Source organism: Coffea arabica, chromosome 9e (assembly GCF_036785885.1).
Source record: "Coffea arabica cultivar ET-39 chromosome 9e, Coffea Arabica ET-39 HiFi, whole genome shotgun sequence".
Lineage (NCBI taxonomy): Eukaryota > Viridiplantae > Streptophyta > Magnoliopsida > Gentianales > Rubiaceae > Coffea > Coffea arabica.
In genome coordinates, this window is record NC_092327.1 from 31,612,576 (window position 1) to 31,684,664 (window position 72,089).

Below are 72,089 nucleotides of genomic sequence, written 5' to 3' on the forward strand. Positions count from 1 at the left end.
AATTAAGTATGGATTATTATGATATCTTCGCATTTGAAGTATCAAATATTTGTTTAATTTCCTACGTAATTATTTTTAAAAAAATAACAATATATTATTTTTGAAACATAGAAAAAGATATATTATTCAAACTTAAAAATTAATAATATCATTTTTAGAAAATAAAAAAATTCAAAATGTACAAAATTTAACGAAAGTTAGTACTTTATTTTTTAAAAATAACAAAATTAGTTTTAAAAATTACTTTATTTATTTATGGGATATGAGTTATGCATTATTAAAATAAATATTTGATTAATTGTGGACCCATGCTATTACACCTGTGGAGTGTAATCCATTGTGAGTGAAAGTGTAATAAAAGAGGAGAAAGTGGAATGCTGACGTGGCATGTGGATTACACTCCACAAAGTGTAATAGCACTGTGGATGCTCATAGGATAACCCTATGTTTAAAATTCCAATATAAAGTACACCACCAAACAGAATGTGACAAACCCTTGCAGAAAAAAAGATGTTGCTCAAATCCAATCTAATCGTAAAATCATAACTTTAGTTGCTTGTTGATTTATAATGTTCAAGTTTCAATCCGTATCATACAAAGCAAACTCAAAGATATACACTCAGCCATCTAAGCAAATATTTAACAAAAGTTCAGTAGAATAGCCAGTAAAACCATATTAATATCACTTAATAAGAATTGAAAAAGAATTACACATCTTCTAATATTTATTCCTAGACTTTAATATTGCAAGCAACTGAAATTTAATGGATCATTCTCTTTCCCCTTCTTTTGCCCGTTAAGGCAAGAGGTGGGATGCTCTGTTCATGCCTGAAGATGTTACCAGGATCGACCTTATTCTTGATCCTTACTAATCTGTTAAAATTGTTCTTGAAGTACTTGGAACCCCATACACTGGCCTGAATAAAGCTTGTGTTGCCATCTTTGTTCACTCCCAAATCAAGATCCCTATAGTTCACATAAGCTTCTCTTGGGAACGTGGAAGCATAAGTAGCCATGTAATTGTACAGTTTTCTGATCCAATCAATGTGCTTCGCAGCAGTGTCCTTATCTGCATCTTGCCAAAGTGTCACATACTGAATCTTGAATATCACTCCTTTTCTGTGAGGGAAAGGAATTTCAGATTCTGAGATCTTGCTCATCATTCCTCCATATGGATTCCATATCATCAGTGGTGAATCTCCTTCCATAAGCCTTTTCCATAGCCCTTCAAGCCCGTCTTCTGGAATAGGCTCTCTGACAAAATCAGATTTGGCTTTGAAGTAGTTCTTGAACAATGATTTCCCCTCGAGCAGAACTTCAGGGGGTGTGTTGCTGGGGTATCCAGCAATGTACATAACCGATTGAATCCAGCTCATCTCTGTACAGTCTTTTTGCGTCAATCCCAATTCAGGGAAGCTTTGATTCATCACCTCGAGGAGTCTGGATGCGCTACCGAGGAATTGAGCATTGTAGGCAGTCTGCACGGTTTTCTCACCCTTCTGAGCAGCATCCGCATTTTGTATGATGACCCTGATGAAGAGATCTTCATCAAGTTTATCAGCAACTTGTTGCCATTTATACAGAATTTTTGTAGCACCTTGTTCCAAGGTCTTTGGAACAGTAAAAACAGTCACGATTGAAGGAACAGGAACCAGTTTTATTTTCCATGAAAGAATTATGCCAAAACTAGCTCCTCCACCTCCCCTGATTGCCCAAAACAGGTCTTCTCCCATGGATTGTCTATCAAGAATTCGTCCCTGCGCATCAACAATTCTAGCGTCGAGCACGTTATCAGCTCCAAGGCCGAATTTTCTCATCATGGTTCCATATGCACCTCCAGTTATATGTCCACCAATCCCTAAGCTAGTGCAAAGGCCAGCTGGAAAGCCATGAGTCTTGCTTTTCTGGAAAATTCTGTAATAGACTTCACCAATGGTTGCACCGGCCTGAACCCAAGCGCTGTTATCATCTATATCTACACTGATGGCTCGTAGCTTTCCGAGATCAACGATAATAAAAGGGGAATCCAAATCAGATATGTAAGAGAGGCCTTCATAATCATGGCCTCCACTTCTCATTCTGATCTGAATGCCTACCTCTTTCGCGCATATAACTGCTGCTTGGACATGTGATTCAATCAGTGGTGTGAAAATGAGTTGAGGTTTGGCCACTGATGGCTCCAAACATCTAAGGTTTTGTGCAGTGGATTGCAGAACGGAGCTGAATGAATCATTGTTAGGTGAGACAAATGCTGAAGAGAAAGGGACGTAGAGCTCAGAATTCTGATTAATGCATTGGAAAAAGTTTTCTTGAACAGTTTGTGAAACAGCAACTGATGATAATGATAACAAAGCTATTGACAAGTAGAAGGAGACCGTGAAAGATGAAAATGGCACAAGGTTTGAAGGTTCCATATTGATTGTCTTGGCAACTTTTGTGCTTAGGGGTGCGACAGAGGTCCAATATATGTAGAAAACTAGAGTCCTTTGATGACCATGTATGACCTAATGCAAATGTCACAAGCAACGTTTAAATAATTTCAGGGATCTGACTGATAAAAATTAATGACCTTTGAAAGAACATTTGGTCAGTTTCTTTTCTTTTTTCTTGGGGTTTCAGAATCCGAGTTTGGGCCACTTTTGACCTCCAAGAGATCTTGGAAGCTGTTGCTGAAAGAAAACGTCTCATTTCTTGCCTTAACAAATTTCTGGTCATGTGACTTGTTAGCATCTTTGCTTTGTGGATAGTGCTTAATAGCGACGGGGATTTTAAAAGTTGATTGTGACAGTGATTAATTGCACTACTAAGATAATGGTGCTGCTGCATGCTGATATGGGGTTGATTTTCTACTGAAAAATGATATTCACTTGGACTAAATTATCCCATTACGTTGTCTAATCAGTTAAGGATAGCATCAAATAATGTGTTCTCTTAAACTTTTACATACACTCACGAGTGACAACCACGTTATGAACTTCCATCATACTAGCATGTCACTGGTAGCTTGGTACAGCATGCCACATAATCCATATAGCATAATTAATGGTAAACATTGTGACAATACTGGATATGATTTTTGTAGTACTTTGTCAGCGGTATGTCTAACGGGTGGACACTCGTTAAAATATATTTCAAGTGTTATATTTTTGGAAATGTAAGATTAATTAGGGGCTGTAAATAAATACAAGGGAGAGTATGTAAGATTAAATAGGGAAAGTATACAAATGCAAGCGAGAATAATAATTATCAACATGTGTATATATATGACAGGTTAGAGGGCACCGAATAGAAAAACCCTTTCGTCGATAATGCATTTGAGCTTTTGCTCATTATATATTGTTTAGTTTTAGTCATAAAAATTTTGATTGTTTTTGTTCAACTGCATTGTGGATAGTGATGAAATTACGCAACTATTCGATATACGCTTTGATTAAAGACATGTTATCAGAGGTCTATCAATGGTAAATATTTTGTCAATCTGTGATTGGTTTCTAATCACAAAGAATTGCAAATATTGAGATATCTTTTTTTTTTCTTTTATATTGATATATGAATTATAAGCAATTAAGATAAAATTACTAAACAATAATGTAAGATCGTCATGAACTCCACAAGATAGATAGACGGGCATAAGGTCACTAGATCTGGAAACGGATACTCTCTCTTTGTGAAACTGTTAAGAACTCTTGTCTTGGCTGGAGCATTGGAAGCTGCCTACATTAAATTTTTTAACATAGATTATCATCTAATCTCCACTCCTCTCTTTTTTCCGGAAGCTAGTCTGAAGCACAAAAAAATCTCAGATGAACACATAAACCTGACGACAACAAGTCTATAACAAATATTTGAGTTGGTAATGCATGATTTTGGGGCCACAAAATATCAAATATCGCATGCAATATTTGAAAAGAACTCTTGTTCTTTGATATCTTGGACTTTTCTGATTGTTTTTCCTAAATTCGTTAAGCCATACAATTATTTCAATCGTCAATTTTGACCTTTCAACAAATTTTAAGTCTCAAATTAGCCCCTTAGTAATAAAATGCCTTAAATTCTGATCTTCCCGTGAATCTCCACTGCTGAAACTGACGGATCTAAGGGCAAAATTTGACTAATCTTACCAGTAAAAATAGATTGAAGGATCAAAATTCGACGCTTTTTTTTTATCCATTGTCCAATTTGAGATTTAAAATAGACGAGAATTAAAAGTAGACGATTAAAATAGTTTAAAGGCTCCCTAAGTAGTTTAACCTAACATCTAGATACGTTTCTAATTTAGCCTCACTTTTCCAAAAATAAAATTAATATACGAAACTCCGGTTATCGAATGCTGAGGACATTTGTTAGACAAATTTAATATCATTTCTCACCTTTTTTTTTTTCTTTTTGTTCTTCTTTAACTGTTACACATTTGCGAGATGGATTAGCTATTTCTGGAAATTGTCCCCTTGTACAAGGAATTTGTGACGAGAATTGCATTGTTGTTAGTGCCTAATGTACTCAATCATTCAACTTAGTGGACCATCTGATGAAACGATTCGTCTTTCTGACAGTGAATATAACCTAATGACTAATCGACCAAGTAGTGGTTTAGTTATGGATTACGCAAGGGAGAGATTATGTGAGAATCAACATCTTGTTTGCACACTTGTGCATTTTCCTCTTCAATTTGATTCTCTTAAATCATGCCTACTTTTTCGTCATGCCTACATTTTGGAACCCGTGACATATAACATCTTCAATTAACGTCAACCTTTGTTTTTTTTTCTTTCCCGCTCTATGAACTGCAGTATCAATTAACATTTTGGATGTATGCCACTTCATGCCGATTTGAATTTTGGTATCCAAACTTTGTATATACGAAGTGCATTATAAAACCCGTTAAATATAATCCAAACTCTGTGGATGTATAAAAGATTTATGCTCCCTTTTTCTCGAAAACTTTTTTGAATGCATACTATTATTGCATAATGTGATCATATGGAGGGCTGTGGCTAAGAAAGGAGCCCGTGAATAATTGCCGACAGTCCATATGTAATGCGTTAGGTATGCATGTTTATGATTTGATGTGATATAGGAAGTATATTCAAACACGACAGAGTTCTTCTGCTGCAGAAAGACTTAGATGAATAAAATGGAAGACAGTGTGTTTGGATTGTAAATTATTTGAGATAATTTTGTGAAAAAGTACTGTAACACTTTTTTGATATGATTTGTATGAGATAAAAAGTTGATTAAAAAATGTGTTAATGATGCAAGCAAATCAGTGTATGTAAATAAGGTGTAAATAAAATAAAATAATTGACAATCCAAACACACTCGATTCCAGTGATGTAGTTGGAACAGTAGTAGACTAAGAGTGCATAGTGATCCCATGTTATTTGACAAAAGTCATCCTTTGGATGTAAAACATGTGCAAAAACGTATATCTGCAATCTACGAAAGACCAAGTTTCATTTCTCCTAGTCTTCCTTTTTGAAAAATTGTGCAAAGCAAGTCTATTTTTGGGACCAAGACTAGTTAATACTGCCATGAATTGTGGCAAAAGTCAATAAGATTTTGTTTATATTTTTTTTTGGTAAAAAATTGTTTGAACTTTGTCGGTGCAAATTTTGACAAATCCTTACATACACTAGACCGAATAATTGCGAGTGCGTACATTAATTAATAAGTATTGTACATTGGACAATGAAATGCAGCCTATATAATAAAATGCTTTACTTGTAATTGACAAATCATGGGTTTGAATCGGGGGTGAGACAGTAACCCCAGTACTGTTGATCCTCCTTAACAAAAAAGTGTTGTACACTGGAGTTGGACTTGGACAGTTGGACATCATTTAAAAATTTTCTTTCAATACACTTGTACCATTACCTTCCATGCCTGGCCATAATTGAAAATGCTATGTTTGGATAGCAAATTTTTTCATAAATTTTTTCACTTGCATCATAAATATATTTCTCAATTCACCTTTTTATATTCTCAATCACCTTTTTTATCTCACATGCATTACATCACAAAAAGTGCTACAGTAATTATTTCAAATAATTCTCTTTCCAAACAAAGACTGTAGGCACATGTTAAGAGATTAACATGTTCCAAGTCAGACCAAATATTGGAAAAACTGTTAAGAGATTAACCTTTTCTGGGTAAAAGGTTAACTATCATATTTTTTCAGCGACAGCATGCACCTGAGGTCCATAAAAGGAGCCAATTTCACAAAACTTTAGCCCTAGTTTAGTTAAGAATTGGAAACATCCCAAAGATGATGATGATCAGGGTAAAGTAAAAGATGAAAGCTATGAATTAAAGAAACTTTAGGAATTGAGACAACTAACTACCTAACTTTTGACTGAGATGGAAGGTTGGTCAATCAAAAAAGCATCTCCGCATGTCTTGGCTTCACTTCGAATGGCACTTACATAAAATTATGAATGGTTTTTGGTACTCGATTAGTTTTGTAATAGTGGCCGTTTTCACTCATAAAGTGGTCTAAATATATGTCACATAATTAATTGCCAGATAATTAATTGAGGATTTAATTTACATGTTATGTTTATAACCTTTAATATAACTCCAAGGAAAGAGAAAAAAAAAAAAGGAAAACTGTCCAGGCTAATTGATTTGATCCTCTCTTTTCTTTTCTGTTTTTTTGGTAAGTGAGAGGTATTGAACATGATCTCCTATTTATAATCTCTTCCACTTTATCACCCAACCCAACTCTCCTCCCAAATCCTCTCTTAATTCCGCTAGTACATATACCTAATACTATCAAAATTTGTCTTTAAAAAAAATTTTTTTCCGACAGGGGAATGGTGGGGCTTAAGAAGTGGAGAAGGGACAAACAGATTTGAATTCAGGATCTCTAATTCCTGAGATCTCAAACAATACTGAATTTTGTCTTGTTATTCCCTAGTACATTAAAGTTAATTAGCATCTTTTTGACTTGTGACTTTGTGTTTGTCAAAGGGGCATGCATGGTTAAGAAATTAAGTTTGGGATAATTAATTTCGTAATATTACTCTAGTGTCTCTTACTAAAAGTCCACAAAAGGTCAATTGTCCAACACAAAGGGCAACCGTTTTCGAAAGAATGATTAGTTGCTTAAAAGATTTTGGGATGTTGTGAGGTGTAAGGGAAGATATTTTGCTTCTAAGCTTAGCAATGGTTTTAATTAACTTGGAGTCTTGGTGGAAGCAAGGCTAGCAAGCAACCATTCCCTGTGTAGATACATCCACCATTCCAAATGCTTCTAATCAAGAAAATCTCAAAATCGGGTAGAATAAATTCACAATTTGCTACTTCTGAGCCGACATATTTTTATATTACCACAGCTGAAATTTTAATATTGTTTGAGCAATTTTGTTTCAACTAAATTGACAAACATATGCGTCAATTTTTTTCCTGCAGCTGGTTCTTAAAGATTAGGCGATTATGCTGCATTCAAATAAATAAATACCTAAATTGATATTTCATCTTTAAGATAAAGCAAAATTAACGAACAGAAAAGCAATCTGCTTCTAAAGGAGTAAAAGCATCATGTAAAGAGCAACTAGTTCATTTTCGTCATAATGTGACTTCAAAAAGGTGTGGCATGAAAGGATGTGGGGAAATGAAAAAGGTTGCAATCTTAAGCACTTTACATCATTTTCTTTTTCCTTTTTCGTATATTCTGAAAAAAAAAATCACTCATTGTTTATGGTGCCAAGATTAACATTGATCCGTATGAGATGAAAAAAATGGAGAGCAACCAATGGAGAAAGCTTTGACTAATGATTTTTGGTTTTTATGGGCCTTTTGAGTTTTGTGTTGTAGACATATTTAAATAGTGGAAACGAAAATTTTCATCTGAATGGATTATGTAGAACTCATTTAACTAATGCATCACCAATTTGAAGACAGCAAGGAAGCAAATTGGTTTTGATTCATTTACTTATTTACGAGTATAGGAGTACGTACGTGCGTTGGACATTTCAAGTATTTATTTTGATGATACTCATGCCAAAAATATTCCTAAAGTGTGATATCTCAAAACAATCAATTAATAAAGGGAATCCATTGAGTATCACTTGAGTTTCTTAATCTCATTACTTGAGTATCAACTATTATTTGATAATCTAATATATCCTTTGATTGAGAACTGAAAAATAAAATGTCTTGGAAGTCTAAAGACTAACCTAATATGTCTAATAACTTTTTATGTGGCCTAAAACTATATTAGTTTGAAAACTAACTTTATTTTTCGATTATTGTAATGATTTCAAAGGGTTAATTTTTGTAAACTTTATTCCTAATTAAATAATGACATTTGTATCTCTATATCCACATTAAAACATACACAAACTATGTAGATACATTTTCTTATGTTGAAATATATTATCTAGACATAGACTAATTCAAATATTGAAGTAGAGGTGTTTTATTTTGTTCCACGATTAATCAATATTTGTCCAAGCATATTAATAGAGACAAAAAATGATGCTACATGAGTATGTAGGCCCTTTTTTCTCTTTTGCTCTAGTATGCAGCTATATTGTTTTTGTTTTCTTCTTTATTTTTTTTTTACAAAAAATATTCTCAATTAAGAAAATTAGTGTTATCCCACTCATAACTTCATAATTCAGAAGATCATGCAAAGTAAATTAAAAACCTAGAAACTACCAACAGGAATCGGGTTATAAGTCAAGAATTCAAACCCCACAGCCTATAGTTAAAAATATCTAGATAATGTTTCAAGGCAAAAGGCATCTACATGGTTTGGATGATACTCCTCATGTAACTCAATCCGGTCAGCATAGAATAGTGTAATTCTTGATGTTGAAAAAAATAATTGCTGCGTTTGGATTCTCTGTTTTTGGAGGTGTATTTCAAAAACTCTACTGTAGCAGTTTTTGAAAAACAACTATAGTCGCTTGGATTGAAAAACTCCATGTATTTGAAAAAATCTGCGTTTGGATTGACCTGTATTTCAAAAACACCTTTTTTTTTTTGGAGTTCAATGTCTCATCAAAATTGCATAAGAATTCGTGTCAAAATTAGAACCTTGTGAAAGCTATGCTACAAAATTTTACTGACCTGGAATTTAATACATCAAAACTCATTACAAATAAATACACTACACAATGGCTCATTTATGTGCCATTTGACTAGACTTCAGGGCCGGTAGCAAATAAACTACCAAGGCCTCGATTTACTTGAGCAGAAATTTGATGCCCTTGTAAAATCTCGCCATCTACATTCCATACGCTCTCCTTCCCGAAAGAAGTTGGGATGGAAAAATTTGGACTCGACTTGTTGAAATAATTTGGGATCGACTGGAAAGCTATTGCACATATTCGAACCATGATTTGCACCTTAGCTGGAATAAATATGGATGCACAAGATACAACCAATTCTGGTCTCAATGCCATGTCTAACTACAAGCTATTGAATAAGACATGGTATAGGCGCATAAAAAGCTGCATATTAAGTTTAGGCTTGATTATAGGTGCCACAGCTGGAACTAGGCCATTCGATTAGTACCTCCCCAAAGGTTAACCTTTGTAAATACAAATAAGACAACATGACAAATTGTTTGGTTGTCAAATTATAGGAAGCAAGCAAAGTTTCTACTTAGTAGTACTACACACTAGACATAAGCTTCTTTAAGCACCATGCCGATTCACATACATATGAACTGCAATTGCCCGCCGATTTTCGTTCCAGTTCTGTATACCCTGTTGCGACATATCGATGGGTTGGGCTTCATGGATTTCATTTCCTCCGTCCTGGAGATCTAGTTGGGCTCCGAGGGCAGCTTCTTCATCGAAGTACTCATCGTTAGGCGCATAATCTCTCATGAAGTTGTGGAGAGTACAACATGCAAGCACGATATTGTTCTGAGTTGCTATGAGGTAGTTCTGCATTGGACCCTTCAGTATCGGGAACCGTTTCTTAAGAACCCCAAAACTTCGTTCAATAATATTTCTAACAGAAGCGTGTCGTCGGTTGAATAAAGCTTTAGCGGCCCGCTCATGCTGCGTGCCCCTCGCTGCCCTAAACGGTGCCATGAACCCGGGCATGTTAGTGTAGGCAGCATCCACCATATAATATTTTCCTAACATGTGAGAGCCCCAAATCCATGTCAGCATATTTCAAACTTTATAACTAAACAAACCTTGAAACAATACTAAAAAGTCTATTAATCTATACAAGACTCACATATGAAAATCACTTGTTTTACTACAAACCTTTATATAAAAGAAAAGCATACCTAGAGGTGGCATTGGAAATCCTGAATTTGGATGGTGCAGTGTTTCCTGAAGAATTCTGGCGTCGTGTGCACTGCCCTCCCAACCGACTCGAACGTAAACAAAACGCATGTCATGATCACAAGCTGCAAGCACATTTTGAGACAGCCCACCGTGCCTATTTCTGTACCGCTCGCTTATCTCTGTTCGACACCAAGCTGAGATGTGGGTTCCATCTAAGGCACCGACGCAATCCTATGAATTTTGAGGCAAATTATTCAAAGTCATGGCAATATTAGCTAATAAACTATTCATATGGATGTTTTAGCAGGAATACAATGTTCTTTTCATATATATGAAAAAATTATCAAGACAAATTACCGGAAATCATAGATATGAACTTCATAGTCCTACCAAGAATTGGGTGTTTGTGTATTTACCTTGAACCACGGGTAAAACAGTCCGTTGTTCAAAATTCTGGGGTGTGTCTCACCAACATTCCTCGGCCTAACAAAATCACGACTGAGTCGCACCAATGCTCGCAGAACTCTTCTTACATGCCGATCAATTGTCTCCGTGGAATGTTGAAAACGCTCGGCTAAAACCCAATTACGCTCATCATGGCTCAAGCATATTAGAGTTAGGGCAACGGATTCATGAACCCCAACCCTCTGAGAAGGATATGCGTGCCAGTACCCCCGGTCAACCAAGATGTCGCACAAGTGTAGGAACAGGGGCACAGAGAGGCGCATATTCTCGATAATTCGATCCGGATGGCCGTTTAGCACCTCAAGTACATAATCCCTGCCAGAGAGTGCACTATCTCGAATTTTTCTCCTTCTTGAAACATGATTCAGTCTAGGGTCAAAGAAAATCAGTCCCATGACAATGACCGCCATGAGTATGTTATCGATGTCAAGATCATCCGTCTCATCGTCTAATTGTCCGCTCTGAACGTGGAGCTCGTTATCCATCAATTGAGATAACCCTTGAGAATGATGTCAAGACTAGTGTTATCCCAAGCACAAGCTGATATGAGTAAATGCAAATAAAAGAGACGAGAGGTCAGGCTATCGTTTATATTCAGGAAGTAACTCTTGCTTTATTGACATACTAATAGGCAAGTTTATGATAGTCTCGGAGATGAAACCATATTAAATGTTAAAAATCTCATTTTTGTGTAAGGACAATTAAGGTAGAAGTAGGCGTAATCACCAATACATGCTAGCTATAGTTTATAGGGGGTCAAAATGTAGCCTATTAGTTTAATATGAAATTTTGAAAACAAAATGCACGTGCTGCAGTTTGTGCATGAAAGGAGATATTATGAGGAGACAAATAAAGAGTGCAACCGAAACAAAGCACTGACAATTAGCAATCAATGGAGAGAGAGAGAGAGAGAGAGAGAGAGAGAGAGAGAGACTCGTTACTTTGCGGAGACGTACTGTTGCTAGAGCTCCAGAAAATAGCCAACCTGCATCCACATGGAAATGCAATATCAATCGAATACAGTTTTCCAAAAAATAAACTGGAAACACAAATGAATGTAGAAGATTTCGCCTCTAGACTCATAGTACATATGGATTACACCCAATAATTCCCATGCATGCAAGTGGATAGACATTTTTTTATATAAGTGCAATATATTTCCAATCTCAATATTATATTTCCGTCAAATTACAAGTACATACAACCATAAGACAGCATAGTAATGGGATAGGAGTTAACAACATACAGTATTAGCTAATCAATGAAGTACAGTAAAAGTTGATATGAAAAACGATGTTAAGGTTGATGGCTTCTACACTTTGAAGCACGGCCAGTTCCAAGATGGATTGCTGTGTACACACAGGATGGATACACAGGACACCTAACATCCATATGCGATAGGAGATATTACACAAATGCACCAATAAGCATATTAAAGTTATGGAAATAAACGTAACAAGCGTAACCCTTGCGTACATAGAAAAGTTTAAAACCCGAACAGCTGTAACTATAAGCAAAGCACTTAAATTCCATAAGTTAAATGCAACACTAAAAAAATCAAGACAATTAAAGGCAACATAAAAATCTAATAAACAATTGTTTCATACAAGCGTGTGCGAAAAAAATAAGGAAAAAAATAATGAAAAACAGTTTTCCGGTACAACGGCATGATTGCTACTAAAGTTAAGGCATAGTCATACTCATACCAAACCTACTGCCAACTCAATACTCAAATGGCTGAGCAGGGAGGAAAACACAAGCATTTAACAAACTCTAATAAGCGTAACTATAATAAAACTGGACTGGTCTCGATCTACTCAGGGGGTAAGAACCCTCTGCGCCTCACAAATGCAAGACGAGCAATATCAGTAGTGCAAGTATTCCAAATCGCCCGCTCTGAAGAATCTCGTAAAATATCAGCAACGCCCAAATGCACATTTATGTCTAGATTCAGGGCGAGGAGCTGTGCCAATGCGGCCTTTAGCTCAGAATCAACATCCACAGGGCGATGTGTAGTTTTCGACGGTGAACAGACCGAACCAGTCATGCTATCTCCCTTTTTACCACTCAATTTTGTCTCAATGCTGTCTAGCACATGCATATACTGTTGGAATTCCCTTGAAGAACCTGAGAAGAATGAATCCTCTGACATGTCTCCTGATTTGCGCTTTTTTTTCTCCTTAGTCACTTTCCCTTTTCCTTTCTCTTTCCCTTTCCTAGCCGAGGGCAACTTAACATCTTCACCCGATGAACCAACGTTAACAACATCCGAGGGCTTAGCACTTCTCGCCGCATTCTCCATTTCCAACTCCTCATCGGTGTTGAGGGGCGATTCTTCATGTGCCCCACTGTAGTCCCCTGTAGCGCCTTGGTTCATGAAGACTTCCTCAAGCAAATGAAATACATAGCATGATCTATTATAAAACCTTGTGAAGTCGCTGTTCACCTTCAAAAAATACATCACAAAAAGCATTATATAATGCATAAAACACCCAAGACAGAGGCTATATTGCTTTGGTCGTCAGCCAGCAAATAATCGAAAGGAAATTGAAATGAAAAACTGATTTCGAACAGATTTATGTACTGATAAATAATAAAGGAAAATATCGGAACAGAGTACAAAAGGAATTGCACAACCTGGTCACATAGGCAAGTCTACAAAATAGAAAAATAACCGAAATGAAATAGGAAATATAAGTACAAGTTAGCCAACCTGGAGTAGATCAACCCAGCGGCCATCATCCATCATGAAAGTGTATTTCGAAGAGTCCCAACACCCATACCAGTACCTCGCCTCTTGAATGAAATATACAGTTTGGTCAGGCTCTGCAGGGCATAGTACTTCGATCTGATGGCGTTTTTGGGAAAGTAAGTGCCGAAGGTAGCGTTAAGCGTAGCCATGACTTCGGGGATGACATGACTCCCGATGGTGGTAGGGGTTATTTCTCCCTTCCTATGCATACTCAATAGATGTTAGGCAAATGCAATTTCGTGTTGTTCAGTGAAAGTATTACGCTGGGAATACTTTGCTCATGGTCGACTCATCTTTTTTGGATTTAGGATGGAAACAATGCATGGCAAAGGAAATTTTTTAGCTTAAAGAGTTTGCATGGCATAGTTTCTTTCTAATCTATGGAATTCAACCAGTTTGCATGGCTTAAACAGCTTTACCTTGAAGTAGTTGGTGATGCACAGCTGCAAATCGTTCTCTCCACAAGCTGACTTCGAAGAATAACTACCTAGGCGCCTACTTTTTTGAAAAGCTGGACAGCGAGAGAAGTTAGCGTTATCCATCAATGAATAAATACTCATATAATCTAATAAAGACCCCAAGCGTGGAAGTAGTTCATACCCTTCCAAGCACGTCGAGTAACAGGGGGCATGTAGTTGCAGTAGGCTTCTAAAAAGTATCACCTAAATGGTTCACCTCAAAGTGAAGAAGGTTAACCGTAGAAATCTGAGCTAAACTTAATACATAAAAATACTAGTATGAGGCTATTTAAGTTGCGGAAACAATTGAACTGCTGTTGCCATAAGACTCTTAACAGTGTCCAAAAGCCATATTAGATACCAGTGTTATGGGTTACTGCACATATTACCATCTATTTAAATGAAGAGACCCAAGCGGGAGCTTTTGAAATGAAGGCAGATGCAAGCTCAACCGACAATTTTTATTAATAACTACTTTCCAACTCTTAATTCATAGAAATTGTAGAAGGTGCATGTACAGAGGAACGAATACTAATGGATATCAACTTCCAGTGTGTGAAAACAAAATCCTTTCCCTCTAAACAAGATCTGTCAAGCAGTAAATTGAATGGCCGCAGGTATTATCACTGTGAAGCACATTTTCTATTATCCAAGATGTGAAAGCAGCTACAAAACGTAACAATTTCTGAGAATTAAAGAAATAGCCGTACAACAGGCACTAATTTGAATTTTGTTGCTAGAAATGAAGTACTTCCATGGTGGAGAATATACGGACCTGGCGTGGTAAATGGCCAAAAAGACAGGACAGCGACACTATATCAGAAGCTAGTGCATATAAGAATGAAGCCTACCTCCCTGCAATAACAGTTTTGGCAAAGTGTTGGCCACAACAGGATGGATAATTCACTCTGAAGTTACAACTGTCTATGTAAGTTTCGGTCTAAACCCAGTGATATAAGAGATTATTAGCCTAATAAAAATTGCAACTTGATAATCAATTGCAACTGGTAGACATTTTGTGCAATTAAACCCAAACAGGAAGCATAACCATTGCCAATTGATAACCGTCTGAAGCTGAAGACAAACTGGAGACAACTGTATGTTCATACCACAAAAAATTTCACAGAGGCTTGTCAATTAACATACCAACAGACAGACATTCAAATTTTGGGATTTTTGAACCAGCTTACACAAATCAGACGAGATTTGGGTGTTTGGGCAGAATGCTAATACAGGGATGATATGAAGGTCTCAATACATCAAAATGGGGCTATGAGAAAGATGGAGCTTGTTGTATCATTGCTAAAAAATAGACTTGAAATGCAAAACATACTATCGAGAAGTCATTCTGGTAGTACTAACCTGATGAGCTGAGACGACTGTTTAACACCGTAGAAGAAGGTGCCTCAAGTGATTTGATTTTGCCGTAGATCTGGAGCCGCAATGGTCGGACAACCTCGCCGCAAGTTGAATGTCGAAACACAGGTTGTTCGAGGGCAACAATGGCGGAAATAGTGCAGCTTCGGCAACAGTAGTCTTACTGGAGGATATCTCTTCACCCACCGTAGGTGGCCTGCATTAGCCGTACAATCGGTGCCGTCTACAGGGAGAAGCTCGGCTCAAGTTGAATGTGAGTTCTGCGGTTGTTCCAGAGCAATAATGGAGGAAAGGTGAAGCTTAGGCAAAGACAGCGAGAGAAGAGGAAAGTGCTCTTTCTGACACTCGTTCTGTATTTGGGACACAAAAACAGAGACGAGATAGAAATTAATAAAACGGTGTCGTTTTCTAAAATGTACACTATAGATGTTTGAAATTTTCCTGCCATGTTTTTGGACTACAAATACAGTTTTTGAAATATTTGGGGATCCAAACACAGCCAATAAAAGTAGACTTTCCAACATCTAAGATGTTTGGCATCCTTTTGTCTACATTGTTATCGAAAAAAAAATGAGTTTCTTACCTTTGTTTAGTTTGAATTTTTTTGGTAATTTTTTGGGTTATTTCAATTTATTAGAATTCACACCTATTGCTTTCATATACATAGTCATCAGCCGTTTTCTTTTTCTTAAGAGTCATAATATATTTTCATATGGAAACTTATTTTTTTTTAACTAAATTTGGTTTCCAATTCATGTTTAGCTTCTAGGTTTATCCTGCTAAAGTGTTTTTTTCCTACACTTCACTAATTTTTTGAACCTAATCCTAAAATTTTGTTAGGAATTTATTTCAATAAATTGGTCTTGCCAGAGTAAAACTTAAAAGTCAGTGGTAAATGAATTGCCTTAAAAAGAATTCAAAAGGCTTCTATTTAGCCTAGAGAAATATTATAGACATATATTGTTCTATTCGAGTAAGATTAATTTAGAAAGGTACTTGAGAGGAAAGGAAAACTGTACTTTTCTTTTCTTTCATAATCTCTACTTCCTTAAAATGTAAAATAAGTGCATGTGTTTTTTGTTATTTTATTATTTTTTTATTAGTAGGATATGGATGAAATTTAAGAAGTATGAACAGGAAAGAGGAATTTGAATTCAGGACCCCCACTTCCAAGGATACGTATATATGTTGTCTTCTATTTTGAATCGGGAAAAAAAATGGAGGGCTTTCTTGATATTAAAGGAACTTTCTTTTCTACTCTTGTTTAATTTCAAAAGATCATCCTCCAACAGTTTCCAAATTAAGCTCCTCTCAAAATAAAATTTATTTCAATTAAATTTTAATTCTTTTGTCAACACAAATTCTAAGATTGAATCTCTAAGAATTACATGTATTACGTTCAAATCTCCATGCCTCCTCCCAACTTCTTAAATCTCACTCTTCTCTTGCTAGAAAAAATTTAAAAAAAAAAAAATATATTTTGTAACATCAAGGTTGGTACTTGTGTCAATAATATCCCTTTATTGACTTGGTGAAATCCAAAGCCGAACTTTAATTTTTATGATTATTAGATATTTTTTGTTAATCTTCAAGCCCCATATTTAATGATGTAATTAACTAACTAGTAAATTAATGGTACTCTATGTGGCATCATCTCCTTTCTAGAAAATCAATCTTCTGTTCTTATCTTATGCTCGGTTAATTACCCGACGGATATAGCGGCATTTGTGCATGCCGCTGAGGTAAAAGTCCGACTCCTACATGACTAAAGGAAATTTATTTCAACTAAACTATATTTCTGAATAAATTCTAAAATTTTTAGAAATTAATTCCTACTCCATAAAGAATTCTAGTTCAAAACCAAGACCTCCAAGTCCAAGTCCAAAATCAAATAAAAAAACCCAATTATTATTAAGAGTGCTCTCACGTTTGGAATATAATTGAGTAATTAAAATTTATAACGATGGCATTGTAAGAAAAAAACTTTAATCACTAACCCAAATATGGATATTCTTTTTTTATTTCTATTTTAGATTTAATTTATTCAGGTTCCCTTCATGGCGTGCACTAAAGGGTGATTACACTAAAGGATTTGACTTCCAATTAGTCATTGTTATAGAATTGATAGGTTTTAGCTCATTAGATTAACGAACTCTTTTTTTTTTTTCCCTTTTGACTACTTAAATTTTTTACCATCATATGTAATTCTATTATACAGCTTATTTTCCTCATTTGATTCATAATGCCTTGGTAATTAAATCGATACCAATTTCAAAGAAACAATAGCCAAAAATTAACACAAAAAGAAACATCTTAAAATTGCAATAAGGATGAAAAAGATTGATCACATTCTCAACAATAATAGTGACAGAGTTGAGGTTGAACATTTTGGCAAATCTCACAAAAGACTTGACGTTGACCATTGAAAAAGGAAACAATTGGATAAGCAATAATTATCTCACCAATGCTTTACACTCTGCAATAATTACAAGGTAATTCAAATTGAACTTGCTGTCTAACAGCTACATGATTAATGACCAGAAGAATATTTGGTATATGTTAATTAGCTATAAATATTTGTGAGAAGAGCAAAACTTAGGATCCAATAGCTTGTATACTTGCAAGAAACTACTACGCAAACAAACGATAATTCTTTTGGCCGGAATGTGATCAGAGTATCTTACAAGCTAGAATCTTATACTAATCGATGGCAAACATCTATAAAATAGTTAGAGTCTTACTCTCATCCTAGCAAATCAATTTCTTAGCTTGGGATGTACATGATAACAAATTTAAGTTTCTGTTTAAAAAGTATCATTTTAGTATTATTATTCTTTTTATCAGTTAATGACTTCCAAATATTAGATTCATGGTTTCTTTTTAGAAATTCCTATTTTTTATTTGATATATTTACTTTAATTTGACATATAAGCATTATTCATATGTAATAAGCGGTAGGTTTTTTCTTTTTCGGCTTCCGCTATTGTCAAAAATTTTATTTTCTTTTGTAAGTCAAAGTCAAATTAGGATTTGTTATGCTTTATGTTATATCCAGAACCTAGTAGAATCAGATTAAGTAGCATTACATTATTTGGTAGAAACTATGTTTAATTGAGTAATTTCATTCCAAATCTAACAATATTTGGTAAGGAAAATGAAATATAGTTCTCTTCCTAAAATAAAAAATTAACTATGTGATTACACAATTACCCTCAACAATATCAATAAGTCATTCAAATTTGGAGCTAGCCATAATATGTTATGGGAGAGTTAACATTGGAAAGTAAAAACTAATTTTTACAATAATTAAGAGTAAATCTTTCCTACACTGATGGTGTATACATTATCATCGTTAGATTCATGACATGTGTGCAAAAGTTGAATTTTAAATTCAAATTTTATATAGTTGTCATTCACCCAACGCTGATAGTGTATACACTGTCAGTGTAAGAAAGATTAATTCAATAATTAATAAAGTAGAAATACTTCTTCAATTTCCTTTTATAATATGGTTTCCCTTTTGTTGGGTTTAACTTTGTTTTACAATATGGTTTCCCCCTTTTTTTTGGTTTAACTTTGTTTGAAATTCCTTTTATTTTAGAAGACTAAATTTTAGGAGACAGTAATTACATCAACACTAATACCCATAAATATCCCTCACCCAATTCGTATTTGAAATTTAAGGTACGTTTCATTATTTAATTATATAAGGATATTACTGGAAAACGAAAACTAAATCACTAAAACACCAAATCTTATTGGTGCTTTTAATAAATATATGATTTATTTTTTATGTTTAATTCTCATAAAATTACAAAATCAGTCTATATATATATGTATTATTGAAAACGACATAGTTAATGTTAATATTTTACTAGGGGGTAATGAAAGAGTCCATATTGCCCTAGCGTTGATCGGCCACGAAAGGAGAAAAGAAATCCATAGTCGAAATACATTACGTAACAATAATGCACTAGCGCCAGTAAAATCTGACCAGATAGCAAAATTGAGTCCTCCTATTTATCTTGTGGTGCCGTTGCCGTGCGCGAAGGACCCCTACTTAATTGATTAAATGAGATTGGTTTTAAATTATGAGTCTTTCTAATGGGTGCTCACTAGATACTGGTTAACACACTTAAAATTTAGCTAACCTATTATGTATGTACACATGCTATCAATTATTACCCTCTCTTGCATTTATATACTTTTCCTATTTAATCTCATCTATCCTCCCTTATGTTTATTTATTTTCCTTAATTAATATTTGCAGGTGGTGTAGGTGCTCAAAGATAGGGGCATAAACGAGTAATTAGGTCCAACACTTTAGCGCTTAAGATTATTTGTTTATTTTAACAAGTTTAAAATTATATTTAAATTTGACTTGTTTATTGATCAAACCGAACTCAGATGAGATTTTATAGAGCCAAACTCAAGTCAAGTTTGAATAATATGAATTTTGTACATGCAAATTTTAATTTTGTGCCTAATCAAATTTGAAAGTTATTGAACACAAAATTCTGTTTAATTTTAGTTTGATGAGTTGATAAATTCAAATCAAATGATAAGAATTCAACTCTATTTGAATATTTGAATATCGAGTAACTTGATTGTCAGTCAACTTCACTCAAAGGGGTTCCATAAGAGGAATTGAGGAGTTGTCTGGGTCCTTTTCACATTATGTTGGACACGTTGGCTGAGGCTGTTGCACTTTTCCCTGGACTTCAACTTTGCTTAGATTGCTACTCTTTGCCAAAGTTCACAACCAAAACGGAAACCTAACAAGGGTCCAGGGCCCAAGCATCTTCTCTTCTTCACACCTTCCGTCCACAGGCCAGTCCTAACAGTCAAAAGAAACGGCCCCATTGGCCCATTCCTTACAGTCAAACGCATTGGGGCTCCACATTTTCCACAGCCCAGTCCTAACAGTCAGTCAGTATTGATTGAGAACTTTATCAAATACTCGGATCAAAATATTTTTTGGAAGACTTCAAAAGATGTAGACATTAATATAATAAAAAAAAACATATAAAAATTTTTTTTTGACACATTGAAATTGGTATGGTATTCTACATCACAATCCAATTTAACAATACTCCATCTCCGTCATGAAAAATACCCTATTTTAGTCAGCAGAGAACCCTGATCCGAATTCGTTGAACTTGTTTTGATTATTTAAAATTTTGTGTATATACACTTCAACATTATAGAAGCTTGTAAATTATAATTGTGGCTTTGGGCCTCATTAACAATGGGAAAAAAAAATTAACCCCTTTATCAACAAAGTTACTGATCTCGATTAGTTTTAAAAAAGTAAAGAACAAAATATACAAAAACAACCAAAAGCTTTGATTGCCTAATAAATCATGTACAATGATACACATTAGTACTCTAGTACATTTTCTTCGTTTGAGTCAAAATAAATATGTTTTGGAAACTTTTCTTTGAAATTCAAGAGTAGAAGAAGTTAATGCAAATACTTTTTTAGATACAACTAGTGGTTAGAAATTTTTGGAACTTGACACATTTGGAAAATTGTTTGGTAATAATTTCTTACGTAGGTTTTTTTAACTACATTTTTATCCTAAATATATTACATCAAAAGCATGCTGCAGTGAACAGTCAAAAGGTCTTCTATATAGTTTTCAATGTGGAAGGACCTGGATACTTTTTTTTTTTTTCTTTCCCAAGCTTCCAAAAACACTTAGGAGAAGGGAACCGCGTGCACGTGTTAGAAACATTTTCAAAAGTAGACAGTAGCTTTCAAAATCATTTAATGATATCACTTTTTAGGGAGCTGTCTGTTTTCGACTTAAAAAAGATAAAGCACAAATCATTATCGCTTTAAAAAATCTCACAGCCTTTAGCTCAAATTAATAATAACCTAATTGTAAATTATTAAGAATATGTCCTTGCCGAGGAGATGTAAGGGTTTGTTTTTTTATTTTTTATTTTTGGCAAACTCTATCCACGGAGTGGGGATGCCAGCCCCCTATTTTATTGATATAAATGAAATAGTACAAAGAGTTAAAGATATCCTCTGCATTGAAATAACACTTAGGAGCACTACTCGCTTACAAACTGCCAACGTAGAAAAGAGAACTCCCTACTATCTATAGATGTATCGAAGCCCTAACTATTCCCAGGAGCTGAGGATATGAAGTGCAATATAGCTCAGACGACAATTGCAAACCTACTAATTTATCTGCCGACGAGTTCGCCCCTCTTACAGCATATGATATGGAAGCCGATAATGAGTTTAATAAAGCTCTTATGCTCCTCAGTGTGTTGCACAAAGGCTATTTTGATGCACCCCCGGCATTTAACATACGAACCAGACTCTCAGAATCCACCTCCACCAGTAGAGGTCCTTTCACTGCTTCTTTACACAATTGAAGACCATGCAACAATGATAAGCTTTTCTACTCTCAAGACATCCATTTCCCCAAATTCCTTGTAAAAACCAAAAATTAGATGACCTTCATATTCTCGGAGCAAAGCACCCCATATGCCCATTTTGGGAGACATTGTATCAGTGTTCAACTTGACACGGTGTAGCAGCGGCCGCTTCTAAGAAACAACATAAACCTTCTTTTTCCTCAACGATCAGACACCCAGTCGAGCGCATGGATCCTCATACTCGCCCTTAAAATGAAAGGGTACGTTTGATAAAACTGAAATTTGAAAACTGAAATATGAAATTTAAAGTTTGAATTCATTAACTACTAAATTGTTAAATCCTAAATCTAATACATTTGAGTGTATATCACATTAAGTGATAAGTGAATAACTTATCACTTATTTTTCAGAGCAAGTTTGTTGAGGAAATTTAATGTCACTTAATTAATTTAAATATTCTATTTTTGGGTATCAAACGCATTTGAATATGTTAAAATCTGAATCCATTAAGTTTAGATACTAAATTGAGTTATCAAATAAGATTTTAGTGCTTTTTTTAGTGTAAAACGGAAGGTCTCAAGTTTAAAATTTCTTACTTATATTCCTTTCCCTTACTACCTATCCCGTCCCTCCAACAATACTTCAAAAAAGAGAAAACCGTGCGCATGTGTAAAATATTTTCAAAAGCAGACAGTAGCTTTCAAAAGCACTTAAAGATATCACTCTTAGGAGTTGTCTGTTTCCAACTTAAAAAAGATAAAGCACAAATCATTATGACTTCAAAAAATCTCACAGCCTTTAGCTTAAAATAATAATAAGCTAATTGTAAATTATTAAGTATGTGTCCTTGCTGAGGAAATCTTAGTCTGTTTTTTTTAAAATGTAAGTGGAAGTTTTTAACTTTGGGATGTCTCACTTACACTTTATTCCCCGGTACTGCCTATCTCATTCCTCTCCATGTTGAGGAGATTTTAGTGCGATGTTTAAGGTTAAAAATTCATATACTAAAACTCTTGAGTTCAATTTTACAACGGATCTTCTGTCATACTTTCAGTGTCATTCTCTGTCCTAATTTTTATTGTATTGCTATTTCTTATTCACAAATATCATATTTTAGCTCTTTTTTATTTCCTTAACATCCAATAACTGTTAATTGAGTAATACAAAATATTTAACAAACTCAAAAAATAAAAATGCATAAAAATGAGATTTTTATGAATTTTCTACTTGTTTTTAATTTTCTATTATATATTATTTGTTTGAAATTGTTGTATTTATTTTTTTACTCAATTAATAGTTATTGCATGTTAAGAAAACAACAAAAATCTCTAAAATACAATGTTTGTGAAGGAGAAATAGTAATATAATAAAAAGTGGGATAGAAAATGACACAGAGAGTGAGACAGAACATCGTTGTAGTTCAATTCTTCCTTTCTTTCTCCTCGCTACTTAAATTTTACCTTTCCTTTTTTTTTGTTTAAAAAAAAAAGTAAGCCCTTTTGACTTGATGTAGAAATCACATTCCACTGTCCCAAGTGTTTATGAAATAATGAGACAAATTTCCTTAGGATTAACCCATAATTGTGACTCAATTCTGGCTTATTGCACATTAATGGAGCATAAATTGCAGTGTCATTCCAATCGTTCCAATTGGGAATGGTCAAAGTCTTCCGCCAACAAAAAATGTACACTTGCCTTTGATGCCGTCTTAGAGACTCAAGTCTTTCATCAGGCTATGGATAAAGGAAGGGGATCTTTTAATGGTTAGTTGTTTTCACACTCTGCTATAATTTTAATTAATATGATTGGTGTATTTAGTAATAGCAAGACTTTTCAAAGTTGAAAATCTTTCTCTTTCTAGGTTTTTATAACCTTGTTCTCAACTACTTCTGATTTTATAAATGTTGATTCTAGAAAACCAAAATAAGAAAAAAAAACAACATAGATATTTTTTATTTTTAGTTTTTTTAAGAATCAAAAAATCCAAAATCAGGATATTAAAAGTAACTGATAATGCAAAAAATAGTTTTTCAAAATTAGAATCTAAAATTAGGCCAGTGGAGAACAACGCCTATATCATGCTAACTTTCTCTCGAAATTTATTCATGCTACAGAATTCTCCCTAAAATATGATGTCAAATATAATTCATTTATGACCCCAGAGAGGTGAGATCATCTTAACAAAATTTTGAGGTTCATTTGGTTGTTTCAAATCCTCTGTCCCGAAATTACCTTCTGTCATGTTTGTCCTGTGTTTATACCGCTATCACGTGTATTGATGCATTGATAAATCAAGCAAACCTTTGACTTGTTGACCGAGTTTATTATCAATGTGCTTGAGTTATCAATGCATCAATGCACGTGATAACTATATAAATACAAGACAAATGGGATAAAAAATAATTTTGGAACCGAGAATTTGAAATACGTGTGGTTCGTAGTTTGGATAAGCATTCTAGGATTAATTAAATGAAATGAGTTGACCTGAGTTTGTTGAAAGAAAAAAAATGCGAGTTGATAGTTTACTTAGATCTTGTCAACAATCAAATACTTTGTCCTTCATGAGCTGTTAGACTCCAAATTTTTTCTGAAGTTTTCTATCAACTAAAATGCATATACATAGACGTAGTCTTTGTCTGGAAACATAAATCAAAATATAAATTGGCTACCTTGTAATCTTTGTCGTCAGAACCTTCCTGCAAAAAATCAGCATGGTCGGAGAAGGGGCACAAATTTGGGGGAAAAATATGAAGTTTAGACAGCTAATTACTAGAACCAATTTGTCATTGTGGAGTATTTTGTTTACATATGTTACTTTTTTCTTAAATGTTAAAAAATTATGTAAATATTCTTCTCATATCCTTTTTTAAACATTATTCATCCATGTATCCAAGATGGCTTCATAGTATCTCCGTCTTGAAATGTGGTTCATACGTTAATATAAGCATATGTTGATTGAAGATCAAATGAATGATGGAAACCAGTGATAAATTAATCAAGCACTAATTTTACTTTGCATCTTTGAACTTGTATTACTTTTTCACTTTGCACTCTAAATTTATATTTTGGACACTTTGCATCCTGAACTCTCAATTTTGGATACTTTACATCCTCAACTTTCAAATTTGTGCTATTTAACTCTAATCAATGATAATGTTACCAAAATTAATGAGGTAAATGATGGTGTAAGTTAGTAATAATATTAATACATTGTACCAGCTACGATTCCATGACTCTTTTTGACCGCTTTCAGTACATGGTCATTAATTTGTATGGTTTGAATCACTAATATTGTAGCAAAATTAACAAAATAAAAGGTAATGTAAATTAATGACAATATATTGTTTTCTTCTAACTATGATACCTTAGCTTTGTTTAACCACTTCTAGCAAATTATCATTGATTTATAAGGTGCTTTACACAGTTAATTTTGCTAACGTTGTCATTGTTTGGACTTAAATATGATAAAATATATAAAATTAAAGTTTATGGTATAAAGTTAAAAAAAAAATGATACAAGTTTAACAGTGCAAAATGAAGTTAGTGCTTTTAATTCTTGGAGAGCCATTTGGGGCTAAAGTTCTATCTACTCCTACTTTTGGACATAATGCCGAATTCCTCTTTTGTTGGTGGAACGGGTCAAGGCAGCACGTGAACCAGATCGGACCACGTAAGGCGGTTCTCCCAACCGCGAACTCAAGTTTTGCCTTCCCTCCGGTCTTGACCAACCAAAAAAAATAAATAAATAAAAAATTCACATCGTTTCAACTCTCACGTGGATGCATTTACAATTGCCTAGAAACTCAGTCAAAACTCAGTCAATGTTCGGTTACCATTGCAATTCTTTAGAAAATGTCAAATAAGTATAGAGTAAAGAGCAAAATACCAATTTAGTCCCTAAACTATTTACCTAAAGTCACAATAGTCCCTAAACTTTATTATGAACTAGTTTAGTCCCTTAACTATTTATCCAAAACCAAGCCGAAATGGTCTCTCACATATGTTTACGGAGCCAGTTTGGTCCTTATTTGGCTCATTCACCTAATTTATTAACTTTTTGCAGTCACAATTAGCCACAAAATATGAAATTTAGTGACTGCCCTTATTAAAACAATAGTAAAATAGACATGTGTGGGAAAATTGATAACAAAATTAAATCAGATAGAGAGCGAGAAAAAAAAATTAGAGCTTCTTATGGAGAATAAAATGGAGTTGGTGCCTAATAAAATTTCACATGGATCAAATTTCAATCCCACTAAATGGGAAAAAAAGGAAAATAACATAACAAAAATATGTATAAAGCAGAAAAAATGTGCCAACAATATGGTTACCCTTTTAAGAAATGAAGTTGAAAGAAGTTCAACTCTTTTGCTTTCCATAAAATTCAATTTCATTGCTAATTTCTTGACAAAAATTTGTTTGTTCTGTTGTTTTAGAAAGGGTATGGCTAGATCTTTTCTTTTGCCCTTAGTTGTCGTTGCAAAAAAGTTAAAAATGTGGTGGATTAGCAAATAAGGACCAAATTGCCCATGTAAATATAGGTGAAGGACTCTTTTAGTGTAAGTAAAATAGTTGAGGGAGTAAATTAGCTGATAATAAAGTTCAAAGACTATTTTAGTTTTATAAAAATAGTTGAGGGACTAAATTGACACATAAAAATGTTGAAGGACTATTTTATCTTTAGCAAAATAGTATATAGACTAAATTGATGTTTTGTTCATAGAGTAAAACATGAAAAATACTTTGTCTAAGGCCAGGGCAACATTTTTAACATTTTGTTTTTCAATTTGTATAGCACAAGAAATTCCCATGTAGGTACTAGAGATAAATATTGCATATAAGCGCATCTCATTCGATTTTTTTCACTTGTCTTTTATTTTCAGCATCAATTGAGATTCAACACAAGAAATTCACTGTTTTCCAAAACCATAATACAAAATCCTCCGCATAATCAATGGACAACTCTATTACAAGTTGCAATCTTATTATATCAAACGTAATCGAAATCAGCTGCTTTATTTCACATCTGCATAACCAGCAATTCAATGTCATGACTGCAAAAGAACTATGGTCATCATGATCAAGAGATCACATAACTGTAAGGTTTATACCCTTACTTTCCTCACCTCCTCCTACGAAAGGACCTAGTGGACAGAGTTGGGATACTCTGTTCGTTCCTGAAGAAATTTTCAGGATCTACCAGAGTCTTCACTTTAACCAATCTGTCAAAATTGTCTTTGAAATATTTGCGCCCATAAACTTCTCCTTCACTAAAACTGTTCTTTCCATTGTCAGTTGTACCAATATCAAGATCCCTATAGTTGAGAAAAGCCTGCCTTGGATTACTTGATACATAAGGGGTCATGAAACTGTATAGTTCCCGTGCTTGCTCGAGGTATTGATTTGTTATGTTGGGGCTTCCATCTTCCCAATTCACTGAGTATTGAATCTTGTAAATGATCCCTGCCCTGTGAGGAAATGGTGTTTCATTTGCAGGGATTTCACTCATTCTTCCGCCATATGGATTGAAAACAAATCCAGGTTTTCCTAGCTGAACCATTTTCTTGAAGATTGAAGTCAGTGCATCCTTAGGAATTGGGGTTTGGACATAATCTGATTTTCTCTTCAAGAAATTGACTCCAGAAGTTCTGTTAAGAAGAACTTCAGGTTTTGCCCCAATGTCAAAATTGGACCAGAATAGCATTGACTGTATCCAGCTCCCTTCTTTACAATCACTTTTCTTCAATCCCAGTTCAGGGAATCCAGCATTCATCACAGACATAAGACTCTCTGAATCTCCCAGAAACAATGCAATGAATGTTAACCTGATGATCTTCTGACCCTTATTTTTGCCACTTTTTGAAGTAATTGGTTGGACAAGAACTCTTATGAAGAGACCATTGTCAATTTTGTCAGCAACATTCTGCCACTTAACAAGAATATCTGTTGCATTCTCTGCCTCAGTCCTTTGAATATTAAAGACAGTTACTATCTCAGGCACCTGGACTAGCTTAATTTTGTATGCCAAAACAACACCAAAACTGGCACCACCACCACCCCTGATGGCCCAGAAAAGATCTTCCCCCATCTCCTTTCTATCCAAAACCTGGCCTTTAACATCAACAATCTGTGCATCAAGAACATTGTCTACCGAGAGACCAAATCTACGCAACATCGCACCATAACCACCCCCACTGATGTGCCCACCAACGCCTAAAGTTGGGCAAAGACCAGCAGGGAATCCATACGCATTGCTCTTTTCCCAAATTCTATAGTAAAGTTCCCCGACTGTCGCCCCAGCTTGTACCCAAGCAGTTTCACTTGGGATATCAACATGGATGGACCTCAGATTGAACATGTCAAGAATGATAAATGGGACATCAGAAACATACGAGATGCCTTCATAATCATGACCGCCGCTACGGATTTTTAGCTCAAGCCCTGTACCTTTGGTGCATAAAACTGCTGCTTGAACATGTGGGATTTCCAAAGGTGTGACAATTATGGATGGTTTTTTTGTACTGGAAGTGTTGAACCTTAGGTTTCTAACATAGGCCTGTAATACAGAATTGAATGAAGTGTTTGTTGGACTATAAAGGATCTTCGAAATCTGGCCACTAGGGATTCCATTTTTTGTTAGACAAGTAGCAAAATTGTCATAGATTGAATGCGAAGCAGCAATACAAAAGGGTTGAGAATTGGAAGTGAAAATGGGAAGAAGGAGGAGGACGAGGAAGGGGAGCATGGTAGAGGGCGTGTAATTTGGTAACTGAAAGCTGTTTCTGGTAGTAATGTATTTTGGATGTCAGCAAATGGGCAATAGGACAGAACACAAGGGGTTCTGTACTATATACTTGTTATTAACAAGTTCAGTACGCAACTAGATTGGGTATAAGATTGTGGGGTGGTCCAAAGTTTGAAAATTTGATGGAAATGTAATGGGAACTGGAAATGATGCGCAGAAGATTCCCGTGTAAGGGCTAAACAAACTTATGACCACGCATTGAGAAAAATCTAATTGCGGAGTAGGCAAAGCCAAAGAAGGAACACAGTTTGACAAAACTAGGATGAAGATTCCCGTGGAGGGATAAGCAAAATTTTGGCCTTATGGTTAATGAATAGTGAATTAATGATGTGCACTATTGGTTTTGGTAAATTACTGAGTTGGTTTCTTTAACTTTTTACTAAGTGGACAATCTATCTTTTCGCCATATGAACGTATATAATGTTTGTATATTTTTTGTGCTTTTTATTCTTTTTTTTTTGGTAATAAGTAACTCACTTCCTTAGGGGGAGAGATGAGTTAGGTGGTCTGGAGAGAGGAAGTGTAAGTGAGAGATTTAAGATTCAAACCTTCCCACCTACACTAAAACAAAATTTAAAAAAAAACTCCCCTCGTCTTTCACTTATTTATAGCAACTCAATAAATTTGTTAGTTTCCACTTTATATACATTTATATTGATTATACTTGACTAAATCCTTTGGTCAATCAACTCATAGTTTTTTCTTAATTTATTTCCAATCAAATTTTGCATTCTTATTTTTTGGCTTGATTATATATTAGAAGTTACTATCACTAAATTTTGGGAAAGATTTATTATTTTCTACAATTCATTAGTTCCTTATTTGTAACAAATTTAAATCAACATATTGATTATTTACTTTTTTATTCTTTTTTGGAAACAATTAATGCGCTTCCTCATTTTTAACAACTCTTAACGAATTTATTAATTTCCACCTTATATACATTTTATTAATTATGACTTGCTAAATCTTTTATCAATCATATATAAATAATAGTAGTTGCTAAATCTTTTAATTTCCACCTTATCTCTGTGTGTGTGTGTGTGTATGTGTAGTGTGTGTGTAATCACTAGTCATGGGACCTAGTAGCGAGGGAGTTGATAATGATGTTCGGTGCCAATTTTGATAAATTGTTAATTTGGCTACTTTAACCTTTTACTAAGTGGATCTCTATTTTTTCGTCACGTGGCCGAATACAATGTTTGTGTTTTTTTTTTTTTTTTTCATTCTTTTTCTTTGGTAAGAATTAACTCGATTCCTTCTTTTACTTTCTTATTTATAGCAACTCTCAGTCAATTTATTAGTTTCCATCTTATATACATTTTCATTAATTATGCCTTACTAAATCTTTTTATTAATTAACTTATAGTTTTCTTTTTTGTTATTTATTTCCAATCAAGCTTTGTATTCTTAATTTTTGGCATAATTATATATTAGAAGTTACCATTACTGAAACCTGGACAAGTTTTATTTTTTCCATAATTCATTATTTCCTTATTTGTAAAAAATTAAATCAACATATTGATTTCCTACTTTTTATTCTTTTTTTTAACAATTAATTCCATTCCTTATGTATAGAAAACTTTTAATCAATTTATTAATTACTGCCCTATATACTTTTTATTAACTATGCCTTACTGAATCTCTAACCATTCAACTTATGGTTTTCCTTGTTTTTAATTCCCTCTGACCACATTTTGTACTCTTATTCGTTGACTTGATTGTATATTAGAAGTTGATATTACTAAAATTTAGACAATTTTTATTTTTTCTATAATTCATTACTTCCTTATTTATAACAAATTTCAACCAACATATTGATTTCCTACTATATACACATTTTCATTGATTTTGCGTTTCTTTTTTTCTTTTTATATTCATGAATCCAATACTATTCTATTTTTATTTTGCTAGATTGTTGATTTTTCCTTTCTTGATTTTTTTTTATCAATCAACTCACAGTTTTCCTTTTTAAAAAAAAAAAAAAATTCTCCCATCATGTTTTCTATTTCTATTATATGGCTTGATTAGTTGTTACTACTTCTAAAATGTCGATTATTTTTAGTTTTTATCTTTTGGTATTCCATATTTTTAGCATAGGTCTCATACTTATCCATTTAAGTTGTATAATCAGTTATAAATTTTTTCTAAAGTTTCTCTATTATTTATTATGTTTTCTCCTTTGGATACCAATTTCTTAACAACTTATTACAGGCTAAAATTCATTTTGACGTAAGCATAGATTTGGAAATGTTCTTAATTCTCTATTTATAGTTTTTTTCCAATCATGACCATATGTTATTTGTGTGAATATCTTTTAGTTCTTTTTCCTATAAAGAATTTTTTTCTCATTAATTTTTTTTACATTTAAAAAAATCAAATATTAATATATTCCCTAATACATTTACTTTTCTCACATGATACTTTACCATCGTCACATTAAGGTTTGTTGGGAACTAATGATCATTGTTTCGTGAAAAAAGAGTAACTATTTTTATTTCATTTAGTTTCATTATTTGTCCTATATTTAATACCTTAAATTTTATTAAATTTATTATTTTAGTTCTTTTGTATCCATTTTAATTTAAAAACAAAATAAAAAAATAAAAAATGCCTATATAAATGCACTGGTTAATAACTGGTGGTATAATATTTCCACTGTATCTAGGTACTTATCCAACAAAAAATTTTGAATGAATGGACATTGTTTAATGTGCATATATTTTTGGAAAAATTTAAGATATGAAAATGAAAATTTTGAAAATTCAAAAAAGGTTGTGACTTTGGTAAAATACAAGAATGGGGAATCGTGGAGGAGGGAGGGTTAGGTTGGGTGGTTATGTGGGAAGGGTAGAGCACTAATTACTTACAAAAAGAGAAAAAAAAAAAAGAATGGGGAATTGAGCACTAATTACTTCAATTTCAAATATAATTTATTTTTTTTCGAAACGATATTTGACTTGTATTGATAGCTTTACACTTGTGAGCAAATGCCCATCAATTCTACACAAAAAGTGCACGATGGTACTGAGAATTGATCCATTCCTTATCATCAATTATGCCTAATGCATAAGAACTAATTCTATAACTTACATGATTGTCATCCTTAATAACAAAACAAAAGAAACACATGTGAAAAAACAATTTTAAGTTCCTTATATCCTCCACCAGAGTAGACAGTTTGATATCTTGGCCCTTTGAGATGAGACTATACTGTTGTATTAGTTGCTTGTCATTGATTTGAATGACAATTATCCTTCGTCTCCTCACAGCCATCTTTACTTATTGCAAGCTTGACTGCTTTGGCTTCATCCAGTTGTTCAGAGGTGTTGCATCTTTCATGCATGGCCCATGCTGCTACCACTGTGTCACTCTCATCCATAGCAGTCACCCCTATACCAATACTCACTCTGATTGTTCAGCAATCCTAACTCTGATTGTTCCTTCTCCTTCCTGTTTTGGCAGATGAAGAGCCTGGGTTATTATTGTTTCTGCTGTGCTCTGCCTTCCTTTTTCCTTCATTGCTTCGTTGTATTCTAGCTACTCCCCCTTTGCTTTCTGGATAACTTTCAAAGGATGCTTTTGCTATGTGTTCAATTCCCATTCACTCCTGTTTTTCCAAATCTGCCACAGTATATTGATAGTTCATGCTAGATGGTCAACTCTTGATTGTCTATTGCTAGTTCCTGTGATTGCAATCCACCATGCACTGAACCATCCTTGCTGTTCCTTGGTCCCATCCCACTGAATAGGTGCAATTTGCCAAACCTCTTTAGCCTTACAGCAATTTCAGTAGTGCATGCTCCACTGTCTCAATGCTTTTCCCGCACCCTTTGCGTATGTGGTCTCCCACTTTTGTTCTACTGAAGATCACTTCATTGACTGGGCAGTGCATTATTGATGCATTTCCACATGAATATCTTCAATTTGTGCTTTATATTTAATTTCCACAAACTTGACCACAGCTGCTTAGAGGATTTATTAACACTTGTTCACAACCAAAACGAACACCTGCCAATGGTCCACGGCCCAAGCATCTTCTCTTCTTCACACTTTTCGTCCATAGGCCGCTCCTGACCAGGGCTGTCAATGGATTGGATTACCCCGAGTGTGAGAACCCGAAAAATTTCTTAATTTCTAGGCATTATTTTCTTTCCTCGCACACGTTTTCTATATTTTCGTTATTATATTAATTTTATAGATATTTTTATAAGTAAAAATAGTTTTTAAAAAATTATTTTTCTAGTATAAGTTAGTTCATGAGATATTTGAAGTGTACAGTGGACGTGGGACCCGCTAGTGCGTTAAGTGCGGTTAATTCGGTCAATTAGGTTAAGTTTTGTATTAAGGAATTAATTTACTAGGTGCTAGGAGATAATTAGAGGTTTCTTAGATGGATTAACCATGGGGAGACAAGAAGATAATTTTAGGCAAAAACAAAGGGCCAAGTGTCAATTTTCTATTTGAGTTGACTTGCCTAACTTTTTTTACCTTTATTAAAAGACCAATGTTGACTCAAATCATCTTCATTTCATCACCATCTTGGCCGAACCTCTCTTGAGAGAAAAGAAAAGAAAGCTTCAACCTTTCATCTTCCATTCTTGCTTGAATCTTGAAATCTAACCGATTAAACCTTGAATTAGTCCACAAAAAAGACTTGCTAAGGGAGTTTGAAGGTCTTGGTGGAGTTGTTTTGGAAAGAAAAACCCTAAGTTATCATCTTTCTTGAGGTGTCAAGGTACTTTACTTACAAACTTCTTCTTTACTTCAATTAATTGATAAGTAGTGGCTTATAGTTGTTATAGATGCTACTTTGTGGAAGATTTCATGGATTAAAGCAGAGTTAGCTAAATTTCTGATTTTTTTGGGGAATTTTCTGTTTTCATATGATGATTATGGTTGGCCTTGGATTGATGGTTTTAAATTGTGTTAAATGGATCCCTTGTGCGTTAATTGCGGTTAATTGCGGAAAATTTCAGCTTGTGCGGAAAATTTCAGTTTTAGGGTTCCAATCTGCCCTGTTCTGGCCGGTTTTATTAGTGCATGTTAGAGGCCGAATCAGGCTTAGGTTAAAACATGAAAGTTGTATAAAATGATGTTAACTATCTGCCTACAAAATTTCAGCTCAATCGGAGCATTGTACCCTGTGAAATGACCGAAATACCCTTGACTGCCCATGAACCCTGTTTCGCGAACAGATTTCTGTTTTCGTGGAGATTTCCATTTTTGACCATGAAAATGCATGATTTGGTTGTGGAGGTCTTCATAATAAATGTAGGTTTATGTCTTGGCTTCGAAATGCCATAAGATTCGTTTCAATCCGATAAGTGTAGCTTCAATTGTGCTTATTGTACCGAAAGGTGTATTCTATAGTCTATAATGTGTATGTGGTTGATTTGAGATGAATTGGTGTTGCTTGCAGGATGGAAAAGTAAGGAAATGTAGGGGACATGCTGTCCAAATTTTGGGAATGTTGGATTCTTTCGAGTTTGGTTTGATTTGGGATATATATAAGATAGGCTTTTGGGGTTGTTCGAGCCCTAGGGTTTCATATTACCTTTTTGTTCCCGAAATCATGTTTTGCACACTTGCATGAGTAATTAGTTGGCGAGGTCTACGACTTGTAGTCGAGCCTCATTTGTGCATTTTATTTACTGGAATTGTGGCTATGGGAACCATAATTGTTTACCTTGGCTATTCTAGGGTTTCTTGGTGATTAGAGCCCTACCTTGGTTGAAACTCTGCTTTAACTGGTGAGTGTACCACTCCCCTGAATTGTTGTTTAATTGGTTCATCTATACTTGAAATGTGTGACATGGATAACTATGAACTCTGTTATTCTGAATGAAATGAGAGTGTACTTTATCACACTCGTTCTCTTGCCTGTACTGAATGAATTGGAATCTATTACTTGTACTTGTTATGAACTTGAACTTGTTACTTGCGCTTGTTATGAGATCGTTTGGAAATGTGTCCAACGATTTTCCTGTTAACTTGAGCCCAACCTCATGGGGACTTAATTAAGTCGAGTTAGCATGGGCTTGGTCGAGGTAATTGACAATCTACGGGTGCCTGTTCCTGGGGAATCTTTGGGTTTTGAGACTCTTGATTCCGGTATACTCGAGTATTACCATTTCTGTTCTTGTTCGGCGTTCAGGCCCGGTAAGGGGTATGTTTGGTGAACGGAATTTTGGCGTAAGAGGGGTCTACGGACATGAGTGTGTCATTAAACGTTGACGGAGAGTCAACGAGGTTGGATCAAATATTGCAACGGGGATTTGGCTCTTGAGGGCCACCTGTATCCTTTAAATTATGGTGTTCGTTCATTTCTCTTACTTGATGTGTATATGTGCCCTAAAAGTGTTTTCTCATGATTTCTACTGTTACACTTTTGGTACCTCATTGAGTTTTTAGCTCACCCCGTTCCGTAAATTTTGTTTTCCTTATAGGGAACCATCTTTTGGACTTTTGATTTTTGAAAAATGAGTTGAGCTAGTTTAGATATTTTGTATAGCTCCTCAAGGGTTGGAAACCCTAATTGTACTTGGATTCAAATGTTCCCTTTTGATTTGTAAAAATACGAATGTGGTTTATAAAAGCGTGTACTCATGTTCATGTGTTATATTTGGTTTGCATATGTCAATTTCTAGGATTATATGAAGTTACTTGTATTCGATTGGGTCCCGGTCGGATTGTGACATGGCAGGCACTAGTCACTTTCCGTTTCGTGATTTTTGTTTTGGTTAAGCGCGCTACTATATTCCGGCACGTTTTGAGTTGTGTAACCGTCTTAGTAGTTCTGGCGAGAGCTGGGTAGGCGGTCCGCCGAACCCTTTGGTTCGCCTTAGGGTGAGGTGGGGCTGTCACACCGAGCTTAGCACATTTGTCCCAAAAAAAGTTCACTAAGATGAAGTTTTTATTGGGCTGTACAAATTTTGGGCCTAAATGTTAGGTCCAAACTAAATATGAAATGAGGTTGGGTCATATCAAGTTTAGACCCGATTAAAGTCTAACCCAAATATAAGTATAATTAGCTCTCGTAGATCAATCTAACTATATTGTTGTTCACTTGTTCTTAACAGGTTTCGCTTTGTCCTTAAGTAATGATCCATAAAAACTTTTTAAAAAAAGGAAAAAGAAATCGCATTCTTTTGTTAAACATTTTCAAACGCAAACAGCAGCTTTCAAAAGCATTTTAAGAGATCACTTTTAGGAGTTGTGTAGCATCCCACTTTGGAATTGGAAGAGAAAAGGAATGGGTTTAAATACTTGGGTGTTTGGGTTATTAAGTAATTTGGGTTAACCATTTTGGACTAATGAATTTCGGTCCAAAAATTATTTAGGCCAACTCTTGGATTCAGGTCTTGACAATTGGTATTAGAGCGAGTCTCGTGTAATCTTTGCGCGGGGTGACCCTAGGGTAGTAGGTTATGGTTTCGACTATGCGAACTAAGTGTTGTACGAGACTAAGTTTTATGTTCGACCGGGGCTACCTCTAGAACCTATAAGACTCAGTGCTACGTTGGGTAGGGGCCACCTCTAGAGTTCAAGCATGACCAAATGCACAGTTTGGATTCTAACGAGCTTTGCGATGACGCAAAATCCTAAAGGTGAGGAGAATGTAGCATCCCACGGCGAAATTGGAAGAGAAAAGGAATGGGTTTAAGTACTTGGGTGCTTGGGCTATTAAGTAATTTGGGTTAACCATTTTGAGTTAGTAGATTTCGATCCAAAAATTACTTAGGTTAACCCTTGGACTTGGGTCTTGACAAGTTGTCTTGAACAATAATCAGCTAATTATAAGTGATTGAGAATAGGGTTGCAAACGAATCGAACCACTTGCGAGTCGATCCCGAGCGGCTCGAGTCGAGTTTGACTTGGTCAAGCCCTGAACAGACCAAGTCGAACTCAAACTCGAGTTCGAGTTTAAAAATACTAAACTTGTTAGCTCGCGAGCCGGCTCGAGCTCCATTACATATATTTATTTTTTATTTTAATAGCAAAATTATATATATATATCCCTAATATTTTATTATTTATTTTAAAAAATAATTATTTTATTTATTTATTAAAAATAAAATAATTATTTTTATATTTTTTTAAGTTGGAGCTCGACTCAAATTTGAGTCGAATTCAAGTTCGAATTTCGTAAAATTATGTTGAGATTCGGATCAATTAGATCGAAACTCGACTCGGTTCTCGTTTGCACCCATAATTGAGAACATGCCCTTGCCAAGGAGACCTTAGTCCAATGACTAAAATTGAAACTTCAAAAATTAGAGGTTTTGAATTTAATTCTCCCTTCCTCCCTAGCTAATTGTTAATCCCACCCCTCCCTTGCTTAAAAAAATTCCCTTTTAATTTGATGTAGAAGGTGCCGCCCCTTATTGCTGAAGTATTTTTAAAATAATGAGACAACTTTTATTAGAAATAACCCGAAATTGTTATTCAATTGTAGGTTTTTCCATTGGCTATCACTTCAATTTAATATGATTGGAGTATTTAATAATTAGTAAGGCTTGTCCAAATTGAAAATCTTTCTCTGTCTAGCTTTTTTATATCATGCTAATTTTCTCTAAAAACTTTCTTAATGCTATAGAATTCTCCCCAAAACATGATGTTAAATATAATCTGTATATGACCTTAGAGAGGGAAGATCATCTTCATAAAAGTTTCTGGTCCATCTGGTTCGTAGTTTGGATAAGCATTCTAGGATTAATGATATAAAATGAGTGGACTGAGTTTGTTAAAAGAAACGAGATGTACGTCCTTGATCCTGTCGACAATCAAACAAAATCACATCATTTCACGTGGTTGCATTTATAATTGCAGTGGGTTTGACTCCGGTACTCACTGACAAATTAAGACACATCCTAAGACAATAGGTTGCAGGAGTTTTCACACAATCTTTTTGTGAGAGTAATTAATTTGTTACCAGTTGATGGATATTGGGTTTGAAGGCAAGCCATGGACATGGATTAATAATTGGAACGGAAATGGTGAAGTTAAAGAGAGACTGGATAGAGGCTTATGCTCGATTGAATGGTCACATTGTTATGATGAAGCCAAATGCATACACATTGAGTCACATGCATCAGATCACAGTATGCTGGTACTAGATACACAGAAGGTCAGAAAGAAGTGGAAAAAAAGATTCCAATTTGACAAAAGATGGCTACAGCAAGATGGAATTAAGGAGGTGGTGAAGGAGGCCTGGAACATACCTTGTGATGGAACTAGATGGTTCAAGGTGAAACAGAAAATTAGGAATTGTAGAGTTGAACTACTAAAGTGGAGCAGTAGTAAGAAAGGGAATTCGATGGAAAGAATCAAATGGTGCAAAAATCAGATTGAGGATATTAAGGCATCAAATGTAGAAAATAAGAGGCAAAAAGTGCAGGAGATGAAAGGACAGCTGAAATTGGCATATAAGGATGAAGAAGCTTACTAGAACTAGAAATCAAGAGTGAGATGGTTAAAAGAGGGGGACAAGAACACTCAGTTCTTCCATGCAACTGTGAAGGGGAGAAGGAGAAGGAATAGGCTTCAGAAAATGAGAAAATCTAGTGGAGAATGGACAGGAAATGAAGAGAATGTGGGAAAGGAAGTAGCTTCTTACTATGAGGATTTGTTTAAGAGTTCAGGGTCGGGGGAGCTAGATGAAATCTTAGAGGGGATTCCTGTCTCTATAACTAAACAAATGAATAGGGAGCTGACTAAAAGAGTGAATGAAAAGGAAATAAAAGCTGATTTCTTCTCTATGGATCCTAATAAGGCTCCTGGTAATGATGGTATGTCTCCCCTATTTTTTCAAAAATTCTGGAGCATTATTCGCAAGGATCTAGTAAGTGCAATCCAATGTTTCTTTAATAACAGTGTCATTCTTAAAGCCATAAACCACACTGTCATCTCCTTGATTCCAAAAGTGGACTGCCCCACTGAGATTAAACATTACAGGCCTATACGTCTTTGCCAAGTAGTTTACAAAGCTCTAGCAAAAATTCTTGTTAACAAACTAAAGCCTTTTCTCAGTAGATGTGTTAGCAAGAGTCAATCAGCTTTTGTTCCAGGTAGGCAAATCTTAGATAATGTCATGCTCTCTCACGAGTTGATGCACTTTTTGAAAAACAAAAGACATGGTAAAGTAGGCTCAATGGCTATGAAACTGGATATGTCTAAGGCCTACGACAGGGTGGAATGGAGGTTCTTGAAAGCTATAATGGCCAAGATGGGATTCTGTACCAAGTGGATAGGATGGATTACTGCTTGCATCAGCTCAGTGACTTACTCTTTTAATATAAATGCAGAGCATAAGGAGTTTATCACTCCCTCAAGAGGCATCAGGCAAGGAGACCCACTCTCTCCCTACCTGTTTTTGCTGTGTTCAGAGGGACTGTCACATATGTTACAGAAAGCAAAGCTGGAGAAGGAGCTAACAGGAGTCAAGTTCAGTAGGGGAGCTCCTGCTATCACCCATCTTTTCTTTGCGGACGACTCCCTAGTATTCTGCAAAGCCAACTCCCAAGAAGGTGGGACGTTAATGAAAATACTAAAAGTGTATGAAGAGGCCACAGGACAGCTTATTAATATGGATAAATCTTCAGTTTTCTTTAGCAGAAATACAACCCAACCAGTGAGGAATGAGGTCTGCCAAACAATGGGGTCAATCCAGCAGGTTGGACAAGGCAAATACCTTGGACTTCCAATGATCATTACAAAGTCTAAAAAGTAGGTGTTTGGTTTCATCAAGAATTCTATGGACAACAAATTGTTGGGGTGAAAAAACAAGTTGCTGAGTCAGGCTGGGAAGGAAATTATGCTTAAGGCAGTGGCGATGGCTTTGCCAACCTACACTATGTCCTGTTTTAGACTACCTAATAAGCTCTGTAGAGATATCAGTGCCAAAATGGCAGACTACTGGTAGGGTGAATCTGAGGGGAAGAAAAAGATGCATTGGATTGGCTGGAGGAAAATGATTGAAAAGAGAAGTACAGGAGGATTGGGATTCAGGGACTTGCAAATGCTCAACAAAGCTCTACTGGCCAAACAAGTCTGGAGGCTGATAACTCAACCAAACTTGTTCGTCAGTAAAGTTTTAAAGGAGAAATACTATCCTAAACAATCCATTTTCAGTTGCAAGGTGCCTCAGAATGCATCATGGCTGTGGCAAAGCTTATCAACTGCTAGAAAAGAAGTCCAAAATAGAATCAGGAGGAAAATTGGGAATGACAAAGGAACACGAATTTGGGAAGACAACTGGATTCCAAACAAACCATCTGGGAAACCAACGTCTGCAAAGCCTCAGGGATGTCAACTAAAGTATGTCTCAGAATTGATGATTAATAACAGATGGAACACAGTGCTGATCTTCAAAATCTTCAACTCACAAGACGCTGAGAGGATCCTGAGAATACCTATAAGCTTAACTGGGAAGGAGGACAGCTACTTCTGGATGCACTCGTAGAATGGACAATATACAGTTCAGTCAGGCTATAAGACTTGGATGAAGGAAAAGAATCTGGAGTGTACAAGAAGGAGGGAGGAAACTGGAACAAGCTATGAAGGAACCATTTCTAAAACCTGGAAAACACTATGGAAGCAAAAAGTGAGCCAGAAAATGAAGGTCTTCATTTGGAAGTGCCTCCATGGTGGACTCCCTGTGAGAGCTGAAATACACAGAAGAACAAGACAAGGGAATCCTATGTGTATAGGGTGTGGAGACAAGGAAGAAACTCTTGAACACCTACTGATCCAGTGTACCAAAGCTAAGGAAATCTGGAAGATGGCGCCTGTGCAATGGGATGGAATTATGGAGCTGTCGGATTGCTTCATCAAGTGGTGGACAGCAATAATGGAAGCTCAACAAGACAGAGGAAGGGAGGACCAGGTGAACCTCACCATTAACATCCTCTGGCAGATATGGAAAGCCAGGAACGATAGGGAATTCAACCACAAAGAAAGAGAACCACAAAAGATCATTCAAAGGGCCATGAAGGAGTGGACAGAGTTCGATGAGGCAAACAAAGAAAATGTAGCAAGGAAGAACACTCAGGAAACAGAAATACATCAACGAACTGAGCAAGAGCAAGAGCAAAACGAGAGTCATACCAGCCTACTGATCAAGATCCATACACATCAAGACAAAAGACAAGCAATAGTAGGGATTGGAATCACTGCAACTGACGCCATGGGACAAATTCAAGTGGGCTGGGCACTAAGAGAAAGATTATCAGCTGAGCCAATACAGGACCAAGCTGTAGCAGTGAGACTCGCGCTACTAAATGCAATCAGCCAAGGATGGAGAAGTATCAGACTGGAGCTCGATAACAAGGAGCTGGTGGAGTGCATAAAAGGTTCAAGACACTGCAACCACATGATGGCTACTCTAATGGAAGATATACAGTTCATTAGTAATCAGTTTCATAAGTGTTCTTTCTCTTTTGCTAAGTCAGGGAAAGTTGGCAGTATTAAATTGAGCTTGCATGCTCTAAACATCTGGATAGATGAAGAATGGGTAAACCCCACTCTTAGGTGCTAGGCACCAAGGTTCTTGTAGGACGGTTGTCCTTTTCTTTGGACCTTTGTCCAAAAATTGTATAGTTTAAAGTGATATATATATAAAAAAGCTATCGTTTCGATAAAAAAAAAAGAGAGTAATTAATTTGTTATTACCAACTGAACCAACCTATATTAGCGATCCATGTTTGATTACCACTGCAAGTCTTTAAAAAATAACAAATTAGTAAAACATGAAAAATACTTTGTCTAAGGCCAGGTTAACATTTTCTCGATTTGCATAGCACAAGAAATTCCCATAAAAGTACTAGAGATAAATACGCATATAAGTGTATCTCTTTTGATTTTCTTTTTGGCTTTTGTTTTCAGTATCAATTGAGATTCAATACAAGAAATTCACACTATTTTCCAAAACCAAAATACAAAATCCTCGTATAATCAATGGATAGCCTATTACAAATTGCAATATTTATTCTATCAAACAGCAATCAATGGAAATGCCTGAATAATGCCCAAAAGCACAAGCTGAAGATATTCCTGTGGAAATGGCTGAATAATGCACTCCCAGTGGGAGAGATAATCAATGGTAGAACCAAAGTAGGGGACCCTATTTTCAAGAGGTGTGGGGAAGAAAGAGAGACGGTGGAATATACCCTACTGAAACTGTAGAGAAGCAAAACAAATATGGCAGATTGCTCCAATCCAATGGGAAGGCATGCAAGAGTATCACGGAAGTTTCAGAAGATGGTGGACCTCAATCACAGAAGCAAGACAGAGAACATCAGGTTCACAACATTTATCGTTAACTGTCAACATACTCTGGTAGACATGGAAGGATAGGAATGACATGGAATTCAACGGGAAACACTACATTTCGTGGAGTACAATGCAAAAGGCACAGTAGGAATCACGGTTCGCAAAATCGGCCGATGCCGATACGTATCGACCGAGTCATAACCGGAATGGAGGGGACCGGTACGATACCAATCCCCGAATCGCCGATATTATCATATCTGGGATGACTCGCTCTGACTCGACCGATATTGGCCGATTCAAATCCGTGATGAATGATATCGAATGATATATCCAAGTCAACTTGGAATCAATTCATATATTTTTTTAAATTGTACCTTTTTTGGTATTTTTTAATTTTAGTAATTTTTTCAAAATTTTTGAAAACCTTCATGTTTTATAATGTGCGTATCACCTGATATTCAACCGATATGCCGCGACGGATGTGGAACAAATGACACCGCAATGCGACCGCAAACCATGGTAAGAATGGCTAGAATTTGAAGAGATAGCAACCAAGGAAGCTAGGATGAGCACAGTAAAAACATCAACTCAACTTCAGAACCACCAGCAGCTAGGGCCAGAAGAGGAAATCGTCAAACTGAGAGTTGTAGTAACAAGACAAAAGGACAATCCTATCTTGGGAATTGGAATCACTACAACAGATGATAACCAAGAGTCAATGATAGGATAGGCATTGAGAGAAAGAAGCTCAGGCTCACAGATTGTGGATGAGGCAATAGCACTAAAGCTGGTCATGAGCAAAGCTACCACTTTGCAATAAAGGAAAGTGCAATTTCAAGTGCAAAACAAGCAGCTCCTCAACCACATTCGATCACAGAAGGCACGGGAGAAGGCACGGGACATCAGAGTAGCTACTTTGGTGGAAGATATTATTCAATTAAGAGTGTTGTTTCAAATGTGCTCCTTTTATTTAGTTAAAAGTGATAAGAATCATATAAGTTCTAAGATTAGCGTTTATACTTTAGGCATTACACTAGATGAGAAAATCATGTTTTCTTAGTGTCAATTACACTGACTGTAAAGTCAACTTGAACCTTTGCTCGAAATTGTATAGTTTTTGACATCAAATAATCAAATATTGTTTCGACAAAAAAAAAAAAAAGAGCCATCAATGTAATAGAATTCAGCTACTTTACTTCACATCTACTGCGTAACTAGCAGTTCAACGTCATAACTGCAAAAGAACTATGGTCATCATGATCGAGAAATCACATTGATTGATGACTTGATGTTTATACCTTTTCTCACCTCCTACAAAAGGATCCAGTGGACGGAGTTGGGATACTCTGTTCATTCTTGAAGAAATTTTCAGGATCTATCATGGTCTTCACTTTAACCAATCTATCAAAATTGTCTTTGAAATATTTGCGCCCATAAAACTGCCGCTACGGATTTTTAGCTCCAGCCCAGTTCCTTTGGTGCTTAAAACTGCTGCTTGAACATGTGGGATTTCCAAAGGTGTGATAATTATGGATGGTTTTCTGGTACCGGAAATGTTGAACCTGAGGTTTCTAAGATGGGCTTGCAATACAGAGTTGAATGAACTGGTTGTTGGACCATAAAGAATGTTAGAAATTTGGCCACTTGGGATTCCAACTTTTGTTAGACAAGTAGCAAAATTGTCATAGATCGAATCTGAAGCTGCAACACAAAAGGGTTGAGAAATTGAAGTGAACAGAGGAAAAAGAATGACAAGAAGAAGAAAGGGGAACATGGAAGAGGACAACATGTAATGAGCACCAGGACAGAACACTAGGGTTCTGTAACTTCTGTTTCTTGTACATGTTAAAGTTTAGCAGACAACTAGAATGGTTGCTAGACTGTAGGCTGGTCGAAATTTAGGAAAATTGATGGAAATGCAATGGGTACCGGAAAGTATGCCGTGAAGATTCCCATGAATGCCTAAACCATTGATCATAGAATTAATGGCTGAGAAAATGTTAGGCTAATGGTAATCCCACGAAGACAGACAAGGGCGGACGCAGATTGACAAAACTAGGAATAGCTGTGTCAATTACAGTTTTTGAGCCGGATTTTAGCAAACCCAAATTCGACTCACAAACTATATGAATTTTTGGATTTCAATCTCATATTAAAAAACTCAAACTCAACTCACACTATTATATGAGTTTTGGATTCAAATCGAACTTCACCCAAACTCATAATTAAATACATAATTATATATATTATATATTTTATAATTATGAATTAATACAAATTTTTATATAAATTATTAATTTTTATATCTAATATGCATAATTATAAATTATAGATATTATTTTATATGCTTTACATATATAATTATACTCATATGGGTCGAGTTTTCATTGAATCTGAGCCTAATTTGGATCAAACTTAACTCACATTTAGTTTGGCCCTAATATTTAAGTCCAAACTTTGCCTAATCCAATTAAAACTTAGACTCAATGAACATTTTTTGGACTGAACGAGTCGAGTTCAAACTGGCCTGACCCCATTGATAATCCTAGTTAGGAATGAATAAAGACTGAGTTGGTTAATTGTATAATGTTCCCCATATGTCTATGTCTGTATCCATCAAAGATTTTCTCTACTTAGGATTCAATGGACATTGTTTATTGTATAATGCTTCCACTGTGTCTAGATACATATCCAACAAAGATTTTTTGTACCTGGTATTCAATGAACATTCTTTAATGTGTTTTATTTTTGCCTAGATATATATATATATATATATATATATATATTAATGTGTCTTATTTTTGCCTAGTATATTATATATCATTTGTATATAGACACTTTCCTTAAATTAACATCACTTTTTCAATAAAAAAAGGACACCCTTTCAAGTCTTAACTAATTTCCATTTGCTTCTAAAACATGATTTCTACCATTTACAGTGTTAATATATATATATTCTTTTCAAGTAGGATTGTGGATTGATAGTAGGATTGTACCTTCCTTGTGACTCCAATTTGGATCTATAGATGCAAGTGAAATGTTGTACCAATTCTAGTCCACTTTTCCCTTTTATTTTTTAATTAAGGTCAACTTTATTGATGCTGCGTGTATGTTTATGCGTTGACGTTTACTTCAGAAAGATTCTCGAGTTGGCATAATCATGGACATAAAAAAAAAAAAGAAAAGCAACTAATGGAAAGATCTTGTTGAAAATGTTTCTTAAGGGCCAAACCAAAGAAACTAAAGAAGAGAAGGACCAAACTGTTATACCCTTCTGTTCAAAAAAATAAATAAATAAAATTTTATATCCTCTTTTTTTGTTTTTTATTTTTATTTTTTAAAAATGAATCAACATTGATTTTTCAACTATCTGTTCATAACTTGAATCCGTAAACTCTCTGTTACAGACGAAATGTATTACCAACTGGTATACACTCCGTTCTACTCTTTATTTCTCTCAATTTTGCTTTCACTGTATATCCACACCTGAACTTTTAACATTTTTGTAATATTCGAACTATCTCTACCCCATGCAAACTGGTTTACAAGATATATCATTATCACTAACACACACAAAAAAAATTAGTCATGCAGATTAAAAAGTAGAATAACGTTAAAACTTTTTTTTTTAATACGACTTGATAGTGCATAAATTACGTAGTAACAAGTCTTAAATGATTAAATCCTCTCCTATCAGCCTCTACGAGGTTAGCATGTCCATAGGGGGAGGAGGTAGCTTTAAACAAGATATAAAAGGTACAATAAGGCATTAAAAGCCTGGATTGACATAAATTAAAGGGGGATTTGGGAGGGGGATTTGGGTAGTTTATTAGGCTCCTCAGGAACCACAAAAGTTGCCGGCTTTTGTGGTTTCCTGTGGATTAAGTTTAGTAAAATGCAAAAGTCATTCTGCTGACTAGAAAAAAAAGACATAAATTAAAGGGGGCAAAGCTAGTGATGATCCTATGTTCGCCAAGTGGCCTGCTCAGTGATTCGACATTATCAATTGAATTAACTTGTGATCAACGTTATCAACTGAATTAATTTGTATTGAGAGTCATTTTTAATCACCATTGAAGGTATTTAAAAAAATATCAAATTAATAAAACGTGAAAAATTCTTTGTTGAAGGCCAGGTTAACATTTTTTTCAATTTGTATAGGGCAAGAAATTCCCGCAAAAGTACTAGAGATAAATATGCATATAAGTGTATCTTATTTGATTTTTTATATTTTTTTATACTTGTCTTTTACTTTCAGTATCATTCGAGATTCAGCACAAGAAATTCAAGAAATTCACTGTTTTCCAAAACCATAATACAATATCATCCGTATAATCAATTGACAACATATTTCGAGTCGGAATCTTATTCTATCACACAACCCTATAACCATTGATGACTTGTAGTTTATACCTTTACTTTCCTCACCTCCTCTTACGAAAGGACCGAGCGGGCAGAGTTGGGATACTCTGTTCATTCTTGAAGAAATTTTCAGGATCTACCACCGTCTTCACTTTAACCAATCTGTCAAAATTGTCTTTGAAATATTTGCGCCCATAAACTTCTCCTTCATTATAACTGTTCTTCCCGTTATCAGTTGTACCAATATCAAGATCCCTATAGTTGAGAAAAGCCTGCCTTGGATTACTTGATACATAAGGGGTCGTGAAACTGTATAGTTCCCGTGCTTGCTCGAGGTATTGATTTGTTATGTTGGGGCTTGCATCGTCCCAATTCACTGAGTATTGAATCTTGTAAATGATCCCTGCCCTGTGAGGAAATGGTGTTTCATTTGCAGGGATTTCACTCATTCTTCCACCATATGGATTGAAAACAAGTCCAGGTTTTCCAAGCTGAACCATTTTGTTGAAGATTGAAGTCAGTGCATCCTTAGGAATTGGGGTTTGGACATAATCTGATTTTCTCTTCAAGAAATTGACATCAGAAGTTCTGTTAAGAAGAAGTTCAGGTTTTGCCCCAATGTCAAAATTGGACCAGAATAGCATTGACTGTATCCAGCTCCCTTCTTTACAATCACTTTTCTGCAATCCCAGAGCAGGGAATCCAGCATTTATCACAGACATAAGACTGTCTGAATCTCCTAGATACAATGCAATGAATGTTAACCTGATGATCTTCTGACCCTTACTTTTGCCACTTTTTGAAGTAATTGGTTGGACAAGAACTCTTATGAAGAGACCATTGTCGATTTTGTCAGCAACACTCTGCCACTGAACAAGAATATTTGTTGCATTTTCTGCCTCAGTCCTTTGAACATTAAAGACAGTTACTATCTCAGGCACCTGGACTAACTTAAGTTTGTATGCCAAAACAACCCCAAAACTGGCACCACCACCACCCCTGATAGCCCAGAAAAGATCTTCCCCCATCGCCTTTCTATCCAAAACCTGGCCTTTAACATCAACAATCTGTGCATCAAGAACATTATCTACCGCAAGACCAAATTTTCGCAACATTCCACCATAACCACCCCCACTGATGTGCCCACCAACGCCTAGAGTTGGGCAAAGACCAGCAGGGAATCCATATACTTTGCTCTTCTCCCAAATTCTATAGTAAAGTTCACCAAGCGTCGCCCCGGCTTGTACCCAAGCAGATTCGCTCGGGATATCAACCGTGATGGACCTCAGATTAAACATGTCAAGAATGATAAAAGGGATATCAGAAGCATACGAGATACCTTCATAATCATGACCGCCGCTACGGATTTTTAGCTCCAGCCCTGTTCCTTTGGTGCACAAAACTGCTGCTTGAACATGTGGGATTTCCAAGGGTGCGACAATTATGGATGGTTTTCTAGTACTGGATGTGTTGAACCTAAGGTTTCTAACATATGCCTGTAATACAGAGTTGAATGAAGTATTTGTTGGACTATACAGAATGTTAGAAATTTGGCCACTTGGGATTCCATTTTTTGTTAGACAACTAGCAAAATTGTCATAGATTGAATCTGAAGCTGCAACACAAAAGGGTTGAGAAATTGAAGTGAAAAAAGGAAAAAGAACAAGAAGGAGAAGAAAGGGGAACATGGTAAGGGACAGCATGCAATTTGGCAACTGAAAGTTGTTCTAATAGTAGCGTTCCGAAGATGTTATCAAATAAGCACCAGGACAGAACAAAACGAGAGCTGTATTATATACTTGTTAAAGTTTGGTCCTATACAACTAGATTATCAGAATGCAGGCTGGTCGAAACTGCGAAAAATTTGATGGAAATGTAATGGGAACCGGAAATTTTGCCGCGAAGATTCCCTTGAAGGCCTAAACTTTTGACCACGGAATTAATGGTTGAGAAAATATTAGGCCAACGTAATCCCACGAAGGCAAAGATAAGGACAGATACAGATTGACAAAGCTAAGAATGAATAAAGGCCGTGTTGGCGAGTTTATTGCCAAAATAACTCTTCTTTCAAAATATATTCCCAAAATAACTTAATTTTAAAAATTTATTACCTTTGTGATCCTTTTTTGCCACTTAGGCAGCATTTGTGTCAGAGATAAAGACGTCCTCTATTTCTCTTTCTCATCTAATATTTTCTCCAATTTTCTCTATAAACCTTCCCACATTTTTTTCTTTTGTTATCTTTCCCTTGTCAAACATAATCTAAAAAGCCAATCTTTATGTTAACAGCATCTAAAAAATATGTTTCGCAAGTCGATAATCTTAAGGTAGATGAAGATTATTCTCGTCTTTTCAAAGAGTAGGAAGGATAACATAAACAAATATGATAACCTTGCAATTTTTGTAATTACTTAAAATTTTCGTTGCAATTTTTGTTGCAATTTTTGTATTTTTAAAATTATTTTTTGAAAAAATATATGCAATAAGTTTGATACATTTAAAAAAATTCAGAGACCAATAATAGTAAGGTCAATAATGATAAAATTTATTTTAGATAATTATAAAAGTTATGCAATCTTCTTGTGCCTCTATAATAAAAAAAAATTAAAATTTTAGTTAATGTTGGAAACTATAAATCGGATTAGAACTTTCCTTTCTTGTTATCCTACATGACAATCAAGATAACTAGATGGGAACAATAATATCATTATGGTAATAAAATTTGAAAGTGAATCACATTGGGAATATTTTTAGTAAGAGTGTTATTTTGGCAAAAAAAACTCCCGTGTTGGCTAATTGTATAATGTTTCCACTGTGTCTAGTTACGTATCCAACAAAGAGTTTTTCTACCCGGTATTATTTTTTGCCTAGTATGTTATATATCATTGGCATTGAGACACTTTCTTTAAATTAATATCACTTTTTCGAAAAAAAAAGAAGTCACCGTTTTAAGTCTTAACTAGTTTCAATTAGCTACTAAAACTCATTTTATACCATTTACATTGTTATAAATATCTTATTTTCAAAAAAGGATTGATAGTATAATTGTACCTAGGGATAATTGCAGAAACCTCCCCTGAGGTTTCTGACACTTGCACTGACCTCCCCTATAAATTTTGAAATAGCATTGACCTCCCCTAAAAACAGTTAGAGTCAATTGAAAAGGTAAAAATGTGTGAATTTACTAGAGTACCCCAATTATTTTCACTTTACCAGATGAAAGGTTTAATTACTTTAATCAAAACCAACAAAATCCTTTGTTAAACTAATTAAACTAAACAAAATATTTCTGCATAGTTAAACTAATTAATCTAATTAACTAATTAACTAAAGCTGTTGTCTGTCGGAAACTAAACAAACTATTTGCATGTTAAACTTATTAAACTAATTAACTCATGTAACTAACTAACTAAAGCTGGAACCTGTCCGTCCAGCTCTGATGCAAAGTTTAAGAGTGTGTGAGGAAGATGGCGCCATGAATTGGCACCAATTTGTGACAAGTTGCTCTTGAGGTGATAAGCTACCTACTTGCAGCATAAGAGAGTGTGACTTGCTCTGCAATTTTGTGACCATTGAGAGAAGGAAACATAAGAGAAGAAGCTTACTGCTTTTGCTTAGTTCATGGGAGGAGTAGTATCCGTGAGAGATAAACAGCAAGTGATAGGTGAGCTAGGAACCAATTCTAAGCATCTACTGCAGTTAATTCGCAAGAACTGAAGTTGAGTAGGTAAATAATTTTTTATGTTGTCACTTGAATGCACCAACTTTGCACTTTAGCTCTTGTATGATACTAAGGTTGTGGCTGACTGCAGTGAATGCATGTTTGCTCTTGCATCATGTTGAATGTGTTATAATGATCAGAAACAAATGTGATGTTATTGTCAGTAATGATCAATGGTAAATGTGATGATATTGTAGTTGTTTTCAGACTTGTTGTTGTACTATGCCTGCACTTTAAGACTTGTTACCCCTGTGATTTTGGTTGTTTATGTTATGTTTATCAATGGATGATGTATCATGATCTATTTTTTCATCTTTGCAGCTCTTGTATAAATATGGTGTATTGAACAATAGTCTGAGTTCATGACTGGTCATCAGTGTAAATATACGTGTCCAAACTAGATACAATTCTCTGCTGTTCTTGTTTCCTCTTTGCTCAGTAATTGTCACTTGTGAAACTTAGGATGGCTCTTCTTCCTGCTTATGACATAGCTGTCCACTATGAGGGGAAACAAGTGAGAATTCCAAATGTCGATCCAATTGGTTACTGTTACATTAATTTGCTATTTGATGTTGTTGAGAAGGTATTCAATGAAGTCCCTGGACATCTGAATAAGTTAATACACCTGAGGTGCCTAATTCTTAAGACAGGTCGCATATTTGATATTATAGATGATGATAGTGTTAGTGAAATATTCTCAATGCATAAGTCTGATAATCAGATTTTTAGTGCTGGATATGGATGTTATTCCGTGTGATAAAACAAATCAGATGAATGATGCAAATGGTCATAACACTGATTTCAACTTAGGAGAAAAAGGAAAGGACAATGTATCTGAACTGGTTGCAATTGATGATTCTGAGGGCGAATAAAGTGATTCCAGCTCTGATTCAAGCTGGCTGCACAGCATGGATAGTGACAATGAGAAGGATATAGATGTTGATAGTGGCTCTGTGGCAGATAGTGATCAAAGTGACATGTCCTTTTTTGATTTTGATGACAATGAGGAGGGTAATATAGTTCCTGATTCTGAAAATGAACAAGAAACTGACCCTATTCAGTAAGTTTTGAAATAAAAAATGTGGACGTATAACCCAAAATCAGACATAGAGTTTAAGAAAGGTCTATCGTTCACTAATATCGATGCATTTATAGCAGCTTTAAAGGACTATGTAATTCAAAAAGGATTTCCAATTATGAGATTGAAGAATGAGAAGAGCATAGTAACTGCAATTTGTGGAGTTGAAGGATGCAAATAGAGAATCCATGCATCACTAGTTGCAGATTCCATGACCTTTATGATTAAAACTTATCAAGGTGAACACACATGTGTGATGGATAGGAAGAACACAAAAGCTACAACATACTGGATTGCCAAGAAACTAGTACCAGTCATGAGAATTTATCCTAACATGTCCATCAAAGGGATAGAAGCAGAGATGATTAAATATGGTGTGCATCCAAGCAAATGGCAGATTTATAGAGCACTAACTAAAGCAAGAAATGAGATTGAAGGCAATCACAGTGAATCATACACCAAATTGCCAAAGTATGCAGAACTCCTCGGGAAATACAATCCACACAGTATTTGCAAAATACATTATGCTAGGCCTACTCTTCTTGTTGAACCTAGATTTCTAAGAATCTTTATTAGTTTCAAAGCTCAAAGAAGAGGATTTGTTGATCGCTGTAGACCTTTTTTTGGTTTTGATGGATGTTTTTTAAAAGGTCCTTTTGGTGGTGTGCTTCTCACAACAGTCACCTTGGATGCTAACAATAGCATTTTTCCTATTGCATTTGCTATGGCTGAAGCTGAAAATAAAGAAACGTGGAGTTGATTTTTTCATTACTTTGAGAAGTTTTTTGGACCATTTAGAGATAATGGTCCTCTAACCTTCTTGAGTGACAAGCAAAAGGTATGCAATTTCTGCATTTCTAGGATAGCCATTGTCAGCTTGTGTAACTGTTAGTCATCAGTGTAACTTATTTGCATGTTTTGGTGCTGTTTTCAGGGCTTGAATATTGCTTATGAAGACATAGTGTCTGTTGCTAGTGGAAGGCATTGCTATAGGCATATCTGCAACAATTTTAAAGCTCAGTTTCCTGGTATTCTTCTTAGTAACCTGTTCTGGAGAGCAGCAAAAAGCTTTGATGTTGCAGGACATAATGCAACCATGACCAGCATAAAGGACCTAAACATAGAAGCTTGGAAGTATTTGGACAAAATTCCCAAACCAACTTGGCGTAGATATACCTTTAATACTGGACTCAAATGTGATCATGTCACAAACAACTGCACAGAGTCCTTTAATGCATGGATAGGTGAGCTCAGAGGGGAACCAATCTTGACACTAGTTGATGGGCCGAGGAAGAAGTTCATGAAAAAAATGCATAAGAGATATCAGAAAGGATGCATGCTCACCTCTGCTGTCACACCAAAGATGGTTGGTAAACTACAAAGAATTGGACAAGCATCAAGACAATGTGAACTGACTATGGTTTCTGATGACGTTTTTGAAGTGGGGGACATGAACAGGTCTTACATAGTCAATTTAGCAGCTAAGAGTTGTGATTGTGGAGCATTACAAATTTCGGGACTTCCTTGTAAACATGCTGCATTGGGGATTATCTCCAAGAGACAAAAGCTGGAATCCTACTGTGAGCATTGGTTCTCAAGAGATATGTACTTAAAGATATATGCAAGTATGATTCATCCAACTCCTGATGAGAAAATGTAGCCACCTATGTCACATGTTACCCCCTGCAACAGTCCTGCCTCCTCTATTGAGGAGAGCTCCAGGTAGACCAAAGGTGAAAAGGAGAAGAGAACATGATGAAGAACAGTCTGCATCACAACCAAAAAGATGGAGCAGGTTCAAGTGTGGAAACTGTGGCTCTTTTGGTCACAACAAGAGGTCATGCCAAAGAGCACCTATCCAGAAGAGGAATGGCAACATTTCAGCTGGCCAACAGGTGTTATATGTGCTCAATTCATTTTTGAATCTGATTATTTTATACTGAATTCATGTACTTAATGTTACTTATTGCTTAATAGTAGAGCTATAGAAGAGGCAAACCAGGAAGAGGGCCTGCAAACACAGGCCTGCCAGGAGCAACTCTTTGGGTATAATTTTTTTTTATTTAAGCTTATGATTGTAACATTTACAGTCAAAGCCTGTTCGATGCTAATACTACCTGTCCATGTACACTGCTAGGATCATGTCTCTGGCAATGTTCCAGTTGTTCAGTCAAGCCAAGGAAGCAATCCTTCTCCTTCAAGTCAACCTGCAACTGTGAATGTGAATGTACACCAGCAGAAAGAGAGCACAACAACCATTTCAAAGAAAAAGGTTAATTTGAATGACTATATTTTATACATCTGGAAGCAAATGCTCTCCTGTGTAATGTTCAATCTTCACTAATTGTGCAGAGAGGAAGGCCATTGTCAGCTACTGGAGCATCTGCTAGATGGAGCAGCAAGAGAAACAACTCAACTACTACTCAGATCACTCAAACTGTGGAACAAACTACAGTTCAGCAAATTGCACCATCTCAAGTTGCTTTAGCTGCATCTCAATCAATCAATGCAACTACAACACTACACTCAACAAATGTCAGCAACAGCAGCAGTTTCAGTATGCAATTCTGATGCATACTGAGGAGTTTTGGGAGGTGAATGCTTACTGCACTCAGATCACTCAGTATTATGCTATTAATTAGGTATAATAGACGAATATTTTGTACATGACTTCAGCAAATTTATATGTTTCAGCTGATAGGTCTTTGCAATCCTTACCATCTGTTCTAAGTCCTTTAATGCAGCAGACAGTGTTTTGAACTGAAGTGGATTGCTCAGTCATGCTTTTGTATCTTGTGATTGTTCTGGTTAGCTTTTGTAGTAATTCAATCATAATTCTGATCAGACTTGTTGTATTAATGGATTTATCTTGTAATGCAAGTACTATTCGTATCTGTTCAAAGTTGTATTCTTGGATGAAGTGGATTTTGTACTCATGATAGTAGATGTAAACTGAACTGGTTGCATTTATAATATAAACTACACCTGTTGCTGCATACATGATTGATGACAACACCATTCATGTACATTTCTGGATACATGATTGAAGACTCTCCTATGTCTTACAACACCAATTCGAACTGCAGCAACAACTTATATTCACTAGTGTACATTTCTGAATACACATCACCCTATTGACTTCACAATATGGATGAAAACATAAACAGCAACAAGTATGAGATTGATGACAAAAAGTATGTTGATTGCTATATTTATAGCCGCTACACTTGTTACTACAATTGGCATTTGCCTTTGTATTTTCGTAGACCTTTGTAGCTGTTGTTGAGATTGCAGCACTGAATTGGTGTCATAATTTCTTCTGTTGACCTCTTCAGCTTTAGGACCCTCATACCACTGGAAGTACTTGCATTTTGCACAAAAAAATATAACTTGTTGGGGTTGTTTTCAGTTTCAGAGATCTTCAATGTGGCCTTTCGATTGCACCAGCAATATTTGTTTTGTATTGTGAAAGATGTTGGGGAATTCCATGATGCTCTCCTGTGGCTGGAAAAAGACATTCTCTTTGCTGCAATATTTGCTTGCTCAAGTTCCCAAATTGAAAATGATGCAAGCTGTGTTTTGAGTTGGCAACTTGCTGCTCATTATTTTCCCTAGTAATCTTGGTATTCATGCATGACTTTCCTCTCATTTATAAGGCAGTGCAAGGAACTGCACATTTAGCCGTTAAGTAGCCGTTGGTCTCTCAACAAATGGTTACTGTTGTAGGTCTGCATCTGGAAGCATGATGTTGCATTTATACCCCCTGAACTTGCTTGATCCTTAATGCCTATGCCCCTCCGTTCTTAATACTACTTGTCAAGCAAGATCAGGACAAATTTGGAAGAAATTTCTTATCTCACTTCTACAAATAATTTTTTAATGGGACATCAAGTCCCCTGGACTGATTCTGCAATGAATTGTTCCTATTCAGGGGTTCTATATGCCATTTCTAAAGCTAAAGGGGAGGTCAGTACAAGTGTCAGAAATCTCAGGAGAGGTTTCTGCAATTTTTCCTTGTACCTAACCTTTGTGACTCGAATTTGCATCCATAAATGCACGTGAAATGCTGTACCAATTAAGGTCCACTTTTTTTTTCCTAGAATTGGGTTCCACTTTATTGATGCATTATATATGTTTATGTGTTGACGTTTACTTCACAAAGACATAAAACTAATCTTTTTAAGACAATTATAATTCACATGATTGATTCTCAATTAATTGATATCTTAATTAATGATTAATATTCAATCAATGATTAATTGGTATCTTCTATTTAATAATAATTGACTGGTATATTTGGTTAATTAATATCTTATTCAATCAAATGATTAATCAAATCAATCAAATAGTCAAAGATATTATTTGTAGTTAGGAATTATAGTAAGATTTTCTTGATGGAAAGAAATCATAGAGATTTTGATATTCGTTAGTAAGGGTCCCTAACATAACTTATAAAATGTCTGTGATACTCTATCTACAAAAAAGATTTTCTAGGTAGGCATAGGTTAAAAGGTTTCTGATTCTAAGAAGACAAGGAGGTGTATGGGATTAATTTACACTTAACAATAATGATAAGAGATAAATTATTTAGATTTTCGCTACTTAGTACATGTCGTTTGTACTTATTTCATTTACCAAAAGATTGTCGAGTTGACATAATCATGGACATTTAAAAAAAAAAAGCAACTAATGAAAACACCTCGAATGAAACTTGAAAATGTTTCTTAAGGGCCAAACTAAATGCAAATGGCTTGTAAGTGACGTTGGTTAAGCTAAAGAAGAAAAGGACCAAACTGTTATACCTGCACGTTAGGAAGAAAAAAAAACAAAAGAAAAAAATTGTTCTATCCTCCTTTTATGTTATTTCATTTTTATTTTTTTAAAAAAGAATCAACAATAATTTCTCAATTATTTTTTGATAATTTGAACCCGTAAACTGTTTATTATAGACAAAATGGTATTACCAATTAAGATACATTTTGTTCTATTCTTTATTTCTCTCAATTTTGCTTTCATATATAGCACAGCCACATTTGGACTTTCACATTTTTGTAATATTCCAACACAAATAAGTTTGCAAGATGTAGCGTTACAACTAACACAGAGAAAACCATTATTCATGCAGATTAAAAGTAGAACAACATTTAAACTTTTTTCTAGTACGACAAGATACTGCATAAATTCAATAATAAAATGACTTACATGATTAAATCCTCTCCTATTAGCTTTTATGAGGTTAGCAAGTCCATAAGGGAAGGGGGAGAGGTGGGAGTTCTAAATAAGATATAAAAGGCAAAATATGGCATTAAAATCCTTGATTAACAAAAAATAATGGAGCCAAAGCTAGTGATAATCCTATATTGTCCAAGTGGTCTGGACAGTGATTTGCTGTACAAGGGAACCTGTCACCTCCTGCATTTGCTACAAAAAGGCCCTGCATGCAATCATCCACAAGACAAGCATATGGACATAGGGGAGGGATGGGGAGTATGCAGCGGCAAATTCAAAACCCCAAGGTGAATCTCTGACAGTGTACATTTTTTTTATCCTTTATGTTAAATATGGTTTGAATTTTAAATTTTGCTTAAATTTGGTAGTGGAAATCATTCTATTTATTTGAGTTTAGAATCATCAAAAGATCTTATATATGGATTAGGATCCATATTTTAAGTCAAACACTTGTGAAAATGCAAGAATTTCAAACTGGTCTGATCCCATTGATAATCCTAGTTAGGAATGAATAAAGACTGAGTTGGTTAATTGTATAATATTTTCCATATGTCTATGTCTGTATCCATCAAAGATTTTCTCTACTTAGTATTCAATGGACATTGTTTATTGTATAATGTTTTCACTGTGTCTAGATACATGTCCAACAAAGATTTTGTAAGGATCGAAGACAACCAAGTGGAAGAGATAAACAATGTAAAGATCACAAATATAACAGTAAGTAAATAAAAAGGAAAGAATTGCAAACCAATTAACTACCCAACTCCTCTTGAGCTTGTAGATTAATTCAAACAAACTTCTTCAAATTGATGAATTACAATCACTCTTGTGTACAAAGGAAGGTTCACCTCCTTCTTGTCCCGAACTCCACTCGGTCAAGTTAGAAAGTTTTACTATCCCTCAGGACAACCCTCACAGAGCTATACTTATAAAGTATTCACTCACAAATGAAAAGCTTACAAAGAACCCCACACCACTAAAACTACAAATCTTCTTTGGAGAGTGTTTTCTCACTAAAACTATTCTAGATCTTTTGTATTTTCAGTGTGCAAAAGTTGTTTGAACATTCTGACCATATTCTATTTATAAGAGACCGACAAAGTGCATCATTAATACTTCCAACGGATAGAAAGTAGCTGAACAGTCAACTAGCCGTTGGAGTATAGGACGTCCGGTACTCCTGTTTTTTGCGTCTGACAGCAGGCAGTGAGTTTGAAAAATTTTCTTCAATTCTATCGAACGTCCGGTGCAAGCTCTTTGTGCGTCCGACAGCAAACAAAGAGATTTGAGAAATCATTTTGTTTCTATCGGACGTCCGGTGGAGACATATTTAGCGTCTGATGGTTTCGTCGATTTTGAAGGATCCTATCGGACGTCCGATACTTGCGTCCGATCAAGGTCAGTGATCCAAGGAGAATGTCTTATTTCCTTCGGACGTCCGGTGGTGGAGTTCTTCATGCGTCCGAAGTTACGCAATGATTATCGGACGTCCGATCGAAGCGTCCGACAGCTTTCAGCAACCTTTGTCCCTTTCAATTGCACCTGATCTTTGAATCTGATTTGCTTCACAATTGAAAATATTTCTTGAAGAGATATTAGTATTATCCATTATTTTATAAATATCAAAAGTTAGGGATCAAAATCAACAGATTTTTTCTACCTGGTATTCAATGGACATCTTTAATGTGTTTTATTTTCACCTAGATATATATATATTATTTTTTAACGTGTCTTATTTTAGCCTAGTATATTATATATCATTTGTATATAGACCACTTTCCTTAAATTAACATCACTTTTTCAATTAAAAAAAGGACACCCTTTCAAGTCTTAACTAATTTCCATTGCTACTAAAACATGATTTCTACCATTTACAGTGTTATATGCTAGGTCTGACCCCAGAAAATTGATCAAAAGATTTTTGGCAACTCCAAAGACAAATAACATAGCAGAAATAAATAAAATAGAAACACAAGAATTTACGTGATTTGGTCAAATTGACATACGTCCACAGGCGGGGGAAGAGCAATATTTTACTATGAAAAATAGAGTACAAAAAATGCCTTAGGAAAGTGTTTTTAGGACCAAAATGCCAAATGCTAAAACACAAGAGAGCCCAAAAATATGTAACTAAACAAAAGATTTAATGACTCAAATACCCAAATAACCCATTAATGCTTTCTTGGTTTTGGTGCACTTAACTCCATCACTGGCCCACTACATTTAAAGGCAACTAAGGGAAAGACTCCCTTATACAAAAGGGACTGTGGGACAACGCCACCTTAATAAATCTTCACCATGGCATGTCCCCAGTATCGACAATAGCAAAAACTGCTCCACCTTTCCACATAAACCCCAATGAGTCTAAATCACCAACAACGAATATCAGCCCAATTCAAGCATTGCTTGAACTTGTAACTGCAACAAGTTTTGTGAACATGACAGCAGGATTCTTCTTGGTGCTGATTTTTTGAACAAGATTTTTTCCATCAGCAATAGTATCTCGAATGAAATAAAATTTCACATCAATGTGTTTCGTCCTCTCATGATACATCTGGTCTTTAGTCAAATAAATGACACTTTAACTATCACAGTAAATAGTAGTAATACTTGATGCGGACTAAATTCACCAAACAAACTCTTCAACCATAAGGTTTCTTTAATTGTCTCGGTCATGACCATATATTTTGCCTTCGTAGTAGATAAAGCTAAACAGATTTTGAAGTAGCTTTCCAACTAACTGCATAACCGCTAATGCAGAATACGTAACTTAAAAGTAATCTTCTCCTGTCAAGATTTTCGGCATAGTCAGAATCTACAAAACCAACCAAAGTATCATTATTTCTCTCAAACTCCAAACAAAAGATTGAAGTCCCTCGCAAGTATTTGAGAATCCACTTCACAGCCTGCTAATGTGCTTTTTCAGGACAAGACATACATCTGCTAACCACACTTACTGCTTGTGCAATATCTGGACGAGTACAAACTATTGCATACATAATGCTGTCGACTGTATTGGAATAAGGAACCCGTGTCATATACTCTTCCTCTTCAACTGACTGTGGCGATTGAGCAGCAGATAGTCGAAAATGACTAGCAAGAGGAGTAGTCACAGGTTTAGCATCTTTCATGCCAAACTTCTCCAAGACCTTTCTAAGGTAATTTTCTTGAGTCAAGAATAACTTTCTAGCTTCTCGGTCTCTTTTGATTTTCATGCCAAGAATTTTTTTAGCTGCTCCCAAATATTTCATTTCAAATTCACTACTTAACTACAACTTCAAAGTGTGAATTTCTGACAAATTCTTGGCAGCAATGAGCATGTCATCAATATAAAGCAGCAAATAAATGAAAGAACCATCATCTAACTTCCGGAAGTAAACGCAACTATCATACATGCTCTTTGAATAACCATGACCCAACATAAAATTGTCAAACCTCTTATACCACTGTTTTAGATATTGTTTCAATCCATATAAGGATTTCTTTAGCAAACAAACATGGTCTTCTTTTCCTTCAATTTCAAATCTCTGAGATTGCTTCATATAAATTTTATCTTCAAGTTCACCATGCTAGAAAGCTGTCTTAACATCAAGCTGCTCTAACTCCAAATCATTCATGGCAACTAAAGCAAACAAAACACGAATAGACCTATGTTTAACAACAGATGAAAATACTTTATTAAATCAACACCTAGTACCTTACTATAGTCTTTTGCAATCAATTGTGCTTTATACCTTGCATCTTCAACCCCTGGAATACTTTTTTTCTTGAAGATCTATTTGCATCCAATAATTTTCTTATCTGGAGACGACTTCACAAGAACCCAAGTTCTATTTCGATGGAGAGATTCAATTTCTTCATTCATTGCAATCAACCATTTAACAGAGTCATCACAAGAAATCGTCTTTGAATAGGTAGTAGGCTCACCAATTACATCAGTTTCTTCTACAACAGACAAAGCATATGCAACCAAATTTGCATATCTTTGTTGTCGGACCCTATTTTTCGCGTTGAAAAAAAAGGTGTTTACAAAAGATGTGATTTTATTTAAAAATATGTGAAAAAGAACCTAAAATAGGACTTTAAAGAATGCGACAGTTTGGATCCAAAATTTAGTTTAAAAAGGTTTTTAAGAAAAGAGATGAGTTACCACTTAGTATTGATTTTGGGTGTACCAGGTCATCCCAAAAATATTTTTGACAAAAATAAAATAAAATAAAATCCCTTTCGACAACTCCAGATTTTTTAAAAATAAGAGAAAATGGGTTCAAAAGTCACGGTTAAAGAAAAAAAAAGCAAAGGTTCGATTAACTCAAATCTAAGACACCATTTCAACTTAGTCTAAGTTAGTTATGAGGTTTAATCAAAATTTTTCTAATATAACCCTTAATTTTATCACATTTGGATGTTTCCTACATAGATACAAATCTAAATTTATGAAATATCGAAAGGGACAAAATATCCATTCACGAGTTTAATTGATACCAATCGCATTGATTGCGAAGGTCAAAATAATTCCTTGAAAGGGTCACGAGCGTGCATGAATTAAAATGAAAAAAAAGAAAAAAAACTTAAATTATATATCTAGATATAAGTGGCCAAAGAATAGAAATGCAACATAATGGGTACGGAAGACAAAAACTCGTAACATAATTTTCTTATACAAGGATCGATGGAGTATTTAAACTAAAGAGTTATAATCACCCATATCCATGTTCAAAGAATAATTCTCTTAATATGAACAAGCAAATGAACTAACTTATTTTACAATTTCTTAAATGAGATGCAATTCTAAATGATATGATTAACACATATAGAGGATATGGGGTTAAAATAATAGGGAATATCATGCAAATGAGAAAAGATCTTAAAAATGAAAATATGCATGAAAATGTAATGAATATCACACAAAAATGAATCTAACGCATAAACAATCTAAGAGTCTAGCGTTGGACTAGCCTATTTTTAAAAGTTCTTATTAGCGTTGGACTAGCAAGTAAATGGAAGGAGAAGCCACAATTAGCGTTGGACTAGTGTGGTGACGTCATACATTACTAATACATATCAAAACAAATAATGCATAAATTAAAACAAATAAACACATAAGAGCACATGGCATGTAACACATAAACATAATATCTAGATACAAAAATTCTAAGAAAAGCGGATAAAGTATATAACACATAAGTCACATAAACACACAACCTACCTATTACATCGAGAAGCCTAATTACAATCTAAATGGGGAAAGTATGAAATAAACCTACCTATCCTATTTATTACATTGGTCTATCTAATTATAATTTTTGTAAAAATAGTACATATCTATTACATCTTGAGGTATTTAAATACCTCTCAAATAATTAAAAATTTAACTAAACAAACATAAGAAAATTGGAATAAACATTTGAATCAAATAAATAACAAAACATATAAAAATATATTGACACATAAGAACACGTTGGAGCACATAAGAGCATTTAATTGACATTTAAATGATAATAGGGGTATCTCCCTTTTGAAGTGGTGACTAACTGGAAGTCAAATTGCCCTATTTATACTCAAAATGTACAAAAGAATCATGACACCAATTTAATTAAAAATAATAATAATGACAAAAATACTAAATTCACATTAATATGTCACATATAAAGAAACTTAAGAACATCTAAAAATTACAAATTAAATATATTCAAAAGTAACTTAATTAACTATTAAAGAAAAGAAACAGTCATAATAAAAATAGTCAAAATTCACTAGGGACTAAATTATAAAAATTGAAAAATTTTTTAGGTTAAAAATATTAATTTATTAAAGTTTAGGGGTCAAAATTAAATGAAAGATGAAATTTAGGGATCAAAGTGTAATTAATTAAGGACCTAATTGAATGAAATTTAAAATTTGCTGGGCTATAATAAAATTATTCTAAAGTTCAGGGACTGAAGTGCAAATTCACTAGCAGATCTTCTTAAGAAAACAGGTCACTGGGCCATTCTCTATTTTTTTCGGGCCAAAGGCCATCCGGCCCAATCAAAAGTTCAAGCCAAAATACTCAGGCCAGCCCGTCTTGCTATCACTCAAGCCCAACTAAAAAATACATTGGTTCTAACCTTCTAACCCAAAAGAAATAAACCAACACCCTTTCCCAAAACCCAACCAAAATAACTGTAAGCCTACCACTAAAAAAAACATTAGCCAAACATTCTTTTCTTTGTTTTCTTTTCTTTCTCTTATTCTTCTTCTTCTTTTTTCTACTTCTTCCACTCCCGCTTCTTCGTCTTCTTGTCCGGCCCATTGAAGAAGTTTCAGCTAGTGGCCATGGCAGCTGTCAACCACTGGCGAATTTTCTGGTTGCCAAAATTTCTCAAAATACACCCCACTCGATTTTTCGCGAAGATTCTATTTTTGAAGTTTATTTTTACAAAAAAAGGAAAGAAAAGTGGTCAAATGGCCAAAAAATAGTCACGGTTTTGCTTCCCAAAAATCATTAAAATCTCACCCAAAAACTGTAAATTTTATACCAAAATAATACTTGTGATTTCTATAATGCAACTATGTTTTTAGTTTAACAAGAAAACAACAACAAAATAATGCATTAAGTCAAAACAATCCCTAAATTAAAAAAATTCATTCCTTGCTTTTGAGGTCAAAACTTGAATTTTGGACAATCAAAAATCTTTTCCAAGCCTTGTGCTAGCTAGGAGTCATCTAATCTTAACAAAACTATGCACAAAATTCACTAATTTGATTCATTTTTCATTTTGGCATTTCGTTAAACACAAACAAGGCATTCACAAAAAATCCTCTTTTCTCGATGTTATTAATAGCTTACACCAACAATTTCAACAAACACCACATAACAACAACATTAGTGAAAGAAAGAGACAAATAGGTAGCAAAGCATGAATTTAATCTAATTAATTAATAAAAGGGAAAATCGAAAAAAAAGAAGAGAGGAAAAGAAAAATACCTTGATGAGGATTGTAGTCCCTTGACTAAAGTTTTTGAGAAAGTCCAAGCTTTTTGTCCAACCGGTGGCTGCCTTGTTGTGTCTGAGTTGTGTGGGGATGTGTTGTGGGAATTGAGTAGAAAAAAAAGGGGAGGGATATGGGCCAAGAGAGTGAGGGAGATTTTCTTTCATTTTGTGTGTGTTTTGTCTGTTGGTGGAAAAAGAAAGAAAGAGTTGAGAGTGAGTTCAGGAGTTGGTTCTTGTCTTCCTTGTTGTGTCTGACTTCCCCAGCCAAAAGAAGAACAAGGCCGAGAGATGTCTATTGGGAGCCAAAAGTGGAGTTTGTGTATTAGTTTCGCCAAAATGATGATTTTCTCAACTGATGTAAAGAAAGGTGCCTGGCAATTGAGTGTGAAATGGGTTAATAGTTATTTTGGTAGGGAAAATGACGAAAATATGTAAGTTTAGTTTGATTTTTTATTTTTGCTTTTGATTTTGACTTTTTTCTTTCTTTCTTTTTTTCTTTCTTAAGATAAAGCTACAAAAATGAGAAAAAAAAAACACACATTAAAATACAAGAAGATAAATAACTCATTAAATAAAAAAATTCAGGAAAACATTAAAATTTGACAAAATTTAGTGTCTACAATTTGCCCCTCTTTGTCTAGAGTTTCGAAGAAACTGAAGACAAAAACGTAGACAACAAATTACTTACGTATCTCTTCTAACCGTACTTGAGTTAATAAACAAGCCAACACTTGGTTAAAATTATCAAACAAAATGATGCAATTAAATTACAAAAAACGTGACTGAACTCATGTAGAGTTGCCTACGTATCCCGTCATAGAAATCAGGTCAAATGTAGTTCGAATACAGGTGAACCACAATGAAATAAGTACATTGACTATCTGTGATCTTTGCAAAGTCGTAAAAGTCTGACCTCTCAGAACTTTTAAACATGAAATACAAAATGAATGATAAAGCACAATTATTAATCAAATAGCCAAGAAAAGTGGGTTGTCATGATTTAGAAAAATGCGCGGAGAGATGCCGTTATACTCCGAGAAGGGAGGTAGAAGAGTGCTCGGCGGACGCTGAAACTTGCTAACAGGAAATTAAATTTGATTGTCAGGAAACAACAGATTGGTGGGATAAGACCCAAACTCAATAAAATAAAACGGTCAGTGAAATAAAACTCAAACCTGCCGAAGTTGGTGAAAGCGATCAGTGGGATAAAACCCGAGCCTGCCGAGGTTGGTGGGATAAAACTCAAACCCAACAAAATAAAAACGGTCAGTGGGATAAAATCCGAACCTGTCGAGGTTGGTGGGATAAAACTCAAACCCAATAAAATAAAAACGGTCAGTGCGATAAAACCCGAGTCTGCTGAGATTGGTGGATAAAATCCAAACCCAACAAAAATAACAACGGTCAGTGGGATAAAATCCTGACCTACCAAGATTGGTGGGATATAACCCAAACCCAACAAAATAAAATGGTTTTGAAATCGCAATTTTTCAAAATTTGCCCTAATGTAGGGCCTCCTTTTTTTTTCAAAGCAGATTTGAAATGCATTTCCAAAATTGGAACTCACTCTTTTTTATATTTGCCCCAGTGTAAATCATGTTTAATAAAGGCCACATTTTTCATGTTTTTAAAAAAGGCAAAAAGAGTGATCAAATAACACCGCCATTATATGATCCCTTTGGCCTTGAGAACCATGTAAGCATGATCTTTCGATGTCAAAACTGCTCTCCAAGGGTTGTGCTACAACTTGTCTCGAATCTTTTCAATTTTATTTCAAGTTTCGGGCTCCTATTTTTTCATTAATGATTATTTTGTGCTCCAAAATCTTATTTTGATGACCTTAACTTTTCGGATTTTCACTAAGGTCACCCGTCTTTTTCTTTTTCTTTTGCTTTCATTTTCTATTGTTTTTTTTTCTCTCTTTTTTTCTTTTTTCTTTTTTTTTTGAAAAGACGCCCTTTTGGTTTTTCACTTAATGAACAAATCTTGTCGACAATCTTTATCAACTCGAAGGTGAAGGTGTATTGACATCATTTGTCATTTGATTAAGTGATTTTATTCGAAATACTACTAAGGCAGAGGTCGGGACTTTATGACTTTTATGATGGGATTAGATGGGGTGTAGAAGAAATGTTAAGGTTTGAAAGCAAATCTTGAAAGAGGTTTTAAATATCCTAAGACCGCATTCTATCAATATTTGCCCTGGTATGAGGGTATTAAAACTGAAAATATTACTCCAGTTTGGCTTTTGACTCTTTTTCTTTTTTTTCTTCTTTTTTTTTCTCTTTTTTTTTGTAACAAATAGGAGATAAAATTTGCCCCAGTGTGGGGTTTGTGATCTTTAGGGGGGCTATCAAACGAATGATTAAATTATTTTGAAGGTTTAAAGGAAAAAACTAGGGGTAGGATGTTCAAAGGAAAACGAAGAAGACCTGCCTTTAATCCACCTTTAATGGTATCTCAAAAAGAAAAATCACATAATCAGAAGAAAAATTTCTTACACATATCTGAATTGATTGATTGATAAAAAATCTGTCCATCCATTTTTGTGAGAATGAGCATTCCTCTAGATAACACTCTTTGAACAATAAATGATCCTTGCCAAGTTGGAGCAAACATTTCCTTTAATCTCCTCTTGAATCAGAAGAATTCGCTTCAAAACTTTATCCCTTACTTCAAATAAGCGAAATTTGTCTTTCTTGTCATAACCAACGAACCATCTTTTATTGATAGCATTGTCCATGGTAGGTAACATTCAACCTCTTTTTCATCCATTGGAGACAGCAACTCATTGTGCTCCTTATTCTATTTAATTTCTTCTACCTGAACTTTCGTCAAAATATGCAAGGATGGGATCTTAATTTTGTCAGGTATTATCACTTCCATTCGAAGCATACGGTGTTGCCCCAACTTAGAAATGTAATCTCCAAGTGAAATACTCCCAAAGTTCAATAGCAAAAATTTACAAAATTGAAGGAAGAACTCTTTTTTTTTTCTTTTTCTTTTTTTACTGATGAAGTATGTACTCCTTCTAAATAAAAAAAAACTTCTCCACTTTGCAATGTAGTATTATTTCCCCCTTTTTATTCGTGATTACCCTCCAAATTTACAAGATTTTCACTTGCGTCTTTTTCTCGATCTTAACCATAAACACCTGCACAATGGGGAATTTTTCAAAACGCTTGAATTTTTCAGAATTCTTTTTCTTTTCTTTTTCCCTTTTTTTTAGCAATGATGTAACAATTAAGGTTCATGCAAAGTGTTGACTTATCAAAATTTGAAAAATATACTTGGTCTTGGACATATCCTACAAATGTATTATAAAATTTTGCCTCAATTAAAACTTATTTGGTGAAATCTCACAAATATATTACGAAAAATTTGCCCTAGTTTGGGCTTATTTTAGTTACAAAATAATTACATGCAATGTGAATAGAAACTACATTTTTCAAATGAAGAATTTAAATGTCATATCCAAACTCATATAGAAGATTCTATGATAAATCTCTCAAAATAAGATCAAATTACAAAAGATCTCTTCCTCATTTTGGAATCGGTGTTTAGAGAAAGTGGTCACTTTTCTTATTAGTTTATTGGTGGGATAAAATTCAAACCCAACAAAAATAATAACGGTCAGTGAGATAAAACTCGAGTCTGTCGAGGTTGGTGGAATAAAATTCAAACCCAACAAAAAATAAAAACGGTCAGTGGGATAAAACTCGAGACTATCGAGATTGGTGGAATACAACTCAAGCCCAACAAAATAAAATGGTCTTGAAATAAAATCCTTTGCCAATTCTGCATTAGATATCATGTATCTCGCTCTCTTTAAAAGTGTTCTGTTTATACGTTCAGTCACACCATTTTGCTGAGGTATCATCCTGACAGTGTGATACCGAACAATTCCTTCATTCTTACAAAATTTTTCAAATTCTCTTTCACAAAATTTCATGTCATTATCTGTTCTAAGTTGCTTGATCTGTTTACCTGTCTGTTTTTCAATCAAAACTTTCTATTACTTGAAAGTGAGGTAAATATCATTCTTATGTTTAAGAAAATAAACCTAAACTTTTCTTGAATAATCATCAATGAAAGTCAATATATACCTGGCACCACCCTTAGACGGAACACGAGATAGACACCAAAGATTTGAATGAATATAATCAAGAGTACCTTTCGTCTTATGGATTGATGGAGAACTGAAACTAACTCTTTTTTGCTTCCAAAAAAATACAATGTTCACAGAATTTCAGTGACCCAGTATTCTGATCACAAAGAAGTCCCCTTTTGCTTAGTATGCCCAAGCCTTTCTCGTTCATATGTCCCAAACGCATATACCACAATTTGTTAATGTCAGAATCAGACAAATATGATGATGACGAAACTACAACCGAGCCTGTGACAGTAGATCCCTGCAAAACATATAAACTACCAATCCTGCAAGCTTGCATTATAGCGAGAGCATTTTTAGAAACCTTCGTAATGCCATTTTCATCTGTGTATTTGCACCCAAGAGCCTTTAAGATGCCCAAAAAGATGAGATTCTTTTTCAAATCAAGAACATGTCTAACATTAGTGAGCGTCCTCACAATACCATCATGCACTTTAATTCGGATTGTACCCTTACCAACAACATTACAAGCGACATTATTGTCCATCAAAATAATTCCACCATTTTAAGATTCATAAGTAGAAAATAAATCTTTATTGGGACACATGTGATAAGAGCACTTCGAATCTAAAATTTATTCATTTTTAGACTTTGTCCTGTCATCAGTCACAAAGAAAATATTTTCTTCATTCTTATTAGCTGCAACACCAGTTTCGGCAATCTTAATATTTTTCTCAGCGGATTTTCTCTTTTGTTTCAATCTATTTTTCAATTTGAAACAATTTGCCTTAATGTGTCCTATTTTATGACAATAATTGCACTCCACATTTCTATATCTCGATTTAGATTTATATTTAGATCTACTATTGTCAAATTCTCTTCTTTCAGTTTTGCCCCTAACAGCCAGATCTTCTGCCCGACCTCCACTGAATTCTCTAGTAATATCCCTGTCTATCTGCTCCTTAGATTTTAATGTAGATTTAATTTTTCGATACGAAATTGTTTCTTTTCCATAAATCATAGTATCATGAAAATGTTTAAAATATTAGGGAAGGGAACACAAAAGTAACAGGGTCTAATCCTCATCATCAATTTTTGAATATATATTCTCCAAATCCATATTAATGGAATCAAATTTATCAAGATGTGATAATATAGATGTACTTTTAATCACGCGAAGCATATTCAAACTTTCTTTTAAATAAAGGCAATTCTCAACTGTTTTTTCATGTACAAGACCTTAAATTTGTCTTACATGGCCTTTGTCGAAGTGTCAGTGGCTACCTTTTCCAAAACCTCATCAGAGAGATTTAAGATAATACTGGACCTTACCTTCTTATCCATCGCAACAAAATTTGCATCTGTCACATCCTCTGGCTTTTTCTCAATTCCGTCTATTGTTAGGTCAACTCCGTCTTGAACCAAAATAGCCTCCATCTTGAACTGCCAACATTCCTGTCGAATTTCTCGACGACAGTCTTTGTTATTGTCATTGTTGCCACAAAATCCAAAGCATTCGAAGAAGGTCTAATACCAGTTTGTTAAGTCTGGCCCTAGAAAATTGACGAAAGAATTTTTGGCAACACCAAAACAAATAACAAAGCAGAAATAAATAAAACAGAAACACAAGAATTTACGTAATTCGATCAAATTGACCTATATCCACGTGCAGAAGAGGAGCAATATTTTATTATGAAGAAGAGAGTACAAAAAATGTCTTAGGAAAGTGTTCTTAGACCCAAAACACTTAATACTAAAATACAAGAGAGTCCAAAAACATTTAATTAAACAAAAGACTTAATGACCCAAAGGCCCAAATAACCCACTAATGCTCTCTTGATTTTGGTGCACTTAACTACATTACAGGCCCACTATATTTATAGGCAACTAAAAAAAAAGGCTCACTTGTACAAAAAGCGATGTGGGATAACGTCACCTTAACCTTATATATATATATATTTATTTATTTCTTTCTTTCTTTTCAAGTAGGATTGTGGATTGATAGTAGGATTGTACCTTTCTTGTGACTCCAATTTGGATCTATAGATGCATGTGAAATGTTGTACCAATTCAAGTCCACTTTTCCCTTTTATTTTTAATTAAGGTCAACTTTATTGATGCCGCGTGAATGTTTATGCGTTGAAGTTTACTTCACAAAGATTCTCGAGTTGGCATAATCATGGACATAAAAAAAAAAAGCAACTAATGGAAAGATCTTCTTGAAAATGTTTCTTAAGTGCCAAACCAAATACAATTGGCTTGTAACTGATGTTAATGAAACTAAAGAAGAGAACGACCAAACTGTTATACCCTTCTGTTCAAAAAAATAAATAAAAAAAATTTGTACCCTCTTTTTTTGTTTTTTATTTTTATTTTTTAAAAATGAATCAACATTGATTTTTCAACTATCTTTTCATAACTTGAACTGTAAACTCTCTATTATAGATGAAACATATTACCAATTGGGATACACTCAGTTCTACTCTTTATTTCTCTCAATTTTGCTTTCACAGTGTATCCACACTTGAACTTTTAACATTTTTGTAATATTCGAACTATCTCTACCCCATGCAAACTGGTTTACAAGATATATCATTATAACTAACACACAGAAAAAAAAATTAGTCATGCGGATTAAAAAGTAAAATAACGTTTACACTTAGTTTTTTTAATACGACATGGTAGTGCATAAATTAAGTAGTAACGAGTCTTACATGATTAAATCCTCTCCTATCAGCCTCTACGAGGTTAGCATGTCCGCAGGGGGAGGAGGAGAGGAGGTAGCTCTAAACAAGAAATAAAAGGTACAATAAGGCATTAACAGCCTGGATTGACAAAAAGTAAAGGGGGCAAAGCCAGTGATGATCCTATATTCACCAAGTGGGTTATTCGACATTATCAACTGAATTAACTTGTGATGGACGTTATCAACTGAACTAACTTGTATTAAGAGTTCACTTTTGATTACCATTGCAAGCATTTAAAAAAAAAAATCAAATTAATAAAACGCGAAAAATTCTTTGTTTAAGGCCAGGTTAACATTTTTTTTTCAATTTGTATAGGGCAAGAAATTCCCGTAAAAGTACTAGAGATAAATATGCATACAAGTGTATCTTATTTGATTTTTTATATCTTTTTATACTTGTCTTTTACTTTCAGTATCATTCGAGATTCAATACAAGAAATTCAAGAAATTCACTGTTTTCCAAAACCAAAATACAAAATCATCCGTATAATCAATTGACAACATATTTCGAGTTGGAATCTTATTCTATCAAATAGTAATCAATGAAATCGAATTCAGCTGCTTTACTTCCATCTACTGCATAACCAGCAATTCAATGTCATAACTGCAAAAGAAGTATGGTCATCATGATCAAGATGTCACACAACCGTAAAACCATTGATGACTTGTAGCTTATACCTTTACTTTCCTCACCTCCTCTTACGAAAGGACCTAGCGGGCAGAGTTGGGATACTCTGTTCATTCTTGAAGAAATTTTCAGGATCTACCACAGTCTTCACTTTAACCAATCTGTCAAAATTGTCTTTGAAATATTTGCGCCCATAAACTTCTCCTTCACTATAACTGTTCTTCCCGTTATCAGTTGTACCGATATCAAGATCCCTATAGTTGAGAAAAGCCTGCCTTGGATTACTTGATACATAAGGGGTCATGAAACTATATAGTTCCCTTGCTTGCTCGAGGTATTGATTTGTTATGTTGGGGCTTGCATCGTCCCAATTCACTGAGTATTGAATCTTGTAAATGATACCTGCCCTGTGAGGAAATGGTGTTTCATTTGCAGGGATTTCACTCATTCTTCCACCATATGGATTGAAAACAAGTCCAGGTTTTCCAAGCTGAACCATTTTGTTGAAGATTGAAGTCAGTGCATCCTTAGGAATTGGGGTTTGGACATAATCTGATTTTCTCTTCAAGAAATTGACATCAGAAGTTCTGTTAAGAAGAAGTTCAGGTTTTGCCCCAATGTCAAAATTGGACCAGAATAGCATTGACTGTATCCAGCTCCCTTCTTTACAATCACTTTTCTGCAATCCCAGAGCAGGGAATCCAGCATTTATCACAGACATAAGACTGTCTGAATCTCCTAGATACAATGCAATGAATGTTAACCTGATGATCTTCTGACCCTTACTTTTGCCACTTTTTGAAGTAATTGGTTGGACAAGAACTCTTATGAAGAGACCATTGTCGATTTTGTCAGCAACACTCTGCCACTGAACAAGAATATTTGTTGCATTTTCTGCCTCAGTCCTTTGAACATTAAAGACAGTTACTATCTCAGGCACCTGGACTAACTTAAGTTTGTATGCCAAAACAACCCCAAAACTGGCACCACCACCACCCCTGATAGCCCAGAAAAGATCTTCCCCCATCGCCTTTCTATCCAAAACCTGGCCTTTAACATCAACAATCTGTGCATCAAGAACATTATCTACCGCAAGACCAAATTTTCGCAACATTCCACCATAACCACCCCCACTGATGTGCCCACCAACGCCTACAGTTGGGCAAAGACCAGCAGGGAATCCATATACTTTGCTCTTCTCCCAAATTTTATAGTAAAGTTCCCCGAGGGTCGCCCCGGCTTGTACCCAAGCAGATTCGCTCGGGATATCAACCGTGATGGACCTCAGATTAAACATGTCAAGAATGATAAAAGGGACATCAGAAACATACGAGATACCTTCATAATCATGACCGCCGCTACGGATTTTTAGCTCCAGCCCCGTTCCTTTGGTGCACAAAACTGCTGCTTGAACATGTGGGATTTCCAAGGGTGCGACAATTATGGATGGCTTTCTAGTA

The 72,089-nt window shown here is 34.9% G+C and overlaps 8 protein-coding genes and 1 long non-coding RNA gene across 10 annotated transcripts in view; 3 read left to right on the plus strand and 6 right to left on the minus strand.

Moving 5' to 3' along the window:
• Positions 1-659: 659 nt before the first annotated feature.
• Positions 660-2,459, minus strand: LOC113710489 (monolignol oxidoreductase AtBBE-like 13). Its single transcript, XM_027233525.2, has one exon. It carries the CDS (start codon positions 2,412-2,414, stop codon positions 762-764), a length of 1,653 nt encoding a protein of 550 aa, XP_027089326.1. The 5' UTR covers positions 2,415-2,459; the 3' UTR covers positions 660-761.
• Positions 2,460-9,644: 7,185 nt separating this feature from the next.
• Positions 9,645-11,203, minus strand: LOC113709871 (uncharacterized). The gene is made up of 3 exons (XM_072065764.1): positions 10,670-11,203; positions 10,253-10,484; positions 9,645-10,096 (listed from the first exon to the last, which is right to left on the minus strand). The coding sequence occupies exons 1-3, from the start codon at positions 11,201-11,203 to the stop codon at positions 9,645-9,647; spliced, it is 1,218 nt and encodes a 405-aa protein (XP_071921865.1).
• A 15,387-nt stretch (positions 11,204-26,590) lies between these two features.
• Positions 26,591-28,531, minus strand: LOC113709393 (berberine bridge enzyme-like 21). The gene has a single exon (XM_027232142.2). The coding sequence runs from the start codon at positions 28,444-28,446 to the stop codon at positions 26,824-26,826; it is 1,623 nt and encodes a 540-aa protein (XP_027087943.1). The 5' UTR covers positions 28,447-28,531; the 3' UTR covers positions 26,591-26,823.
• An 8,916-nt stretch (positions 28,532-37,447) lies between these two features.
• On the plus strand, positions 37,448-37,957 carry LOC140014677 (uncharacterized). The gene has a single exon (XM_072065765.1). The coding sequence runs from the start codon at positions 37,448-37,450 to the stop codon at positions 37,955-37,957; it is 510 nt and encodes a 169-aa protein (XP_071921866.1).
• Positions 37,958-40,123: 2,166 nt separating this feature from the next.
• LOC113709870 (uncharacterized) lies at positions 40,124-41,044 on the plus strand. Its single transcript, XM_027232718.1, has one exon. It carries the CDS (start codon positions 40,124-40,126, stop codon positions 41,042-41,044), a length of 921 nt encoding a protein of 306 aa, XP_027088519.1.
• A 5,018-nt stretch (positions 41,045-46,062) lies between these two features.
• Positions 46,063-47,904, minus strand: LOC113709567 (berberine bridge enzyme-like 21). The gene has a single exon (XM_027232363.2). The coding sequence runs from the start codon at positions 47,841-47,843 to the stop codon at positions 46,203-46,205; it is 1,641 nt and encodes a 546-aa protein (XP_027088164.1). The 5' UTR covers positions 47,844-47,904; the 3' UTR covers positions 46,063-46,202.
• A 2,865-nt stretch (positions 47,905-50,769) lies between these two features.
• On the plus strand, positions 50,770-52,599 carry LOC113709869 (uncharacterized). The gene is made up of 3 exons (XM_027232717.1): positions 50,770-50,921; positions 51,738-51,777; positions 51,874-52,599. Exons 1-3 carry the CDS (start codon positions 50,770-50,772, stop codon positions 52,597-52,599), a joined length of 918 nt encoding a protein of 305 aa, XP_027088518.1.
• Positions 52,600-61,265: 8,666 nt separating this feature from the next.
• LOC140014526 (uncharacterized) lies at positions 61,266-63,541 on the minus strand. Its single transcript, XR_011821292.1, has 2 exons — positions 63,139-63,541; positions 61,266-62,567 (listed from the first exon to the last, which is right to left on the minus strand). It is a non-coding gene; the product is annotated as an uncharacterized lncRNA (long non-coding RNA).
• Positions 63,542-70,440: 6,899 nt separating this feature from the next.
• LOC113710735 (berberine bridge enzyme-like 21) overlaps positions 70,441-72,089 on the minus strand; it is a 2,019-nt gene continuing 370 nt past the window's right edge. Inside the window, exons 1-2 of one of the 2 annotated variants that reach the window (XM_027233850.2) lie at positions 70,695-72,089; positions 70,441-70,605 (exon numbers count right to left, since the gene is read on the minus strand). The exon at positions 70,695-72,089 is cut by the window's right edge and continues 370 nt beyond it. In XM_027233850.2, the coding sequence (XP_027089651.1) occupies positions 70,575-70,605; positions 70,695-72,089 (1,426 nt within the window). In that variant the 3' untranslated portion in view covers positions 70,441-70,574. Of the gene's footprint in view, positions 70,606-70,679 lie in introns of both variants that reach the window. The other variant, XM_027233851.2, reaches the window with a different exon arrangement.

Excerpts from the sequence above, each read along its gene's own strand:
- LOC113710489 (XM_027233525.2), bottom strand. The coding sequence starts at position 2,414 with ATGGAACCTTCAAACCTTGTGCCATTTTCATCTTTCACGGTCTCCTTC.
- LOC113709871 (XM_072065764.1), bottom strand. The coding sequence starts at position 11,203 with ATGGATAACGAGCTCCACGTTCAGAGCGGACAATTAGACGATGAGACG. Across the intron at positions 10,485-10,669 it reads TGTTTTACCCGTGGTTCAAG|GATTGCGTCGGTGCCTTAGA; the intron begins GTAAATACACAA and ends CAAAATTCATAG. Across the intron at positions 10,097-10,252 it reads ATTTCCAATGCCACCTCTAG|GAAAATATTATATGGTGGAT; the intron begins GTATGCTTTTCT and ends CTCACATGTTAG.
- LOC113709393 (XM_027232142.2), bottom strand. The coding sequence starts at position 28,446 with ATGCTCCCCTTCCTCGTCCTCCTCCTTCTTCCCATTTTCACTTCCAAT.
- LOC140014677 (XM_072065765.1), top strand. The coding sequence starts at position 37,448 with ATGGATATTGGGTTTGAAGGCAAGCCATGGACATGGATTAATAATTGG.
- LOC113709870 (XM_027232718.1), top strand. The coding sequence starts at position 40,124 with ATGAAGGTCTTCATTTGGAAGTGCCTCCATGGTGGACTCCCTGTGAGA.
- LOC113709567 (XM_027232363.2), bottom strand. The coding sequence starts at position 47,843 with ATGCTGTCCCTTACCATGTTCCCCTTTCTTCTCCTTCTTGTTCTTTTT.
- LOC113709869 (XM_027232717.1), top strand. The coding sequence starts at position 50,770 with ATGGATAGTGACAATGAGAAGGATATAGATGTTGATAGTGGCTCTGTG. Across the intron at positions 50,922-51,737 it reads CAAGAAACTGACCCTATTCA|AGATAATGGTCCTCTAACCT; the intron begins GTAAGTTTTGAA and ends TGGACCATTTAG. Across the intron at positions 51,778-51,873 it reads TCTTGAGTGACAAGCAAAAG|GGCTTGAATATTGCTTATGA; the intron begins GTATGCAATTTC and ends TGCTGTTTTCAG.